The following is a 71,576-nucleotide window of genomic DNA, read 5'->3' on the forward strand; positions in this document are numbered from 1 at the left end:
GTCCCTTTATACAAGTGTGTCTGTTAATGGACTCCATCCAGTATGTGGCATTGCTTCTGTGGGTGACAATATCAAGGAGTGAGTTGGTCTGTCACTGTGTGTCAGTGTGGAGCAGTGTAATAATAAGCTGATGGCAGAGCCCTGAATGTGTATGGAGATGGTGTCAGTGATTTGTCTGTGGGGCTATGATTCTGTGTGGGGCTGTTTCAGATCTTGTAGATGGGTGTGTTGTAACATGTGCTTGTTTCTGAGTTGGTGTGTGGCAGAGTGTTCATATGTGTCTATGCGGGTGTCTATGCCTGAAGATGTGGTTATCAGTGTCCAGCTCTGCATGGGACAGTGATCCAGCTTGCGCCTGACTCTGTGTATTTGTATGGAAGTGCTACAAACTGCGTGATTCTATGTGTGTGTGCATGCCTGTTACAGTGTCCTAGTTTTTTTTTGTGAGTGGAGCACAGCCCAGAGTGTGTGCGTATGTGTGAGTGTGGGTGTCAGTGTATCTGCCTGTGAAGCCGAGATTCGGTGTGTATTTGTATCAGACGGTGTGTGTCTGTCACCGTGTCTGCATCTGAGTGAGTTGTGGGGGTGTGCTCTTCTGTGCGACAGAGGACAGTGTGTTTGTGTGCGTGTCCTGTGAGCACCATGGTGTGTGTATTAGAGCCAACAGAGGCTCTGACACAAGGCTATGACTGAGTGAAAATGTGTATCAGTGAGTGTCAGTGTCTTTGCTTGGCAGTGGCGTGTGTGGCTCGCCGCCTGTGCGTGTCTCGCAGGGCCAGGTCATGTGTGGGCCCTCGCCCGCGAAACCCAGACCCCTCCCGCAAGCCGAGCGACGGGCTTACGCGCCGGCGCCTCTAGGACCCGGCGGCGGCCGGCTGCTGTCCCCGGGCCGCGCGAGTGAGCATGTGCAGAGCCGGGTGCCCGCTCGCCCGCTCACCGTCCGCCGCCCGCTCCGCGCCCGCCACAGGCTCTGCGCCCGCACGCCCGCTCCGTCGCCCGCTCCGCGGCGGCTTAGCCCGGACGTCCACAGCCCCAGGTTGCTGGGCGGCGGCGCCGTGCCGGGGCGAGTCAGTCAGCTTGCGGCGGGCGCCGGGGGCGTGCGGGCTCCAAGGGCGCCTCTGCTCCGGGCACTGCGGGGCTGCGGGCTCCGCGCCCCGGGAGGAGGGCGCGTGGCCGCCAGTGCGGACGCCCCAGCCGGCCGCGATCGCGGGGTGAGTCCTGTCTCTCGGGTGCCTCAGTCGGGACCCTCGCGCGGTCTGCAAGTCGGATTTTCCCCCGCCGTGGGCAAACAAGTTTGTGTAGCTGGGACAGGGAGCGCGCCGGGGCTGCACCTGCTCCGGTTTCGGGGCGGGTTTGCGTGGGGCGCCTTCCCGCGGGGTTGGGGCCGCTCGGCCGGGGAAGGAGAGCCGGAGCGTGTGCGTGTGGGGAGCGCTTCGCAACAGTCAGACTGGGGCGGTGGTGCGTTAGCCAGTTGCACAAGCCGTCCCCCGCCAGGGTCTGGAGAGACCGTCCGTCTTCCAGGAGGGCGCCGCGGCCCGGGCACAGGGAGAGGGGCAAGGGCAGGATTTGGGGTGCGTACTGTCTCCCTCCTAGTCGGAGACGTTCACCAGGAGCAGCTCCCTCTCGTTCCGCTACCAAGCCAGGCTTCCGGTCAGCGGAGGGTTCCTCCCCCACACCCCCGTTTCTTGGTGAACTTGAATGGAGACCGAGGCAAATTCAATGGAAACGTAAGTATTGTCCGAAAAATTACCTGGTTTGGAGCTTTGCATCTTCCTAGGTGTGGACGGAGACTCATGACTGGACACTGATTATTGCGTTTTTTCTTTGATACTCAGAAGCATCCCTGGCTGGGTCCCCTGTCTCAAAGTAGCCCCAGTGACTGCTCTACTTAGCATATGTACCCCAAGCTGACTCACCCGTGGGGAGGTGGGGGCAGGGAGTGGGACTTCTGTCCCTTCTTCTGACTGGGCTGCTGTAGGGATTTCAACCCCACCCCTGCCCTGTGATCCAGTCCCTGGCCACTCTTGCTGTCCCAGATGCTCCCGAATGAACAGACTCAAGACTCCACTGTACTTTTGTAACCCTAGATCTCTCAGCCCTCCTGTTGCTGGAAGAGGGAGGCATTTGGGCTATCTCATGTTGGGATCAGGAGTGGGGACCTTTTCTCCAGTGAATTACTAGGTTTCCAGACACAGGAAGTGAGGGCTAGTGGGCAGTTCAAGAATTAGAGGAGACCTCAAGCTGGCAGGTCCTGCTCTGTCTGCAGCATCCCCCTACTTGGTGGTTGCAAGTGCTGGACAGAGGGCAAGGGGGGTTTCCTTGGGGTAGGAAGAGGTTTATTTCTCCTAAGAATACTCCCTTGCAACCCCACCACCACACACAGTTAACTTGACCCTTTGTGTTCACATGGAGAAGATGCTTTTACAGAGTCCAGGGTTTCTGTAAAGAAGAGCAAGACCTTTCCAGAGCACAGTGATTGAAGGTAGCTTGGCAGGCCACTGGGCTGGTGGGCTGAGCCTGACTGTCCCATCTTCCCCACCAGAAGCCACCTCCTTCATCTGTATGCACCCTTCAGGTCTCAACAGGATGGTTCCCACAGCTCCTCTGGAAGACATTGTTTTGGGGTGAGGGGGCTCCTTCTTTTCAGTGGGCAATGGAGCCCTTGGTGTTATCATGCAGCCTGCTGCTCTTCTAGTCAGAAGTGAAGAGAGCCTGGATTGAGCAGAAGGCTGGAATCACCAAGCAGAGGGGTTATTATGGGTCACTAGTTGGCCTCCTGATAAGACTGAGCCTCCAGCCTAGCTGGTTCAGCCCAAGTACCGTAGAGCAAGTTAGTGATCAGCAGAGCAGGATACCTTGTACGGTCAGCTTGAACATGTGCCTCAGAACCTCCAAATTCGGAGCCTCCAGGCCCAGACGGAGTTGGGCATCTCAGGAAGGTATGTTTTTCTTTGTAGACACTCCCATATGACTTAGTCTTGTTGAGACCAGATCCTCCCGCTGCAGCCTCAAAGAGTTCAAGGCCAAGGACTTTGGGCCGTTCAGTATTTATATCTTCAGAGGTTTTATTCATAAGATGACAGTGATAATCATAAGAAACAGAAGGGGAAGAGCTGGGTCCTAACGTCTGGGACCAGGTTGGGCTGGAAGCTGTCCCTGCTCATTTGGGGAATGAATAGGTAAACATGGCCTTCCACTACTTCCTCCCTGGGCCTCACAGACATGCTTTCTCTCTGCTTCCTCTAATCTCTCCTCACCTCAGCTTTAATAGTTACCATGTAGATTCATGGCCTGTAAAAATATCACAAGTGTGCCATTTTGCGGGGAATGTGGTCAGGGAGGAGCTCTACTTATGCTCCATCTCCCTATGTGGATGTGAGAAGCGGATGAAGAATGGGCTGGGTTTATTTTGTAAGTGAGACAATGTGGTGCACCTCTTGGTAGGTGTTAAGATTCTTTCCCTCCATTTTGCTTCCTTTCCCTGAGAAAGTCCTGGGGATGTGAGCCCCCTTGCATGAGGGGAATAGGGGATTTCTGAGGAAAAGAATGCCCAGCGTTTCTTGGCCCCCTTCCCATAGCACAAGCCCCTATCCCAGGGGTGGGAATGGAGCCTGAGAAGGGCAAGGCTGACTTTGACTTGGTGCTCCACTCCCTGGCCCAGATTGATCCAAGTCACTCAAATACCTACTTACCTACTATACTCTGAACCAGAACCAAGACAGTCTTCAAGGTTCACCACCAGGTGGAAGAGACACAAATGAATAAATTAGAATACTAGTAAAGGAATAGTCCAGCAATAATTCAGAAGAGATCATGATTGGCAGTTTTAAGAATGGACTGAACTCCAAATCAATCAACTGAAAAGGGGAAATGCCAGCCACCCGCCCCCACAACTTTTGTCTTTCTTTGCAGCCCCGGCCCCTATTATGGTGCTTGGAAGGATCCCCATCTGGTATTGAGCAAATGAAGGCCCTGTGATCTGGCAGATCATACCACACACTTGGAACCGGGAAACTTGAGTTCAGTCTAGCAATAGCTGTTTCTTTGTTCAGGTTAATTGGTTTGCTTTCTGTCTCAAATTCTGCATCTATAAAATGGGGATACTAATTCATATAATAACTCATATTATTCATTTATTCTGCTCATTCATTCAACACACTTGATAGTACATGAAAGTGCTTTGCACTCTTTAGTGTGGTATAAAAATTTTATTATTTATATAAACTTCAGCAGTAGGTTTACTGAAAGGGTTTTCCAGTTTTGCATTAAATGTTTTGGCCTTCCTGTAATTTTTTTTTTGTTTTTATTATTTGTGATTGACAAAGCATAATTATATGCACTAAGGGGGTGCAATTTGATGTTTAATATATGAGGAGTGATTACACTAATTGACTATGATGTTTTCCACCTTTTTAGCGACATTTAAAAATTTTTTTGAACCCTTTCTACTAAGTTTTGAAGTTCAAAAGATCAAAGAATTGCCTCTTCAAAGACAGGGACCCCATACCATTTCCGTTTCCTAGAACTTGTTCCTTCCCAGTACCCTGCAGGTTTATGTTTAGTAGGTTCCTAGCTCCTTTTCTCAGCCTCTAAGACTCAAGGGTGTGGACCTGGAGTGAGGGCTGCATACACAGAGGAGAACAGAGGCACCACTGTGCCTGCAAGGGACTGGCAGGCTGGGGAGGAAGTTGGGATGACAGCAGGTAGCCTAACTCAAGGGAGAACACAAAACCCTGGCATAGGACAGTATCCAGCCTTGCCAATAGCACTGGGGAATGGCTGTGCTCTGTGGACCAGGGGAGCTTCATGGAAGAGGTGGTATTGGGGCTGAGCCAAATAGAAAGCATTTCAGAGCTCTGAGATGAGGCACAGTCAGAGCTGGCTATGGGAAGAGCGTACTTAAGAGGACTTGAAGCATCTCAGGGAGGGAGCAGGAGCCTACAGCAGGTAGGACTCAGAAAACATGGGTCCCAGGGAGGAGGAGATTGCAGGAGGCAGTTGGTACCTGGACAGGGTGAATAACACTGGTTGAGACACAGGGTTCTAGAAGGAATAGTCAGGGAAGGCTACTGAATACTGGACTAAGGAGCTTGGATTTGTTTATTCAAACCCTGGGGATCTAGTGGAGGCAGTAGCATTATGATCTTTGTATTAGAAAGATCATTTTCTTAGGCTGCTGGAAGGGGACAGTCTCTTGGGAGACAAGGTCTGATGACAGGCAGTGAGCTTGAGCAGGCACTGAGGCAGAAGTTGGAGATCCCTGAGCCCAGCTGGAGGCTCCCATATAGGACTTTACTGAGGTCCCAAGGATGAAGACTCCCTGACTACTGGTCATGGAGGCTGGGGCTCTGAGCTATTGGGACATGGGTGCCTGTTTTCTTGTGTGGAGAGCAACAGGTTGGACCAAGTTCTTTGTCTTCAGAGTTCCTGTCCTGATCAGAGCTCATAGCTCTGAGTCTTACGAGGTTCAGAGCTATTACTGCAGTGGCCACAATGGCCGAGATCCTTCTGGGGGGCGTGTCAGGGATGTTATCTCTGGCCAGGCAGTAGGGGAGGAGTAGTCACATGCCTGAACTCTGATGGCCACTGGTCATCCAGCTGCAGAGACTGGCTCTTGTGCTATCCTCTCTTCTCTTCTTGCTGCCACTGCTCAGTCTCAGTCCCCTCAGCTTGACTGGGAAGTAGGCATCACCAACTACCATGCCCCACCTCCTTCCTGGGGCTCAGGTTTTCTGAGACCCACTTGCTCTAGGCTCCAGCTCACTCCTGAGACTTCCAGAAACTCCTCCATTTGATTATTCTCTCATGCCTGAGAGGGAACTCAGGGTCTCCCTCCTTAGGCACTGCTCTGCTCTAGAGTAACCTGAGGCCTCTACAAGGCACTAAGTGGGGTGGCAGGTGTGCATTTTTGTCCATCCTGGATGTCCCTTCCCAAAAGGACAAAGCCTCAGGCAGGGGGTACTGGGGAGAGCCCACCAACCTCCCACTGAAGCACTTTGCATGGTTCCAAGATGGGATTGCACCTGGAGAAGAATGATAGAGACTTCCAGAAGAGGGGGGGACTCTGAGACTGCCTCCCAGCCAAGCCAGAAGACTGGCACACTTACCCACACGGCAGTGCCGGGAAGATTTGGCTCTAGAGACGCCATGTGTAGCATCATCTCCAGGAGATTTGGCCTGGCATGATTTCAAAAGGGTGCTTATGGAGACACAATAAACTCCTTTCAAGAATAAATCTTGCCTGTGCAAAGCCAGACCCGAGGGGAGAAGACAGGTAGGAAGCTTAGTGGGAACCAGGTAGGTTCTGGGAGCAGGTGGTCTGGGCCTGAATGCTGGCCCTGAATGTCTGACCTTAGGCATTGAGCTTCACCCAGTTGACATTCAGGGACAAATCTCAGCTCTCAAATGTGGAGAAGCAGAGCCTCTGCCTTGGCAAGCTGCAGGGAGGAAACGAGATGGTGCCGGTGAAGTACACAACCCATGTAACCTATTTATTAATGCTGCAAGGGCTTAATAAGTGATGACATTGAGAAATAAAGCAGTTGCTAACGGCAGTCTTAGTGTGAGATCAGCATCAAGCAAGAGTGGGATATTGGGCCCGTCTCAGGGAGTAGGGGGGCTGAGAAGGAGTCTGCTGCTTGAGACTGATTCTACCAGTGACGGAGCTGCTGTAGGCCTGTCATCAAGCTGCTCCTTGTTTGCCTCTTTTGCATTCATAACCAGAACATGATATAGTCTGTAGGTGACAAAAGTGTCACATACACTCCCTGCTTCAGTCCCGTAGTAATGCCATTTACCCCCATTTAACAGATGAGAAGCCTGAGGTCCTGCCCTGGGCAATGATTTGCCCATGATGGATTTTCTCTCCTGGAGGGTCTGCTGGCTCTGGGGTGCATTGGGCTCAGCTGATAGCCTCTTAGGCCCAATGCAGATAGGCAGTGGCTAGATACCTGCCCAGATATCAGCTGGTTCTGCTGTGGCTCACCTGTGAGCCCCTGTGCAGATGCTCTGAGTCTTCCAGGCCACCTGCAGCCTCTTGGGATTCAGTCACTCAACAAACATTTCCCATCACTGTCCTGCTAGCTGTGTGCTGGGGTTTGGGGGCATTGGGGGCTCTAAGGGGGCTGTTATCCTTGTGGAGAGGTGAGCGTATAGAAAGTGGGGAACCATTGGCAAATATTATTGGTCAAGGATGGCTAAAGTCCAGAGCAAGGGGCAAGTGTCTGATACTTTGGGTGGAACATCTTCCCAGCCCACCCTTAGCAAGTGTTCTGGCCTCAGACTCGGATTTGCAGTTTTAGAAGTTGAGAAAGGCAGTCCCAACCTCAGACTGTGGAACTCTGGCCTACAAGTGGCTGTCCACTCAGTACTCAGAAGCCCCTTCCCCAAGCCAGGGAGAGACCCTGTGGGATGGAGGAGTGCCAGGGAGGACTCTGTAGGTCGTGGGGAACTGGGTGAGAGTGACTCCTGATTGGTTCAACCTGGCAACCCCTGCTCCACAGCACCCCAGTCCTACTTAGTGTCCTGTATCCAAATTCTGTCTCTAAAATGCACGTGCAGGGCTGGGGTTGTGGCTCAGTGGTAGAGTGCTTACCTAGCATGTGTGAAGCACTGGGTTCGATTCTCAGCACTGCATATAAATAAGTAAAACAAAGGTCCATTGACAACAACAACAAATAAAAATAAATAAAATAAATAAAACACACGTGCACTGCACACCATACCTGGCCTTCAAAATTTTGACCCGTTGCCCATTTTTCTGCTCCGTCTCCCCAGAAACTTTCTCTCCACTGCAAAAGGCCACCTCCCACCTTTTATTTTAGTTGTGTGGGATTTTTCACTGATAGAATCCCAACCTCCTTTCACCAGAACCCTTTTGCAAACACATCTGGAAACACCTCTCTGTGAAATTATAGCACACAAAAGAACCGGGTACTCTTGTTAATATGCATGTAACCTCAACTCTGCAAAGCTGTATCCTTCGATGGCCCACACAACATTCCATCTCTCCCACTATGCAGCCTTCACCCCTGGCTCTGGATAGGTGGAATGTGAGATTTGACTTCTCTAGGATCCTACAGGAACAAGTTTCTGATAGACTATCCATTCATCTAGCCTCTAGTTTATTTGCAAAAGTATATTCATAAACAAGATCGCTGAACAGTTACACTGTGCCAGCCTTCCGGCTGGGGACCAGAGTTACAAAAATAAAGAGGAGATGGCTTCTAAACTTGCCATCACTGAGGCTGATGGAAAGACAGATGAACAATGCTAATTGTCACTGGATGGTGAGTGCTATGATAGGGATCAGCCCAGGCTATGGGAACACCAAAGAATCTATGCCAGTGGCTGGGTGATGGGCAGGGAAAGCTGCTTGGAGGGAGTGACACCTGGGCTGCTCCCTGGGGGATATACAGGGATTCTCCAAAGAGGGAGGAAAAGACAAGCAGCATGTGCAAAGGCACCGGGGCTCAGTGTGCTGTGGCTACAGTGACTCTGCTGGAAGGTGATTTTGTGTGTGTGTGTGTGTGTGTGTGTGTGGTGGGGAAGCAGAAGGAAAAGGCTTGGCAGAAGATGAGGCTGGGCAGGCTGAATCACGAAGGGGGTCTTGTATGTCATGCTAAGGAGCTTGGAGTTTATCCCCAAAGCCTCAGGGAGCTATTGAAAGGGGTTTTAAGCAGGGGAGTGCCATGATGAGATTTGTGAGTTAGGAGGATCACCCTGGTGGCCTTGTGGAAGATGGATTGGAGGGGCCAAAGCTGGAGGCAGAGAGATCAGTCAGGATTTGGGGGGATTTTCTCTCTGGTTTTACAAATCTGAGGAGACTGGGTGGGGCGGGCCTAGCAGACACACCAGCTTACAGAGAAAAGAAAGGCTCTGGGGCCATCAGAATGGCTTCCTGACTCAGGGCCGATTCCACCTCCATTTGCTGATTTGCTGATTACCCCGCCGCCCTCAGCACTCCATCAGGAAGGGCCATGCTGGTCTGGGTCCCTTTGAAGTTTCCCTGAACCTCCAGCCTCTCAGGGCCTGGAATGCCAGCCTTGGAGCCCAGACATTGTCTCTGCTCACACCGGCCAACTGTCCCAGGCACACAGATAGGCCATTGAGTGGTTGTGCGGACCTGGCAGGAGTCCCAGGCCATGTTAGTTATGGGCAGTGGCTTAGTCACGCTTCTAGGGGCCTTTCTTCTGGGACAAGCCTGTCCTTGTGCTGAGGGCCTTCCTCACACTGCAGCCCGACTTGGCAGCTGCAGAGCCCTCTGCCAACCCTAACAGTGCACTTCAGAGGTGCCGCCGAGGGGAATCAAAGCCCTTTGGGAGCACTGTGTCCCTGGGAGTGGAAGGCACCTTGGAGGGCTGCTCAAAGGCCCCTCCTCCCAGTGCCCTGGCCTCTGGCTCCATCCCCGCCCTTTGGCCCTGGCAGGAAGCTGACAAATCCACTCCCTCCTCTGAGCCCCCTTCTTTGTGAGAGGCAATGACTAGCCTCTGCAGGAGCTCCTTCCAGAAAATAGCTCCTAGTCCCAACACACCCCTGGAAGTCAGCTGAGTGCATGCATGTATTGAGTACTTGCTGTGTACACTCACCCAGGCTAGGTGCATTTGTATATGATGGTGTCTCATCACAGGCTGGACCATGTAGTAGTTGAGAGGGTAGGATCTGACTAGAGACTGATGTAAAGCTTGGCTCTTGTGTTTGCCAACTGTGTGACTTTATGAAAATAGTTTTGCTTCCTATTGCCCATTTCCTCACCTGTAAAGTGGGGATGTAACAGTGTCTCCTCTATTGGATTGATGTGAGGTTAAATGAGATAATGCACAATGCACTTTGCTGAGTGCTTGGCACATAAGGACTCAGTGAAAAGCTGCCATTACGTTTCCTCATGGTGTTTATCACTACTGCTATTGTCACTGGATATTCACTGCTCCTCAAGAACAGAGTGTATCCACACTTTATAGAGAAGGAAACTGAGGCCCAGAGAGGTTAAGCAACATGCCCAGCATCACACAGCTGGCCAGTGGCAGAGCTGAGATCTGAACCCAGCCCTCTGTCCAGGGTGTCAGCAATACCAACAATACCCTTTGATAAATCAGTCCTAGGGTTGGGGGTACCCTGGACCCCAGAGAGGGTGGTGGCAGACATTCCTATTGCAACTAAGTACCCTTTCTCCACTCCACTTTTTCAGGTTTCCAAGCCAGGAGAGGAGGGTTGGTGGAGCTCTGGGATGGGGAAGATGGTGACACCCAGGCAGAAGCTACAACCTCAGGGCCCCGTGGCTGCCGGAGATAAGTGATGGCGCCATTTGAACGCCTGCTGGAAATGGTGCAGAAATAGTAGCCCCAGGAGAGCACCGGCAGGTACTGGGAGCTGGGATGCCAGGATGACGCCTCCGGGGGCCCCAGCCTCCCTCCTGCTTGGGCGCTAGGAGCCGTCCCCAGGCCCCAGCCGGGAGCCCAGCTGCCCAGGGGCATGGCCAAACCTTTCTTCCGACTCCAGAAGTTTCTCCGCAGAACGCAGTTCCTGCTCTTCTTCCTCACGGCCGCCTACTTGATGACCGGCAGCCTGCTGCTCCTGCAGCGGGTCCGAGTGGCCCTCCCACAGGGCCCCCGGGCGCCCGGCACCCTGCAGGCCTTGCCCGTGGCCACCGTGGCGCTGGGCGTGGGCCTGCTAGACAGCAGAGACTTGCGTGACCCCCGTGTCAGCCCGGACCCGCTGCTCGACGTGGATGCGCTGCGGAGCCCCCTGGCTCGGTTGCCCGCGGGACCCCTGCGCTGGCCCCGGAGGAACCGCAACTCGGAGCTGCGTCAGCTGCGGCGCCGCTGGTTCCACCACCAGGGGTCGCCCACCCTGGGCCCTGAGGCCCCTAGGCCAGCCGCCCTCAGCCGAGGTAGGTGCTCAGCTGCTTCTCAGGAAGCTGCTCCCAGGAGCCCTGCTCAGGCTCACAAGTTTGATGTTGCCTTTATCTGGCCCGGTGGCAGCTGGAGAAATAGGCCCTACAGGCGCAGAATGTTCCTTCTCTCCTGCTCTGCGGGAGACAGCAAGGCTGCGATGTGAAGTCCTTTAGCATTTTGCTCACTCACCTGCTGGGATTTCATGTGGCTCAAAGTTGAGGTGTGAACCTAAGGCTCCAGCTTTGGGTTTGGACAAATCTTGTCTTAAATATTGGCTCAGCAGCAATCTTGCTGGGCGACCTTGGGCATAGCGCTTAACTTCTCTGGGTACCTCTGAAATGAAGATAGAGACACGCACCCCAGGTTTACTGTGAGGATTAAGTGTTAGTATAGAGTAGTGTGTCCCACACCGGCAGCCTCAAGCACCTGGAAACTTGTTCCCAGTGCAGACTCTCAGGGTCTCCCATTCTCAGTGAGGCCGGAACTCTGGCATAGTAGCGGCCAGTCATCCATGTATCAGCACTCTCTCTGGGGTAATTCTAATGCACGCTTAAACCAAGAGCCACTAAGAGAGGAGACCTAGTATATCATTTGGCATTCTAACGCGCATTTATTGCTGTTTAGTAAAACTAATTCATATAGCATTTTCTTGTGCATCTGTAAACCTACTATGTACAAGTACTGGCATTATTATTTCCAAATATTCTGGCGAAGAAATTGAGGCACAGGGAAGTTAAGTCACCAAGGTCATTCTCTTTGAGTTTCCTGGAAGCAAACCCTGAGACTAGGATTCAGATGCACACAGTAGATTTGGGGTGCCATCCCAGCAAACTATGGGAGGGGAGTGGGAAAAAGACCAAGAAGAAAAGCAGCCATAAAGGTGCATTATTGAGCAGGTTGCTACTGGGCAACCAGAACTTGACCAGAGTGGAAGGGTCTGGAGCCAGAATAGAATGCACAGCTTGTGGTGACCTGGAAGCAGCAGGCCTGGGAGACAGGGGAGGCACAGCAGGATTGGCCATGGTTACAAGGCTGAGTTTCCCTCATGGGGATATTAAGGTATGCAGACTCTCTGTGCAGGGCTCAGTCAATTATTTGGTGCTTACTGGTGAGTACCCAGTAAGTGCTGAAGTTGCTCTTGAATGGTGACTGAGCTCAGTCAACTTCTCAGCATCCCTGACCTCTTCATTTGGTGCTGCGCCATGAGTCACAAAAGGAACTTCTTTATTGACTGTAAAAGGTCTAGTGCCAGGCCTTGGAGTTAGGCCATATTCTTGTGTGTGTGTGTGTGTGTGTGTGTGTGTGTGGTGCTGGGGTCTGAGGATGGTGAGAAGGGTCCAGGGAAGAGAAAGGAGCCCAAGCTTCTCTTGCCTTAGGATGATGACTCTGATAGCCCAACAGAGTGAAAATTACAGGATTCTGTAATTCTGTGGATTCTTGTCTTGGAAAGAAATTTTCTGAGAAATCATCTAGTTATGATGAGGAGTCCCCAGCAAGGCTTGCATATTAGAAGAGAGAAATGAGGTGCTGATGGTTTCTCATTAACTTATTTTACACAGATGTGCTTTCTGTAAACTCACCCAACACACTGAGAAACTATCTCTAGGAAGTTTTCACTGGTGCAACTTGTTTAGACTAAAGTATAAATGACTGATAGACAGCAACGTAGACTTCTTGAGAGGAAGTCATGGTTAGAGTACAAGTTTTGAAAACAGACCTGGGTTCCTTTCTATTGCCATCTATTGACCTTGCAACCTATGGCAAATTAGCCTCAATTCCTCTTTTCATTTCTCTCTGCCCTCACTTACTGAGGATCTGCTGCATGGGTCTACACATGTGCCCTTGAGAGGTCAGCCTGGTGGTAGAATCAGACTTCTACCCGAGTGATTATTGTACAGCATGACCCAGGTATGATAGAGGCATGGCAAAGGGCTTGCAGACTCATAGACAAAAGTGACCTCTGGACAGACATGGTGGCACACACCTGTAATCCTAGCAACTAGTGAGGCTGATGCAGGAGAATCACAAGTTCAAAGCCAGCTTCAGAAACTTAGTGAGGCCTTAAACAACTTAGTGAGATCCTGACTCAGAAAAAATAAATAAATAAAAGTTATTGACCAGCAGAGAAGAGGGCTCAGGGTGACAAGCTATGGCCCTGAGTATAGAATATGCATGTCCAGGAGAACCAGTACACATCCTTTAACTTACCTCCAGTAATAAAAACTGAAGAAATTGTGGTTAGATATAAGCGAGACTGATGATATTCAACTGTTATCCAAAAAATATGGTCTTATTGAGGGTTAAAAAAAAATTGAAATACACACCTGTTGATAGTTACTGCCCCTGAGCCTCTGGGGTGCCCTCTGTACTTTGGCTGCCTCTCCAGTGACCATCAAACCTCCCCATTATTCAGCAAGAAAAGGATTAACTCCTGAGACAGCAGGGGGTATTCAGGATCCAGTGCCAGCTGGATAGTAACAATTCTGAGTGGTCTGTGCTCCCCCCACCCCATAGGTTGTTAAATATTTTGAATATGCCTCAGGGTTTCAGGAAGAATTTGCTCTTCCTGCAGAATAACAAAATCATATGGGGTGGGGATGTTGCTTGGCTGAAGGTCTTCAGAGAAAGCAGGGGAAGCCAGGGCACTGGCCTGAAAGCCCTCTGGGAGCCCCCTGCCCCCTTCCCTTTGTGGGGCTGTGGGGGCCTGCATAGCTGGGCGGGCCTCGCTGATGGAGAGTGGCCACAGTGCAGCCCTCTGGACAGCTGCTGGGGCCATAGACAAAGCAAGCATCTCTTTGTGGCCTGGGCATCCCGCCATCCTCCTGAAAGGGGATCCTGCAAGCCGCGGAAGCTGCAGGAGGCTCCATCAATCACTGAGCATTTCATTATACCTTGGACAACATCCATAATGGAATAAAATGTCAGTAAGTTTACTAGGGGAAAAATAGTAACTTCTCCATAGCCAGTTTGTTTTTTATTGATAGTAATTTCCAAAGACATTCCAATATCTCCAAAGCCATCGTTAATAGCCTCACGGCTTGTCCATTTTGATGTGCAAATGAACAGATGCGGAGTCACAGACAATAATGCATCGCCTCCATTTCAGCCGAAAGTAATAAATCCGCTGCAGGATGTGTCCCGGCACATCCCTCGAAAGTTCTTTTCTTTTCTGCACATCCTCGCCTCTGTCGGCGAGTTAGAGAAACCATTTGTTATGTTTTGGGATGAAAGAGCTCACCTGCTCCTCACAAACCAGAGTGGCCATCTGCATCTGAGGGGGGCTTCCTCTCCACATTGAGCAGGTCTATAAACAGCCAGCTGGTAACTGCTAGCCACTCCTTGTTTTCAGAAGAACTGTAACCTGATTGCTGGAAACCATTTTTTTTCCTCCTTCTCTTTCAGTAGCATGCTAATTATTCAACTAATATTTACTGATCCATTGTCACACTAGGTCCCAGGTTAGAGTTTAGGATCAGAATAATAATGGCTGTTACTTACTTGAACATCTGTCAAGTACAAGGTACAGTTCTGGGTAGGCGTACATCTGTTTTCTCATTTAATTTAATCTTCACAGCCTTCTGATGTAAGTGGTGCTCTCACTATTTTAATGGTGAAGAATTTGGGTTTCAAGGAAGTAAAATCATTGAGAAATTTTCATTATTAATAATGATCTAGAAACTATAAAAATAATCACTCCTGAGTAGTTCCTATGTCAGGCTTTATATTTGATACTTCACACGTATTATTGTAGGCAGTCCTCACAACCAGCTTGTGGAATTGGCACCCTGTCCCCATTTTACAGTTGGGGAAGCTGAGATTCAGAGAGGGGAAACTGCACATCCCAGGTCACACAGCCAGGTAGTGGTGGAGCAGGGATTTGAGACTAAGTCAACCCATTGCCAAAGGCTGTTTCCATCTAGTTGCCCAGAAACCTGTACATGCCCTTCTCAGCTTTGGAAAGTCTTGAGACTGGCCATCTTTAGAACCTCACAGCTAATTTCCCAGCTACAGTGATAAATGTTTCACACTCCCTGGGCTCATGTTTTGGATTTTTAATTGAAAACTGTAATGGACTTTTTTCTTTGCTGAGTAACACATCAGAAATTTCTCAAATACTTGCTTTATTTTACTAAGTAGGTGGGCAGAGGAGGAAAATTCATGCCTGCCTCCCTGGGTGAAAGTTCTCTGCAGTGGTGCATGATGGTTGCAGTCATTCTGAGGGCCAACAGGACCAAGAAGCTTGCCGGGCCTGGGTACCAGAGAAGCAGGAAGTGCCAGGTGCCAGTGGGTGGCCTGCTGGGTGTGGCCTCATGTACTGATGTTTATCCCTCTATGCAGGTGGCCTTGGAGGCTCCTGGCTTGGAAGAGAGCCAGACCCTTCGGCAGACATCGAAGAAGGTGACTGCCAGCTTCTTCTCAGCCCTGTGTCCTTTGACCTGAGGCTCTTTGGGTCCTGTGGGTCCTGGTGTGGTGAGGAGTGTAGTCTCCTATTGTCTTGGTCATTCACTGCTTCATCCCTCTTAAACTAGAGCCCTGAGAATTGCACGTTGGTACAGTCAGCAGGACCATCCCTCTTTGCATCTGAGCGCTCTGTGCCTACTCTTGCACCCTTAGGCTACATCAGTGGGTTTTTAGGGGCCATAATCCACTGTTCATAGTTTGTCATTGACACTGATGCTGCCTAACCCTGGTAAGTCAGGGTGGGTCACCAGCGAGGGTAAAGGTCTGGCCCCAGCCCTCCAGGAGGCTTCAGTCATGTAGAGACGAGACCCACAGACTTGAAAGATGGTTAAGGGAAATAGCTAATGACAAGAATGTGGCTAATTGATGAGTTTTCCAGGTATAAAGTGTAAGAATCCAGAGAAGAGAGATGCCACAGTGGGCTGGGAGTGCTCTTGGTCTTCAGGACAGGCAGGGAGAAGAGGGTGGATGTGACAGGGGAGCAGGGGAGGTGGGGTAGGAGAAATGAGCTTGAACAGGGGGAGGCAGGGGAGGGTGGGTGTTTATCCATTTGACACTTGGGGAAACTGAGGCCCATTTGAAGTGATCCAGCAAGGTCAGGACGAAATTAAGTGTGGCAACACTCGTGGACAGAAAAACCACTCTGTGCTTTACATGCCAGAAATGAGGTGGGTGGACCAGACCCCCTTCTCCAGACCACTCAGCATGTGGACCCTGAGTCCCTGCTTTGGATCAGCTTCTTGACAGGAATTAAAAATGAGTCTCTCCTGCTCTCGGGGAACTCATGAAGCAGTGGACCATCAGGACCTTCCTCCTCACTGAAAAGCCATCTAGGAGCCGGCATGCTAGGAGGCCTTGGGTATATAGCTTCCAGAGAACCTGATTTCTGTAGAGGCTGGGGCAGGCGCTACAAGTGGCATTTCAGAGGCCTGGAGGAGCTGGATGCAGGTGTTCTAGGGAGATGTGCTGCATCTTTATCACAGGTGCCCCATCCAGATCTCAGCACAGCTATTGCGGGTGTGTATTCACAGCTTGGGGACCGTGCGATGGCATGTTTGCAAATTCCCAGCGTTCTGTTTCTTTAAAACCCTTGTGCGGTGCCTGTGGTGTTTACCTGCCCAGTGCTGCATTTGCATCGTCCTTGTCATCTCTGGGTTGCCGTGTGCATCTCTGGGAGGCTTCTCCTTCCCTTAGGGAACAGAGCGGGCTGCTACGGACTCTCACTGGTATGTGCAGGGTTGACTCATGGAGCTGTTCCCCAATGTCCCCATCCAGGGATGTGCTGGAGTGACCGGAGTAGGCTCTGTAGTCACTTGGTCTCATGGATTGCCACACAGGACACTTACCTTACACTCTAACAGATACTGCTTACACCAGCCATGGATAGCAGATTTTTTTTTTTTTAATTTCTTAGCCTTTTTGAAAACTCTTCTTTATTAACTTAATGTCAGACTTTCCCTGACTACTGTCTCCTTTCTGGCTCACATGGAAGCAGCAAAACTTTCTCTTGGGACCTTTTGAAGGCAGAAGGGTCTCTCTAAGCCTAGACAAACTAAGGATGGGGAGAAGGGGGTAGGGGCCATGGGAGGTCATTAAATTATCCAACTATTACATGCAAATGTATACATTATATATGCATATTGAATTATCATGCTATAATGTACGATTAAAATCATAATGATGAATAAAATGCAAATCCACACATGGGCATTTAAGGCTAGTAGAGAAAAGCAGTAGTCAGGATGATGCCAGGCTCCTCACAGGGCTGTCCCAGTGGACAGTGGGCCATTAAATAACAAGGGGCAGGAAATGAATGAGATGGACATGTCCAGATGCCCACTTGGCTCCTGCACTGAGGGGAGGTTGGGCTGCAGCCCTCATCCCCTGCTTTTCCCTGGAGAGGTGCCTGGGCCAGGCAGGGCTAGAGACCCCTTGTCTTTTCCTAAGCATGGGCCCATGGTTAGGACCCTCCCTTGCTGATCTCATCCTCCCTCCTGCAGGAACCTACCTTGGCTGCTTCCGTGACGAAGGCCAGGAGAGAACTCTGAAGGGGGTGGTGTTTTATGACTTGAGGAAGATGACTGTCACCCACTGCCAGGACGCATGTGCTGAGCGGTAAGTGCTGGGATGCTGTGCTGTTGACTCCCCTGGAAATAAGGTCAGAAGAGAGTCCCAGAATGGGCGATGCTGTGGCTGCCAGTGGCTGTCATAATGTAATTAGACCTCAATTTATCAGGCCCCCATCATCCAGAAGAAAGGTCACTGGCAGATGGCATGGGTTCTGGGTCAGTGATCAGAGACCTGGCTTCTAATCCAGCTGTACCAGGGACTTGCTGAGTGATTTTTTTTTCCTTCCCTGGGCCTCAGTTTATCCATCTTTTAAAAATAAAATGAAAGGCTTTAATCTCTATTTCTCCAAGGACCTTTCCAGCTCTGTAAGCATAAGTGTTTCTATCTTGTGTTTATAACAAGTTTTGCTTTTTTGGATACTGCCAGCTCTCTTAGTAGTTACCAGACATCTGTCACGTGCCAGGGAGGGTTCTGACCATCAAGGCAGTCCCAGTCCACTGTGGGTGTGTGCATGTGCAAGTGTAGAGACAGGCAGGACAGCATGAGAGGACAACTTCATCTCTTTCTATCACCTGAGATCCTCTTAGAATTTTTGTGTCAGGTAAAGCCCCACAATGCTCCACTAAGTAGTAATTATCCCCTTTTACACATGGAGGAACTGAGGCTGGAGAAAGACAGGACAAGGACCTCCTGTGTGCCTTGCACTTTGCAGCCTGGATAAAGCTGAAACTGAAGATGGCACAATCTCATTTTAGTCTCCTAACAGTGAAAGAAACTGAGACTTGGAGGTAGGAAGTGATGTTCATCATCTCACAGCTACTAAGTGGCCAAAGGGGGACTAGGTGATTCAGTCTGGGTTTTCCGTCTGGGGCTTTTACACCAGGATCCACTGAGAAGGGAGAGTGAAAACACTGACCACTTTTTGTAGTTGCAATCCAATATGAAACTTAATATATTTCATTTCTAATCTTTTTTTGTCTACAGCTGTAATTACAACTGAAGAAAAATAGGTAAAGAAATGACTGTGCAGCAGGCCCATTTATAACATGACAAGTGGCAGGTGCTTCCGGCCAGTCTTATGTTGGGACTGGGGCAAATTTCAAAGTTTTTGAGTTGTTGTGCAACTATAACATTGGTAGCTTGACATCGTCTGTGGTGGGAGTATTTACACCACAGAAATGGGCAAGCACTGCATATCAAGATGTTCCCTGTACCTTGTTAAGAACTGGGTTCCCAGCACATAGCTGATTCAGCCCCATTATATCTTATAACATGATGGTACTAAAGCTCAGGGTTGAGGAGAGACCAATGGGGCTCATTTCTTACAAAGCGAAAATTGTCCCCTAGACTTACCTAGATGATTTTTAATTCTGGATGAAGACTGGTTCCTAAGGCCGGCCATAGGCTGATGGTCATCACCCCTGCCTCCCCACCCAGATCTAACCTCAACTTCACATCCAACCCTTGTCCTGGCTCAAGGCCCAGCTCTCATTGCCTGACTGAGACCTTCTTGCAGTTAGGGGTCTGGGCCAAGGTCTGGACTCAGTCAGACTTCATCTCCCTGCAGGTCCTATGTCTATGCAGGCTTGGAGGCTGGTGCAGACTGCTACTGTGGGAACCGCCTGCCAGCCCTGCGTGTCGCGCCAAAGGAGTGTAACCAGGAGTGCAAGGGGGAGAAGGGCACCGTGTGCGGGGCTGTGGACCGGCTCTCTGTGTACCGCGTGGATGCACTGCTGTCCAGCTCCAGGAAGCGTGAGTGTGCCTGCCTCTCCCTGAACTTTTCTTGTGCCACATGCTCCAATTGCCCCCTACCTATAGCCCCTCAATCTCACTATATGGGGCAGATCCTGTGTCCTCCCTTCTCTCTCATCTTCATTATATAGGCTCCTGTCACAGTGGGCTTAAGCATCCATTGAAGACTTAATTGCTTGAGTTCATGACTGAGACATGCCTTGAAGGAGAAAAGGATTAGGAGGCCTAGATATGCCTCATATGTGCTGTGTGACCTCAGACAGCCATTTACCCTCTCTGGGTTCCAGTCTACTTTGTAAACTGCCTCTGAGGAGACCTAGATCTCTAGCAATAGGGTAGACCAGAGAATTTGAAAGTTCCCTAGCTAGAAAACACCTAGAAATGTTGGATAAGATTAACGAACATCATTTTAAATGGATAGCTTAACTAGTAGGAAAGCAAGGCAATCCCTGGGACCACAAATGAAGAGGAAACTAAGAACCACAGTGTAGGAGGAGGAGATGCTGTTGTACAGCCCTGGGTTTCAGTGCCCTGGGTCATCAGTCTTGGTAGCCATAAGATCTAGGTTTTTCCTGTCTAAGCAGAGCAGAAAATGAGGTCTTGGTCCTGTCATACAATAGGGAATTGTATTAAAACCTCTTCATAAAGTGGAACTCAATTTCACTGAAGTATAAACCAGTGGAAGTTTAGATGAAAAAATAAATAATAAATCACCCTCCAGTTCAGGGAGATAGAAAGAAAGTTTCTCTATTTTAACTTGAACTTCAGGTGAAAATAAACTTTTTCTACAAACTCATAACTATAGTCCTGCATTTGTATAAGTTTTGGGGTTCAAATTTATTCTGTCTGTGTGTTCAAAAACTCTAATGTAAAAGTTGGTTCTGGGATGCATGGAGTATCTGGCAGAGGCAAATGCAAAATCTTGAAAAAGAGAGAGAGAGAGGGAGAGCACTAGGTCATCACTCAGAGTTCCCAAGGTAAATTCTCACTGAAGATGAGTATATAATTCAGAATTACAGAACTAAAGAGGAAATAATCAACCATGAGGGAGAATAAGCTGATATACCAAACAATAAGAATTTTAAGTAGAGTGCTGTCAAGTAGAAATAACACATGAGGGGGCCCAACTAGATGAATTTGAATCTCAAGGTTGTCCTTATTGCAAGATGATGGGTCCCAAATCTACTTAATCTGATTACAAAAGACTCCTCTATAAAATAACAGGTTGTGCACATTCACACATGCTGGGGATCATCCTTCCTATGACTGGAAGGGCCAGGCTGGGAAGAAGTGAGCCTCTCCCATAGCATGGGTGGAGACTTACCTTACCACTGGCCACAGTCTGCAGATCATAGTGGCACAGCCCAGCATCCAGACATGTGGACACTGACACCATCTGCCTCTGTCCCTAGTCCCAGGAGGCTGATGGATCAGTTCAGGAATGAATAGAACTCAGGAAATGAGAGGTCAAGTCAAAATCTAAGCCTAGAGAGGGGTTACTGAGAGGATTCTTCTAGCAACAATTGAGTGTTCCGAGCAGTTCAGACGCCCATCCCTGAGAACCATAGTGAGCTTAAAGACCAGCCCTGGACAGCTTGCGTGGGATCAGAGTGTAGGGACAGCAACCCAGTGTTTGTCCCTGACAGCTGGAGATACTCAGGTGCTTCTTGCATTCAGACAGGATGTGTCTGGGAGCCAGGAGGGCCAGACAGAGCAATGGGCACAGGGCAGAAAAACTGACAACCTACTCTTTAGCTTAAGGCTCCACTAATGAGGCCATTAGCTCAACAGATGCTTACTGGCATCTACTCTGCACCAGACCTTGACCTGGCACAGAGGTTTGCCCCATCACCTGGACATCCACATGGGCTTCCTGAGGATAATGCTGTCCTAGGCTGCCTTCTTGGATCTTTAAATCTTTGGGTTCAAACATTAGCCTGACCTCTTACCCTTCACCTCTGACCCCCAGCAGAACCAGACCTGTATGTGAACTCTGGGCTGTGCCACCCACCCTCCTCTCTGCTGTCACTGTCTTTTCGAGACAGGTGTTTTATTTCTGTTGTCCATTGACTAAGGGGCAGATGGCCCAGTCATTTGGGCCAGCCCCAGACCTTAAGTCTGCCAGACCTGCTGTCATGGTTCATGTTGAAAATAGTATCAACACCTCCCCTTTGGGAAGGCTGTGGAGCCTGTGTGGTTGACCCTTGCCTTCCCACTCCCTTTTTGAGAGGACAGGCTGACAGGATCTCCCTCACAGGTGATCAGGTGACCACCCATTATAACTTGCAGCTTCTGACTAGCGAGACCCATGGACCAGCTTCTGGGTTGGAATTAGGGTTTGGTCCTGAGAAATCATTAATGTCTCCCCCTTGGTGGCATCCTTCTGTCCTGAGTGGCCCTTCTCTCACCCAACAGAAAGAGCAACAGAGAGGCTGTGGAACAGGCTGCACTAGGTGACAACCTACCTGCTCAGAGTCGCATCTGGAGGCAGATGACGTGACCTTCTCCTGTGACCCATGTCTTGCCCTCCTGTCACAGTCCATTCAGTCCCTCATGTGCCTTATCCCACTCAGCTCATTCATTTACTCAGCTCTTCCTGGTCGCCTGCTCTATCAGAGTCAGCTGGCTGCAGTGAGCTCAAGGTGACCAGAAGCAGTCTCCCTCCAGGAGCTCCATTCTGGAGCTCTTCTGGCCTGCCCCCTTGCTTCCCTGTCTCTGACCTGGGGACTCACTAGAATGCTGGTCACTCTGTCTCCCTGTGTCTTCCTCTCATACTGACTCCCCTTGCCACGTCCCTTGAGCCTGGCTCCCCTGTGCCTGTCCCGCCCCAGCACCCAGTCATTCTAGCAGTTGGTTCCTTGGGGGCCAGCCATGCCACTGGACAGTCTTGTGGGTCCAGGGTGTGCCTCACCCTCAGCCTTGACATACCCAGGGCAGGCAGGTGGGTGAGGGCAGACACAACCCAGCCATGCGGTGCACTGTGCTCCTCATAGCCAGCCTCAGCTTGGTGGATGTAGGCAAGGAAACAATCTTCAAGCCTGTGACTCAGCAGAGTTGCAGAGCTAGTCAGGAGCAGTGGCTGGCCATGAATCCATGCCTTTGGGACTCTAAGACCCTCTGCTTTCTCAGCATCAAGCCACTTTCCTGTATCTGTGCCCTACTAGGTCCAGGTCCTGACTTTCTGACCACTGCTGCTGTGGTCAGCCAGGGTGGACTTCCAGATCCAGGGTTTGATCCTGCTTTGGCAGTTTTGCATGGAAAGAGCTCTCTGCCATGGCTAATGCTGATGAAAGGGTTTCTGCTACTGGTCAAGAGATGTGGCAGGTAGAGTAATCTGGGAGAGATACTGAACCCCGGGAGACCTTTTGTTAAAAAGAGTGTGGGATGAGAATCAGGATGTCTCCTAGAAAATTTTTGATGAGTTTGGAAGAAATAAGAACAGTTGGTGTCAGAACATTCCAGAAGGTTTGTTCAGCACCAAGGGAGCCAACAAAGGAGCTGGGCTTTTCCACCAGAAGGTCTAGAAAACAACTTGGCAGGAAGCTTTCTTTGTGACAGAGGTTTTAGGAGTATTCCTAGAATTCGGGTAGGAGTTTAAGATCAGAGGGAGGCAAAGCTTGCTAAGAAGCAAAGCAACTGTGTGACCCCAATGGCTGGGGGAACCCAGCAGGATTTCAAACTTCCAAATCTACTTTTTTTTTTGGCGGTGCTGGGGATCGAACCCAGGGCCCTGTGCTTGCAAGGCAAGCACTCTACCAATTGAACTATCTCCCCAACCCTCTACTTTTCTTTTAACGCATGTACTCAGAGGGCTTTGAGTTTTCCAGAATATGAACTTCTTGGGTCACCTGTTGTAGATTCCAGTATTTAGTAAATTCCCAACCCAAATGTGTTGAAGGAAGGAGAGAAGGAAGAAAAGACAGATGGACACCATCTGCAGAGATCTGGTAGAAGCAAAACCTGTGCTTAGCAGTTTCAACCAAATGGTCCATTATCAGTGACCCTGGGCAACCAAGGTCCTACACCTGGTTTCTTTCAGGATCTTGGCTTTACTGCTTTCTATCCAGGACATTCTCTCTGCCTGACTTGAGGTCTGCCCCTCCTGAGTATATCTACACCTTTCTCAGGATCCCAAGTCAGCATTTTCCTTTGTGACAGGCACCAGCAACTATGGACACCATTTCTCACCACAAACCCATTTCCTTCCCCACAGGGCGGACTGCCACCTACCGAGGGTGCTTCCGACTGCCAGAGAACATCACATATACCTTCCCCACCTCCCTGGTGGAGGCCAATGTGACTGTGGAGACGTGCTCTGGATTTTGTTCTCAGAAAGTAAGATCTGTCATAATGTCACAGCTCTTTAAAGATCCAGTGTGTGTGGTGGTCTGCAGAGAAAGAGCAGGTGCCCATGCTGAGCTGCCCTTGTCGGCTGTGGCCCAGGTGGGAGCTGAGGAGCAGGGTGTGGGAGGAAGGCAGGCCATGCACATGATGTCATGGAGGATGCCGGCTGTTTGAGGCCAGGTAGGGAATTGTCAGCAAAGGCTATAAAGCTGAACGGAATGTGTCTTTTTGGATGGGAGCTCTGCACAAGTGTCAGATGTTAAATTGACTTGGTTTGGATGCATGAAGACGCTGGCTCAGGACTTGGGGATAGCTGATGGGTTTTCTGTTGTTTGTGCCGATGATGTTGGGCTGCGAATCTGATTGCAAGGATCATAGTCACATCTGCTTCTTTGGTTGAACCCAGATTGAGGAGCAGAGGCTGATTCTGCTAGCACTGGGCCAGGCACTAAAAGCCACTATTCCCACATTGTGTGCTAGCTCAGGAGTAGGGGGAGTTGAACAAGGGCAAATGGGACTTGCAAAAGGCAAGACCACAAGTGTGTGACAAGAAGCTGGGAGACTGTCCAAGAACACTAAGGTCTTGGACTGGGATCCAACTGCCTGCAGATCAGGGTGGCTACTGTGGCTCTACAGTGGCTCTAGTTAGCAGTGGGCTGGGAACCAGGGCTACACAGATGTGCTGGGGTTCAGTAGTCTTGACAGGACTATGGTACTTTCTACATAATAGAACAGAGCTAAGGAGAGAGGAGGGCTGTTTTAGGCAACTTTTTCATTTCTGTGAATTGAAAGATCTGATAAGAACAACATAGAAGAGGGAAAGTTTATTTGGGGCTTGTGGTTTCAGAGGTATCAATCCATAGATGGCTGACTCCATAGCTCTGAGCCCGAGGTGAGGCCCCACATCATGGAGGACAAGCATGGTGGAGGAAAGCAGTTCAAGACATGGCAGCACAGAGGCAGAGAGTGCTGTGCTCACCAGGGACAAAATATAAGACCCAAGGGCATGCCCCAGTGACCTACCTCCTCCAGCTCCACCCTACCTGCCTATAGCTACTACTAGGTTAATGAGTGTATTGACTGATACACTCTCAGTGTATCAGTTACAACTCTCATAACCCAGTCATTTCACCTCTGAATATTCTTTATTGTCTCACACATGAGCTTTTGGGGGACACCTCATATCCAAACCTAACAAGGGTCTTAACTAAGATGATGATGATGACAATGACAATCAAGAGAAGGTAACATTTACTGATCATTTATTTCATGTCAGGTACCATCCCAAGCACTTTATGTGGCTAACTCATTTAATCCTTCTAACAATCCTATGGGGTGGGTACTAAGATTGTCTACATTTTACAGGTGAGGAAACTGAGGCAGAGAGCTCAAGTAGCCTGTTCAAGGTCACACAGCCAGTAAGTGGTGGAGTCTGGGCCTGACATCAGCTAGCTCCGCAGTCTGCTGGTGGTTCAGTGGTACAGGGGGTGGGCTTCAGTGAAGCAGATGTCATTGGACCTATATGAGCACATCCTCTGCTGCACCCTACCCCACCCACCCTGGGAGCTGCCCTCTTCCTACTTCCTATGTTCCTCAGCTGTCTGGAGAGCTTCCCGCTGAGGCTGGATGGAGAACAAAGCTTCCACTGGTGCTTCCCTCTTGCCCAAGAACATCCTTTGAAGCAGCTCTACTGCGTCACCAGTGTTTCCAAAGCCACTGCCAAGGATGTCTTGGGCATCGGAGTCCACAGGACATAAAGCACCTGCCCCAAAGGCAGTTTATTGATTTGTAGACATCTGGCCTGGGGACCTCTGGGATGCAGCATTCCGGGGGAGGCAGTAGGGATGCATGCTCAGCTGCCGGCTCCTGCCTGTACCCACAGGGGAACAAACCACCCCCTCAAGGCGAACCTCATATCTGCAGTTCTGAGTAGTTCCCCAGAGAAAACCCTCCTTTGGAATCAAGGAACTGCACTGGTCATGCAGGCTGAGGCTGGCCTCCCTCTGTTGGCAGCCCTGGAGGGTTCCTGCTGAGGGCCAGGTGCTCAGTCCTCCCAGTGTCTCTGCTGGGGAGACATTTTCCTCTCAGTTTGCTGCAGAAGATGGTGCAGCCTGCAGGGTGGGAGTGTTCACACACAGGCACAGAGCGACTGGCTTCACAGCCCCAGCTCCTGACACCAGGGCCTTGCTGCCACTCTGCATAAGTGGCAGAAGATATGAGAAGAAACAGGAGAGAGAATGGGCCGTCACCATGGCTGTGTGCCCTGAGCACTTCAGATGGTTTGAGTGGATAATCTGTTCAGTAACACAATGAAAAGATACCAGAGGGCTTAGTGGGGAAGCTCCTCACTCCTGAGTTCTTCCACTCACTTCCTTCCTTGCAGGCAGCCCACAGCTGTCCGCTTTCTGAGACTGAATATTCAAGCAGTTGCATCCTCTTCAGTTTGATTACAAACCCCCTGGATGGTATCAAGACCCACAAACGATTCTGCACCAAACCCGTTCCACTGGACAATCCATCTTCAAGATTGTTCCATATCAGCAGAGAAAGTGATTTCTCAGTCTTTTTTTCCCATTACACAGAAGGCCTATAATTTATTTAACCAGTTCCTGACTGTTAAACATTTAGGTTGTTTCTAGTCTTTTGCTATTACAAACAACACTGCATTGACTATCCTTAGGTCATTTTATCTGAGGATTCTGTAAGGAAAAAACAAAAAATCAAAACAACCCTAGGAGATGCTGCATTCCAGAGTGTGCCTGTCATTTTAGTCAACTTTGACAAGTTGCCCTTAGCAAAGGTTGTACTAATTGTATCCCCCGTCCAGTGATGTGTGAGGGGAAACATGTGGCCCTTATAACACTCATCTTTGGGAAGGATGGATTCAGATCCTAGGCAGATGCCCAAGGAGCCCCACCCATTGGGCAGCCCTTCAGAACCCAGAGAGTTCTGCCTTGTGGTTACAGACAAGAATTTAAAGACCTAAAACTCTTCAACTTCTATTTTCAGCCTTCCTTCCTATCTACTGGCACAAATCCAGATTGCTACAATTTCACAGTGGAGCATGTGCCAAAAGATACCCGCAGGCTCTTGGGATCTTAAGCCATTTTGTACCTTAGCACCTTGTCCAACTCCCTTGTGATACATTTCAAGGTCGAGTTACCTGCTCAGCTCTGGCACATGCAACCAGGAATCATTCAGGTCAGACTGTATGGAAAGGCATCCAGTGTTCTCCGAAGAGGCCTGTGCCCTCAGGGCGTACAGCATTGGATTCTGTGTGATGGCTTCTCCCTCATCCGGCCCATCTGTATTGTCGGATGGGAGGGTGGGTGTTTCCTTGGGTCCCATTGTTTAGAGCTGCAGGATTTTGCAGCTGTAGGAAGAGTCACTGTTTCCAGTTTTAGAGTTGAAAGCCGGTCTTAGTAAAAGCACATTTAGTGAAATTTGGCAAAACACATATGCTGATGTTTACAGTGGGTGAAGCCAGGTGCTGGGTGCTGGCAGAGTCTAGTGATCAGTGATAACTGGCCCACTCATCACACCCGGCTCATGTCTAAGGAGGGGCTGAGACGGGAACTCAGGGGACTCACTCATGGCAGAGTAAGACTGTGCTTGAAGCCAATGAAGGAAGCTTAGAGGGAGGAGTACCTTGTGAGAGGTGGCACCTGTAGGGTGGGACCCTGGTGATGGGAAAGCAGCCCAGTCTTGCCAGAGTATAGGGTTACCTGGGGTGGTGTGAAATGTAGGGTGGGAACAGGTTGCAGAGGACCTTAGATGTCTGCCTTAAAGAGGCTTTTTTTTTTTTTTCTTTTCCATTGGGAAAGAGGGAGCTACTGTTGGTGTGGCAGGGAGGGAGTGGTATGACTCACATGACACCTTACAGCTATAGGAAGATTATTCTGGAACAGGGAGAGGCATAAAGCTGATGAAGGAGGGAGTAGATGCTACAGGAGCAGAATCCACGTGAGATATGGGAACCACCTGGGAGGATGTGGAGACATGAGGTGGGGTGGGAAAACAGATCTGGCCAGTGGAGAAGGGGAATTTCCCTTGGATCCCTCTAGAAGGCAGCATTCCTTAGAGATGCTTGACAAAGCTGCCATAGAAGTCAACCAATGACCTGGCTGTAAAGTGAGGAATTCCAGGCAGGGCATGAATGGTACCCAATATCCCGTATCCCAGTACAATCACCATGGACCCAGTAGAATCAACCTTTGGTTCCCAGGCCAGTTGTCCCTGCTCCCTTGTCTAGACCTTGGGTGTTGGTATAACTCAGACTCAAGCCTTCTGGACTGTCAGCCCCTCAGCCCTGCAGATTCCTGGTGGGGCTTTACTTCACCCTAAGCAGGGTGGGGGCAAGACTGACAATTCAGATTGGAGAATTCTTTATTTTAGGATCTACCTGTGCGTTGGAGGACACTTAACAGCATCCCTAGCCCTTACCCATCAGATACCAATAGCAAATCTCCCTTCATTGGTGACAATTTAGACTCTAGACATTGGCAAAGGACCTTGGAGGGCAGAGCATCCCTAGTTCAGACCTATGGCCTGTTTGAATGTGTTGGTTAGCAATGCCCAGGCCTGGCCCACTTTCCCACAGGTCTGAATTCTGCCTCCAGCATTGCAGTTTGGGGATGAGAACTCAGTTGGAAGTTATCTGACCTTAGTCTCTGCAAGGAATTGTTTCCTCTCTTCCCTCCTGAATGTTGAGCATGGTTAAAGAGGTGCATTCTGGGATGGCTGGCTGTGCTTTCCTGTTCTGAGGGCCAAATTCTTTTCTCCAGGAAGGCCGGTGGTCTGGAGGCTTCAGGGCAGTCCCAGTGGAAGCATTATCTCATGCTCATTTGGCCAAAAAGCAGGCTCAGGTGCCCTATGAGGTAGGAATGGCTAAATTATGCCAGGGTCATACCATGGTCTGTAAAAGAGCCATTGAAAATGTTTCCAGAGACTTTTCTGAAGGAAACGTTCACAGCAGAATGTTCAATGGGAGTGGGCGTGGGGACCAGGGGCTTAATTGAGGCTGGCTGGGCAGTAGGGCTGCTGGGAGTGACAGATGCAGAGGTGGGACTTGGAAGCAGAAAAATGGGGAGCCCTCCTTACACCACCCCCATTTTTGAGCTACTCTCTGAGGCTTATTTGTGACCCCTTATAAAAATCTCTACTGTTTTTTTGCTCATTGGTGAAAATTGATTTGGGGAGTTCCAGGAGCATAGTTGAACAAAAAAAGGAACATTTGGGGGTAATATGAGCATCTTAATGACCTGATTCCCTGCCAGCAAGAGGGACTTGACCAGCATAACGTGTTTTTAAAGCCTCATGAAATGATCCTAATTTCCAGAGATCATATTGAAGATGGGAGGAAATCTGCTCACTCTCATTCGCCTTCAAGATCCTATCATCTCCTTCATTGAGATGCAAAGTGCGAATGAGCAGAGGGGCAGGTAGATATTTGCATTGCTACCAGTTCCAATCTGGGGTAATTGATTTTGAAGCCTGATATTTGTCAGCAAGCAGATAGACCAGTTGCGGGAATGGGTGCTCCAAAATGGAGCTGGTGGATGAAATCTTGCACCCTTTGCAAACAGGTCACCAAGAAGGGAGGCTTTACTAGCTATTAGGCCTTGGGAGCTGAGCTTTGTTCTCCCGCAGTTGCTGGTGGCTCTGTTGATAAAAGAATGGGGAAGGGAGGTAGAAAGGAGTCACATTTTTCTTTTACCCTCTTTTAGCCTCTTTTGGTATCTAGGTTCTGCTTGCAGAATATTAATCACCTGGTTGTTTTCCCATTGACATTTCTTCCGGGGGTTTTTTCTTTGGCCATTTCACGGTGGTACTAACAGGGCCCCCTGTGAACTGGAAAGGCATGTGCTCATAGAAGCCTTCTTGTTCTCCTCTAGATAGCTGCTCTCGCTAAATCTATGTGGATCTGGGCAGATACAGTTCATAATGGGTAGATACGTAGTCTCTGAGGGGCACCCCATCTCACATCTTTGCCAAGGGGGGGGGCATTGAGAACTGATACCTTGATATGAAGAATTTTCCCTTGTCGAAGGTTATCGTGCCCAATAGGTGGCTGAAGTAGCACTTTGGATAAGTCCACAGGGAAGCTATCAATATTGAACCTTGGGTGTGCTTTTAAGAACAGTGGTTTGTTTTTTGGAATATCTATTTTAAGGAAATTTGGGAGTATAAAAATAAAAATAAAATTCACCTATAACTTTACCACATCAGAGAAAACAGCTACCATTTTACAGCCTTTTGGTCTTTTATTCTAGGTATATGTATAGGGAATTTGCTTTATGAACATTGACTCTTCCCTCCTTGTATCTGTTCCTTTATCTTGTTTTATATGTCCTGGACATTTTTTATTTTTCCACACTTTGCCTTCCATGACTGCATGCATTCTACTCTCTCCTGGCGGACATTTAGACATTTAGTTCATTTCTTCTTTTCTTTTCCTTTCCTTTTTTTTTTTTTTAAATGTTCATTGTTTATTATTTCCTTGGACTTTGCTAGCAGATGTAGAATCATTGGGACTCAGGATATGTGTTTTGTATGTATGCTTCTCAGACTTCAGATACATTTTTGGGGTAGGTCTCTTAGCTTCACCCTTCTTGAGTTGGTAGAAAGAAGGATTTGGAGTTATAGTATTCTGGGTTCATATCTCTGTCCTGAGCCTCAGTTTTCTCATCTGCTAGGTGGGATTGTCAGAGGTAAAACTGCCTCACCAGACTGTGATAAGGACTTCGCAGGCCTATGGTTTGTTCTTGAGTGTCTCTTGAGTAGCAAGTGTTCCAGGTGTTGATCATGATGTTTGAGAAACTGCCTGAGATGCAGAGCTGGTCCTTTCTCAGGTTGATGGAAATCCACTTGCCCTGGATCCCAATGGTGTGGTGGCTCCATCACACAGCATTTCATGGACTTCTGTCTGATGGGGTGGGGGGTGGAGCTTTGATGGGAAGGTGTTGCCTAGAAGTGGAATTGGCAGATCTGCTGCCTGGGGATTCAGGTTTTCAGAAAGCTACCCACCCATATGGTGCCTGGAGATGTGGACCTTTGCTCCAAACTGTCACACTTGGCCTTTTCTCATAGCCAAAGGACAGATAGTCCAGTGTTTGTTTAGAGTGAGGCTGGACACATGGAAGGGGGCCTGTGAGTCAGATCTTTACATGGAGAGAGGAGGTGGTGGGTTGTGGGGGTGAAGCCTCTGGTCCCATGCATTTAATCTCACCCAGACTCAGACCATCCAAGTTGCTCAGCATCTACTATCTGAAAGGCACCCTGAGAGCATCTCAATGCTCAAATCCCCCCTTCGAAATGAAGAAATCAGCTCAAACCACCTAAACTCAAACTCACACTTGCATTCTCCAGAGCCCTCATCACTAAATCCTGCCCCTTTTTTGGATAATAGAACCAAGGGTCAGAGATGCCCAGTGGCCTTTCCAGAGTCCACAAATGGGATTCAGAGCCAGAGGTTCATGATGGCAAGCCTTGGGCTGTCTCCACCTCCCAGAGTCACCTCTTTGAACCCTGCAGCCATGTTGTCACTCACAACATCAATGGATGCGTTTTCCTTCAACCTGTCATTTACCAAAAGCAGAAGACTGCCCGTCATCCCTCATCCCTGCTACCACCTGTGCAGGCATCTTCTTTCCTTCCCATATCTTGAATGTTCAGAGCTGCCTCCCGAATGAAGGGAATGCTATGGGTTGAGACTGGCTCACAGATTTCTCTGGGAATCCTCTACCCAGCTGTCCTTGGTTTGCCCCCCAGGAGTCGAGTCCTGGTGGTTAGGCGAGGTGCTGGGCTTGGAATCCAGAAGGTGGCTCTGTGCCCACTCACCTGATAGGCTGGAGATGTTGGGCTGTTGGTGCCCTGCCTTTGGGCCTCAGTTTTCCTTCTGTGATCTCTCAAATCTCTACACTACTGTGCAGTTCTGGAGATCCTGAGAATGGTGCTCAGAGAAGGAGTGGTTGGAGGAGGCAAGGCCTGGAGGTGCCTGCTGGGACCCTGGCTCCACGTGTGATGAAATTCCACTTCTTGATCCCTTGGCCATGGGCCAGGCTTTTGCATGTGGACCCCTCTTGAACTATAGAACCCAGCCTGTGCTGTTTCATGACCTGGCTCCAAGCAGAATGCCCACCCTCCTGTCAGGCTCAGCGACAGACCTCCCACATCCCCCAGCTGAGCCCCCATCCTTCCCCTTGTCCTGATTATCAAGACATGCCTCTGCCCTGCTCAAGACAGGCAAGGCTGCTTCCATTGAACCCCGTCTTTTGTTTGATTGAAACAACCCCACATGCATGCTTTCCTTTTCTGCCTGTCTTTCTCCGATCCTCTTCTCCTTTTCCTCTCTGCCCTTTTTCTCTCACTGAAGCTTGGAATGGTGGCGGGGTGGGGGGAATGTGAAGTTGGCAGAGAGATAAGATTCATCAATATTTAATTTTTATGGAAATCATGTCCTAGAAATCCCCAAGGGGCTGAAAATTGTTCTGTGTTTTCAGAAACCAGTGATGTTGCTGAAGCGGTTATGTTGTAAATAAAACCACATTACTGTCTGCAGTTCTCCCGCCGCTCTGCAAACACCCGGAAACTTGACAGTTTAATCCACTCAGGGAAGCAAAAAGGTTCGGGTCACTGGTGGGGGCAGCTCATTCTGCAGCCCTGGGATATAAGATTGTGAAGCATCAGTGTTGGCAGTGCTGGTGCTTCTGGGGAGGGAGACAGAGCCAGTGTGTGCAGAGCATATTTACCACACCTGCTTCTGAACAGGAATCCTAGGACAGCACAGCCCCCCAAGGGTTCCTGAGCTTAGGGAGGGTTTGCTTAGGGGTAGTAGGCTTCTTTTCCTCCTTCATGCCCAGTCATGCTGTTGGCCTAACAACCAGCAGCAGGATCATGTCCAAGTTTGTTGGTATGACTTTTGAGAGACTTGGGATCTGGAAAGGAGCTTGTTCATCCATCCATCCATTCATTCATTCATTCATTCATCCATACATTCATTCATTTGTTCATGCATACATCAAACATCTATTGAGTGTCTGCCACATGCCAGACACTATTTTAGGTATTGAAGATACAACAAAGCTCACAAGAAACTCTTCCCCGCTTATATCCTCCTGGATAGAGGCAGGCAGTCAACCAGATAAATATGTAAAGTACATAGTATGTTGTGTTGATAAGTTCAGGAAAGAAAAATGAGGCAAGCTTTGTAGGTGTTTACCCATGAAAAATAAAAACATCTATCCACTAAAAGCCTTGTACAAGGATATTTAATGCAGCTTTATTCACAATAGCTAAAAGCTGGAAACGACCCAGATGTCCATCAACAAGTGCATGAATCAACACACTGGTCCATCTATGCATAGAGTACTATGTGCCAATGAAAAGGAGCCACCTATGGACATGTAAAACCACATGGATCAATTTGACAAACACTTTTCTGATTGAAAGAAGCCAGGCACACAAAAATATGTAAAGGGTGATTCTATTTATATATTTTAGAACAGCTAAAATTAATCTGTGGTGATAGTAATCAGAAGAGTGGTTGCTTTGGATAAGAGAGGGATGATGGCAAAGGGGCAGGAGAACCTCTGGGTGTGATGGAAATACTGTTGGTCTTAACGTGTGTTCACCAAAACTGATGGAGTGGTACTCCTGGGATCAGAGCATTTCACCCAGGAGGTTATTAAATAAAATTAGAAAGCAGAGCAAAGAAACAGGGTGTGTTGAGGAAGACAGGAGGGGCACTGCAACTTGAAAAAGGGTGACATGACTTGAAGACAGTGAGGGAGAGAAAGCTACAAGGGTATCTGGGAAAGAACATTCCAGAAAGCTAGAGTAGTACATGCAAATGTCCTGAGGTGGGAGCCAGAATAGGAACAGTAAGAAAGCTGTTGTCTGGGTGTGCACAGGCTGTTCTGACACAGGCTGGGTGGCTTAAACGACACACATTTACCTTCATAGTTCTGGAGGCTGAAACTCTAAGATTGAGGTGTCAGCAGGGCTGGTTTCTTCTGAGGCCTCTCTCCTTGGCCTGCAGGTGATCATTTCTCACTGTTTTCTCAGGTGATTATCCCTAAGTCTGTGTGACTAACCTCTTCTTTTTATAAGGACACTAGTCATATTGGTTTAGGGCCCATCCTAATGACTTCATCTTAATTATCTCCATAAAGCTCCTCTTTTCAAATAAGGTCACATTTTGAGGTACTAGGGTTAGGGCTTCAGTGCTGAAATTTGGGGGACACAGTTCCACCCATCACAGCCAATATGGACTGAAGTGTGGGAGGCAGAGCCAGCTCCTGTGTGAGCTCTCTAGTTACACCCTGGGAGTTGGGCTGCTGTTTTCTGCAGCTCCCTGGGAAGAAGGTATCCATGTGGGACAAGGTGGGATAAGGACTTTGTGTTTTGTCGTTTTGGCTTTTTGACCCGTTTTTGCTTTTAGTACTAGCAATAAACTCCAAGGCCTCACACATGCTAGGCAGGCCTCCTCCACTGCGCTCCATTCCCAGCTCTCAACTAGGACTTTACAGAGAGGTCAGAGTTTGGAATTCTTGAGATCTCTTTTCATGAATTCACATCAGAATGAAGACTTGCTTCCAGAAAAACAGTGGTGTTCTGATTGAGGGTCCCGTCCCAGATGGTGCTTTCTGCTGGGAAGTGGCAAGGGGCCTGTGACCCTGGAGTCTAGTGAGGGAGGCAGGAGGGGCGCGTCAGCCACAAGAGGCCTCCTCAGTTTAAGGAAAGATGAGGGAGGTGGGGGACCTTGGCTAGGGTCTGCTGGGCCTGGAGGAGAGCATCCAGCCTGCGGTTCAAGGACCACCACTCAGCTGCTCCTCTCCCTGCTCCCTCCGGGGGCTCTGCCTCGCCCTCCCTGGGCTGCAGCATCCTCTGTTGTCTTAGGGAGTGCTGAGATCCTCAGCTTTACCAAGCCATGCATAGTGAACGCTATTGATTTTCTTTTATTTATTTATTTATGAGATTTCTTGCTGTGGGCAAAATATAAAAAGGTTTGTGCAGCGTTTCCCTCAGCAGTGAGCAGTTCCTTCCACACACGGCCTCCCTCCCTCACACACGCTCATCCCTCCACGCTCCAGGAGACCTGGCATCTCCAAATGAAAGACACAGGAAGGAGTGGGGATGAAATGGGGCTAAGTGTCCTACCCAGTGTCTGGTACATAGTAGGTGCTCAAAAAAAAATATGTGGAGGAGGTGGGTAGATGCACTTTTGAGTGAGCTGTGTTAGGTGCCCAAAGGGGTGAGGCTGAGGATGGCTCATTCCTCTGAGAAGAAGCTCCTGGGCCAGACCCAGTGCTGGGCAGTTTGTCCTGTCCCATCTAGCCATCAGCAAACACCTACAAGATGGATTTTATTACCTTTTCTCATGGTGAGATTCAGAGAGGTTAAGTTCCTTAACCAAGTTGCCCAGCGAGTGTGCCAGCAGCCCTCCCATTCCAATCTTCAAGAGGCCACACCAAAGAGGAAGAAGAACCCCTTGAGAGATCCCTAGGAGCTGATTGGTCCCCACAGTGAGGCACTTTCTCTCTCCTAAGCTAGAAGGGCCACTTCATTTTCAGGAAACCCCTATCACATGGACAAGGAACAAGGACCATGCCTCCCCATCTGTTCCATCTTTGGAAAGATGAGTGTGAAAATATGTTCCCACACTGCAGGCACAAGGGCTGGCTTCAGTTTCTTTCTAGGGAATTGATTGGCCAAGGTGTGACATGTTGAGCCCTGAGCTCATGTGATGCCCCCTCCCTGAACCGTCCTTTCCCTCCCTGCACTCCTGGCAACACCTGGCCACTTCCAGGCCCTGGTTCCTACCCTTTGCCCACCCCTCTGCTCAGTGCCACTTATACTGTGGTAACTATTGTTTTGTCACCAACTCAGAGTTCCTGGAGGGCAGAAGTCATGTCTTATTGAGTTTGTCTCCCTGGATTTAAGCACAGAACGTGTTCATGGAAGGATGACAGGCACCCCTGTTGACCCTTGCATCTGACAGTCCCTCCATCTGTCCCACCTAGATCCTGAGCTACGGGGGGCATGTCCCTCATGTTCACGTGGTTCTTCCTCTTCTCCTTCCCTGGCAGGAGTTCCCCTTGGCTGTCCTCCGGGGCTGGGAATGCTACTGTGCTTACCCCACCTCAGAGTTCAATCTGCGGGACGCTGTGGACAGCTCGCTGTGTGGCCAGGTCCCCAAGGCTCAGAGGCTGGCGGGTTACTGCGAGGTCTACCAAACACCTGTGCAAGGTGAGATCTGCAGCCACCAGTGGGTGTGGCTTTCAGTCTGGGACTGGGGAGTGTTTTCAGGATTGGAGATGCTGATGATACCCAGGACTGGGGTGGAGAAGGTGTCTGTGTTATGTCTCCACATCTTAACCAGCAAGAGAGAGAAGTGGGGTGAAGCCTCCACCCTCCCTGGAGGCTGAATGCCAGGCTCCATTTCAGGAACCCCTGCCTGAGTTTATCTGAGTTTCTCTGAGGATGATGATGTAACAGGAGAAGAGTGGAGAAAGACAGGCCCAGAGGGATAGCAGTGGCAGGTGGTGGGGTTGGGAGGCCTGAAAAGAAGAGAGGTCCATCTCTAAGTCCTCTAGACCCTGGCATCATCCTTGGTGTGTGCGTCACATCTGCCCCTGCTGACCTTAAGAACTGAGAGGGGACAAGCAGGTGGAGAGGACGATTCCCACCTTTCTGGAGCATCAGCTCTGACCAGCACAGCTTCTTTTAGCAGCCCTAGAAAAGGAAGATGAGCCCCAGAGAATTGCTTGCCTGAAATTAGGCCAGACCTGGTTCACTGTGGTGTGTGACATTGCTCAGGCCAGCTAGAACTCATGTTACCTCTGCTATTAGAATCTGGAGTCATCTGTGCAATGCTGGAAGCCAGAGTTTGACTGTGGCCATAGAGATGAAGTGGGGTGAAGGTCCACAGAGCGGCCTTGTCATGGTGCTTTCTTTGGCCAGCTATAGACCTGTGCAACCAAGGTTCAGGTGGTAAATCTCTTCACCTCTTTGGGCCTTGGTTTTCCCATCTGTTAAATGGAAATCTTGGATCATCCTGGGGAATCTGGAAGAGCATCTGTGACTCCTAATGGAGGTGAGTAACCCTGTGATGACTTCTGGACTTTCAGATACTCGGTGCACAGACAGGAGGTTCCTGCCCAACAAATCCAAGGTGTTCGTGGCTTTGTCGAGCTTCCCAGGAGCTGGGAACACATGGGCGAGGCACCTGATCGAGCACGCCACTGGCTTCTATACAGGGAGCTACTACTTTGACGGGACCCTCTACAACAAAGGCAAGTCAAAGCTGCCAGGGAGGGTGAAGGAGTTCCCAGAGGTTGGACTGTCCCCTCCTGGGGCACGAGAGCAGTGAGTCTCGACCTTGAACATGCGTAAGAATCACCTGAATGCCTTTCTAGAATATAGATTACTGAGCCACACCCCACAGTTTGACTCAGTTTGTCTGAGGTGAGGCCTGGGAATGTGCATTTCCAGCCAGCTTCCGGGGAAGGCTCATGCAGCCAGTCATGGGACCACTTAAAGTGGAACTTCATGAGACAGTGCCTTGTCCAGATTCAAAGGGTCAGCCTAGCAGCTTGGATTCCCTCTCTATAAACATTTTTTGAATTTCCCTTAATATATATGTATTTTTTAGGCAAGGGGTAGCTCATCAAAATGCAATTTTCTTTAAATAGGTCCAAAAATTTCCTAGAGTTTTATGATTTCTAATCTTTCCCTCATAGAAATAAGAGGCCTCATTATGCCAAGTAAATTAACTTAAATGGCTCAAGACTGTGTGCTGTTTAAGAATGAAGAGCTTCAGACAAGTCAAGTGGCATCTAAATTTGGCAAAATGTATTTATATGTTGTCAAGTGTTATGGCATTTTTGCTGGGTTTCTTAACCAGAGTTTGGTTTAGGAAAAGATGATACTATCAATAACATCCTAGAGAAACAGAAACATCCTGAGCTTAGCAACAGGTTCTGGAGTCACTCATAACAATCTTTGTCTGATTGGGGAACAGCCACAGGTGCCCATATAATCCAGCCCTAGGAGTGCTAGGAGCACCTCCAGATGGGGGAGGAAGTGACCAGATAAGCATGCGGTCCTTCCCACTCTGGCCTGTCACTCACACTCAGGCTGCTGTTACCCAAGTGTTCATCTAGAAGGCCTTGACTTACTCAAGCACCTGTATGTTTTGGTCTACCTATGACCTATGACTGGAATAGCCAGCTATAAGGGTTGGTGTAACATTGAGTCAAAGATAACTTTTGAGCCTTGCAGGACTAGATGTAGCCACTGACCTCAGAGCACTGACAGCGTGGTGACACACATACGCTTGAAATTCACAAGGCCAATGCCGAAATGCCCACCTGTTGTGGCAGGTGAATGTGTTCTGAACTATAAGGTAGAATAGCTGCTGATGAAATGGGCTGAAGCCCTGTGAAAGGCACCCAGGGGCTCAGGTTTGTCCAAGACAAGAGCTCAAGTTTATTCAGCTGGTGTTTTAATTTTTCCTTTCATGTCATTTCCAAGCTATTTGAGAAAATGAACCAAAGCAAAGGCTTTTGACCCATGGCTATGATGAGTTTGAAACATGCATTAGGTTTCATGGATAAACCCAGACTTCCATATTCGGGAAATTTACCTTTCCCTGGCATCAGAGAAACTTTTGTTTCTCACTGTAGGTGTAAGTGCTTCCCAGCCATTCATGAAGCGTGGGCAGGTGGAAGGACTCATTTAATTTCTAAGAGCCCAAGATAAGCTCATGAACATTTATGGAGCTTGTTCCCAGAGCTGGTTGTCATGGGTTACATTAAGCTATGGCCAGGAGACCAGGTTCAGATGAGATCTTTCTAGGAATTCTTCTATGACATCCTGCTATTTGGTCTTTCTTTCTCCCTTACACTTTTTTCCCCATAAGCCCCTGTGCTCTGTGCTTGGACCATTTCCCCTACTAAAGTATAAACTAAAAGATGGGCTGAGTCTTATCACTATATCATAGGGTAAAAGGCCAACACAGTGAGTACACAAGACCCCTCATGGAGTCATGTGACCCTCTGTGGATGGATGGGTAGAGGCTTGTTTTCTCAGCCAGATGTCATTCAGACTTTGAGCACCCAAGTGGCCCCAGAGAGGTTGGTCAATGGGAGTAAGTCTCCATTTCTAGAAACTGGGCCTTGGGTTCCTCTGGGCTAGGCTTAAACACTGTGGATGAGACCTGACCAGTCCTGCTTTGAAACCCAAGATGGAGAATCTCCTTACATTGAAGGCTGGACTCTGTTACAGTATATGGTATTATGTTAGAGGGTGAGACTACAATCGCTTACAGCAATTAAGCCTGATGATATGAATCCTGCCCCTACTCTGGGGTGTTGGGTGGAAACTGTGGCCCTCACAGAGACACATAAAGGCATGTGGAGAGAGCCCTGGCACTGGTTTCATGTACTGTGTGATCTTGGGTTCATCATATACCCACTCTGCCTGAAACTATGACTAACTCTTAAGTTTGTTTACAACACTCATGTGACATTATCTCTATGAAAAGCCCCATGTGTTTGGGTGCATCTGAGACTCCATAAGGGGTCATGGTTAGGCCTTCTGCCTCCTGACCCCTGGGGGCTACAGGAGATGACTTCTTTATTTTTCAAGCACGTATCATCATTTTCTACTCTTCAATGCCTCCTGCTCCCTCCTTCCCTGGGATAGGGCTGCTCCTGTGGAGTCCTTTCCCATTCCCATCCATAGGTCCTCCCAGGGGCCCCTGTGATGCCACCCATGTGTCTCTCTTGCCCCTGATGCTGGCTTTCCCTCAGGAAAGACCTTTCCTAGTATCAGACCTTCTTCCACAGCATAAGTATGGCACCACATGTGGGAGCAAAGGTGCCTCTCTCTACCTGTGCTCTCGTGTTTGTCCTGGGCAGGGTTCAAGGGTGAGAAGGACCATTGGCGTAGCCGGCGTACCATCTGTGTGAAGACCCATGAGAGTGGAAAGAGGGAGATTGAGATGTTTGACTCAGCCATCCTGCTAATCCGAAATCCCTACAGGTCCCTGGTGGCCGAATTTAACAGGAAATGTGCTGGGCACCTGGGCTATGCCCCTGACCGCAACTGGAAGAGCAAAGGTAAGCAGGGGGCTGGTCAGGCGGTGGTCTCAGAGATATGGACAGGATGCCTGTGGGGATGCAGGATCAGTATACACAGTCCTGGGGACTTATTGCAGCTGTGCCTGGTTTGAACTGACCCCCTCCCTGTCCCTTCTGAGCCTGCTCAGTTGATATATCGCAGTGTCTTATATGGATGCCAACTGAATGTCCAAGAATCTCCCCTGTTTACTCCTGGGTGGTTAGTGGGGCAATCTGCACTCCTTTTCTACTCCTACTCATATACCAAAGACTTCATACAGATCTGGGAGAAGAATATTGACTTTGGAGCCACCTAGGCGTGATCTGTGCCCTCCTCTGACTCCAGAACCAGGGTCCTCCATCATAAACTGAGGCCATAACCCACAGCTCACGGGGCATTTGGGTATCAGTGAGATAGACCCAGTCTGTGGTCAGTGTTCAGCATACCAGTTGCCTCGTAGACTGCCCCCATGACTCTTCACATGGAATAACCACCCATGTGACTTTCCAGATGAGCCCTGAAAATGTGGCTATGTGACTTGCCCAGCTAACCTGAGTGGCAGGTGGCAGAGACAGGTCACAAGTCCTGTATCTTTGTCAGCTTGGACTGCCATAACAGAACCACAGACTGGATAGCTGAAGCAACAGACATTTGTTTCTGGTGGTTCTGGAGACTGGAAGTCCAGAGTCAGAGTGCCTGCTGATTCAGTGCTGAGGCCACTCTTCCTGGCTTGTGGACGGCCACCCTCTCCCTGTGTCCTCACACAGCAGAGATGAAAGCTCTCTGGAGTCTCTTCTTATAAAGCCCTAGTCTCATCATGAGGACTCCACCCTCATGTCCTCATCTAACCCAGACTACCTCCCAAAGTCCCATCTTCAATTACTGTCATATTAGGGACTAAGGATTCAACATATGAATTTGGGGAAACTGCAAACATTCTGTCTATGGCACCCAAATTTTCTAATTCTGGATCAGTTTGACTTATTCCTTATGGATTCAGTCCGTCGACCCATAGTTACTGAGGTTGTACTATATTAGACCCTGGGCAGTGCCCTGGGGCCCAGACTAAAGGAATTAGGGTCCCTTCCCTGCCTCGAGGCGCACATAGTCCAGCCTTTGAGCAGTGAATAATACAGATGCTGGTCCAATGGTAAATGATGTAAATTTAGCCAGAAATAAAAGTGTCAGTCCTGCAGGCTGAGCTCAGATCCCTTCTGTGCCTCTCGCAAGCCATTTGACCTTAGGCAAGCTGCGTACATTGTCTTCAGAACTGTTTTCTCATCTTAGAAACTAGGTTAGTCCCTCTATCATAAGGTCACTGTAAAAATGAGAGAAAGCAAGCCACAATATTCAAGGTGTATCAGTAGCCCAATTATGGAAAATTTTTTATTGTGATGATTATTGAAATTTGTATTCTGCCCACCTCCAAGAAAATTAATTTCTTACTTTTCTGGAAAAGACATCTCACAGAATATGTCATCTGAAGAAGTTTGAGGCCACCACCTTCTTTGGTGTCATAGTATGTGCTACTTCCCTGAAGGGTCACGGGTTCAAATTGGCAAACAAATTCACAAGACACCATACTCATCCATCAAATACCACATTAACTTAGCTTTACAGGAGGACCAGGCACAGGATCCTGAGCTGCCTCTCACCAGGAGGCCCAGCAACTCCCTGATGCTGCTCAGTCATCAAAAGGCTCTTCCTCCATGGGAGACCTGGCAGGTTGGCCCTGGGTAGTGGGTGGTGGAAAAATCTGGTTGCCTCATTCTCCTTAATGTTGGATGTGCATAGCAGCCGAAGACAAGGTCAAGCAAGGTATTTGTTCATGTGGACAGAGATGCCCTGCTCAGGTTCCCCATCGGTCTTTTTTCTTTTTCTTTGTAGTTATACATGACAATAGAAGGTACTTTGACATATACATACATGGAGTATTGCTGTGTGGTGATGGCCTGAGACCTGTGGGTTCACCCACATCCCTCCCTGTTCAGATACAGTCCCAAAGGTTAAGGAGCTCATAGTACAATAGAAGAAAACCAGTTCTTGGCACACAGGAGGCCACATTTGTCTTAACTTGGTATGTTTCCAAGGAAATGCTGCTGAGGAAAGGCATACTCAAGGTCACTATCCCCCTAGTAACTGGGACTCCTCCCTCAGAGCCCAGCCGGATATTAACCCTTTGTTCATGCAAGGTCACCAAAGGATCTTTCTCAGACAGGTTAGCCCTGGGCAGTGGGCAATGGAAAATCCTGGCTATATCTCTCTCTTAAGTAAGCCCAGTGGAGTCAGCCTCCCCTGGCAGTGCAGCTTCTGACTGTGTCCCTTCTCTCCCACCCAAGAGTGGCCGGACTTCGTGAACAGCTACGCCTCATGGTGGTCCTCACATGTCCTGGATTGGCTCAAGTACGGGAAGCGGCTGCTGGTGGTGCACTATGAGGAGCTGCGGCGCAGCCTGGTGCCCACACTGAGGGAGATGGTGGCTTTCCTCAACGTGTCTGTCAGCGAGGAGCGGCTGCTCTGCGTGGAGAACAATAAAGAGGGCAGCTTCCGGCGGCGTGGCCGGCGCCCACAGGACCCAGAGCCCTTCACCCCCGAGATGAAGGACTTGATCAATGGCTACATCCGGACAGTGGACCAGGCCCTGCGTGATCACAACTGGGCAGGGCTGCCCAGGGAGTATGTGCCCAGATGATAGAACCCAGCCCCAGCTGCCTGCCACTGCTGAGAGAGACTGTCACACCATGGGGGCTCACCACTACTCTGATGCCCAGGCTGAAGGACCCCTGGGACCCATGGCTGCTGTACAGTCAGCAGGGAGGCCCACTTGGGTGCTGCCCTACATGCAGGGAGTCCTGGGCACAAAGTCTGTCCAGACAGACACACCTTATAAGACAGACAAAAATGGACACACTGCTAGCCAGACACGTTCTCAGACACACTTAGACATTACTCCACTCTCACAGTGCCTGTTTTGATGCGACTAAACCACCCATGCAGGGTGTGCCAGACACTCCCAGCCTTGCAAATGCAGCCACAGACGTGTGCATAGATGTGCCAGGGTGTGTGCTACCAGAGGCTGTCCATTTCTCTGTCTCACACACCCACATGCACACTTGTACATCCTGGGCTATAGGAGACCTCAGCTTCCTGTGTGCAGCCCCAGCACAGACTTGCCTGCCACGTCCCTGACTGTGGAATGCCAGGTTGGGCAGGTATTAGTGCTCAGAGCAGCATGGACCATTGGGATGGAGGTGGGCATACAGACCATTGCTGTTGGGCCATGTAGACCTGACCACATGTCTGACATCCCATAAATGTGTGTGCTGTGACTACCAGGCACCCCAAAACTGCACCTCTGCCTTTCTCTTCTCTGTGGGTGGGCTGGCGGCACTGTGGTCAGAGTAGATCTGCCCCTTTCCCTTTCAGGGTACACACTACCTCAGGACAGCTGCAATAGCTCCATGCACAGCCTGCCACCCACTTTCAGCTCACCCAAGTCAGTGCACCTTGGAATCTTGGAGTGGGGCCCCCTTGCCAGACTTCCCACTGTCTCTGGGGAAGCTGGGGATTCTTCCTGCCCTGGAAGCAGGGTCTGAGGGTCAGGGGGCAGGGCAGGGCAGGGCTGGACCTCTAAGGGAGCCTGAGACCAAAAGGGTCCATGTGCCAACAGAAGGGGGATGGTGGCAAGCATGGGGAACTTTTGGGGTGTGTCTTGGGAACCCCTAGAATTGGTTATCCACATTTATTGACTAACTCCTGCTCTCTATGGTGATCATAAGGAAGGTGTGCTATGTGACCCTTGGGAGAGAGGCTGTGACATGGCTTCTGCTTAGCCCTCCCTGTCACTTTTCTTCACTCTGACACTTCCTGTCACTGCTGCATTGTCACTTAGCATCTTCACCACACCCTCTGTCTGTTTCTGTGAAGCTGACATTGTTCCTACTTGTTCCTCCATGTCCTCCAAAAGGAAAGGAAGTCAGACACACTGACGCCTGCTGTGTGCTGTCCACAGGGTAAGATGGATGCAGAAGGCTCCCTCTTGCCCCTCCTGCCCATCTCATGATCTAACAGGTCAGAGGAGGGTCTGTCACAAGAAAAGAGAGCACTCTGTCACAGAGCAGCATGTGTGCTGTGTGGCTCAGAGGGGACTCAGCCCTTGTGCCTGGGGTCTTTGGGAAGTGCCTCATAGCCACTTTAAAGTGGTCTCGAGGAATCTGTAGGAATTATCCCGACCAAAGAGAAGGGAAGGACTGGCCAGGCAGAGAGAGCAACAGATACAAAGACTCAGAGGCTGGCGCAACCCTGGCATGCTGCATGCGAGATAGGTGCATGGTTGAGTGTGGGGTTCCCACGTGTCTCTCCACGTTTGTAGTGGGGAAGGGGGGTGGTGAGGACAGAGGTGGGTCACTCTATCCTCACAGCCACTCAGTGTTGTGCCCTGCCAGCCTGAGACCAGGACAACTACTGATGCTAATGACCTTCATGGGTCAACCTCTGCTACATGTTGTGGGCTCAGAGATCAGGAGAGACTAGTGACTGGGTGCAAGGCATGGGGTGGTCAAGGTGCAGGCAGGAGTGTGGAGATTTGGTCACACTCTGGCCCTGGCAGGGAGAGGATGATGGGTGGGCCTAAACTCGGGTAGCCCTGTGGCCTATCCTGGGAAGGCCATCTGGGAGACCTCTCTCAGCCTATGCCAAGCTGTATCAGGAGGAGGTTCAGGATGAGGAGTTTGGAAGAACTGGGTACTGGAACACCCCAAGCCTTTGTTCTCTGGCCCTGATCCCTCCCAGTGAGTACAAGATGGGGTGCAGGGCCCAGGGGAGCTCCCTCCCCAGCTGGCAGGAGCGTCTGGTCCTGGTGGCCTCTAGGTCTTTCTTGATGTCAGGCTGTACTTGGCCCCCTCTCAGCACCACTCAGTTCATCTTAAAGCTGGGAACAGCAAGGTCTTTCATTATCAGTGCAGAATGACTCCGTCAGTCTGGTCTGTGAAGGCTCCTCCTGAGGTTGTTTCCCCTGGGTCAGAGGAGCACTTGAGGTCCACTGGAAGTTTCCATGATGCCTTGGACGGCAGCCAGGGCATATCTACATTCCAGAGCAAACCTCGAGTCACAAAAGGGAGTAGGCATAGCATGGGACTGCTGGGGAATAGGAAAGATGGCCTCTACCCAAGATGGGCTTCCTGACTTGGACTTGGGCCCTCATGTCCTGGGTCATCTGGATGGTTGAAGCCATGGAGGCTGGGAAGGGCAAAGGTGTATTGAGAACACTTAAACTGGGCCTTTAGCCAGGGCATGGCCCTCTAGGTGTCTCCCCCCACCTCAGGTGTCTGGGAAAACAAAAACCCCAGCGGTTTTCCTGGTGGTTGAGTTGGTACATTCACTGCTGCCACATGCCTGCCCCGAAGCCTCATCTCCTTTCAGGTGGCATGCTACCAGCTCATACTGCTTTGTGGTACAATGTGCACCATAGTTTAGGTAAGTAGAGCAATGAGGTTCTGGGGCCATCCAGTTCACATTGAATCACTCCACATAACAAAGCACTGGACACTTGATAGATACTTCTGGATGTTGGATGAACAAGGAAGCGCAAAGGCCCAGTGGCTGCTGCTGGTCTTCAGCATCCTTCATCATTAACAGGATGGGGGATTTGCCCATCCTTTTGGGAAAGTTCATTTGACTCCAAGTTAAATCTTATCTTCAGCTCAGTAAAGAGGACACCATCCCAACCAGCCAAGGGTAAAAGACTGACCTGTTTATTGGGCAGAAGTGTGGCAAATACATCGGGATCCAATTAGAACAGAAAAGAAAAACCCTGTCTACAGATTCCATCTTTAATAGCAAAGCTATGGAGTGACACAAACCTGTGTTAAAACATGTAATTTTCATGGATTTTATCTCCTGTTGTGGATCAATTTGGAAAAACCAAAATATATAATTTTAAAAAACTAAAACACATTCTGATAATCCCAGTGATGTGTAAATGAGGGAGAAGAATAGACAGAATCCCAAACCCTGGGAAGAAAGCTGCTTAATTATGTGAGCATCTTATAATGAAGCTTCTTGCAGCTAAAATTAGATTTTGAGTGCATGAATATGTGATAATGTTTGCACATCAGAATGCAGTTTTTCCTCTCAAAAGTAGCAAGAGCTAGTTGGCTCTGAGGGGGCCCCAAGAGGGAAGAAGGAAGTGCTGAGGTTGATCCTTATGGGGGCAAGAATCTTTGGCGCTCAGGTTTGTTTTCTTTGATCTGGAAACTTGGTGGAGGTATTTGAAATTCAGTGATTTCAAGGCAGTTCATGAGGGTTAGGGAGAAATCAATTGGTTTGACCTCATACTAGTCCTCACTCAATCTTGGGTGTATTGGATGGAACGAGAGTAAAGTGTGATGGGAATAGCAGAGAGTCTGTAATGGCTGGGTGGGGTAGTGGTCTTAGCTCAGCTGCCATCTTGGACAAGGCCTTTTCCATCTTTGTTCTCAGCCCCTCACCCACAAACCAAGGGATGTGGTATATATTGGTTGCATCGCCAGCATACCTTCCCCTACTTCCTAATTTATGCTGGAATTTCATGTGATCTGGTGGAGTGGCTCTCACCACTTTGGGGGAGGAACACTTGACCTGGGATAAGCCAACAGTTCATTCCATCTCCCTGGCTAAAGAACAGGTCCAAATATGACCATGTGAGTTAAGTCTATGCAGCTGAAGGGAATTTTGAGATGTTTCTGGGAATGTTGGATAGCAACTCTTTAAATGCCCTTGCTGGATGTGAAAAAGGAAGCTGGTAATCCTGGGTTGAAATAGTGCCCATCTCGGGACCATGATGAATCACACTCAGCTTGAAGCTGGCACCATAGGAGGGAGAATCAAGAGGCAAAAATAAACCAAGTCCTTGGTGTTGCTATTCATATACAAGGTCAAGCCTTGCCTAAGAGTGGGCCCTACCTCTGGACTTTATTGATACTTGATCCAATAAACTCTTTATTGTTTAAGAGGGGTTGAGTGGGTTTCTGTGGTTCACAAATGAGAGTATTGTACAAATATCTTGGATTGAGAATCCCTGAGGTGCTGACTTTTTCTGAGTCTAGAGCTAACGTAGATAACATCTGAAACTCAGACCAGCGAGAGGGGGTAGGATTGGGAGGTTACTTTCACAGGAATGGAGCTGGGTGTGAAATGCTCAATAAAAAGCTGTGCTCAGTCAGCCAAGTCATGTAAAAATTTTTAAGTCAGTATATGAATGTCACCCCAGAGACTCTCAGGAAATAATTCCTCTTGGGTGCTCAGCCCCCTACCATCACTTGTCTCATTCACTTCTTATCAACCCATTGGTTGCTGAATATCTTTGCTGGGCAGAGAGAGGACTAGAATGCCAATCTTTAATGGTTATACAAGTATGACCCTTCTGTACTCACCATAACTCCTTTCATGAAGGATAACATGTGATGTTGGAAGGAGTTCATTGATAAGCTACTTGGATTGGGGATGAGGCCTACTTCAGGGGATAGCAGATAATAATGACAGCAGATGGTCAACAACTGCCTTCTAAGGAGGGCAGTTGCAGTGAACCATACAACTATGATTTTGCTGAATGGGACATGAAAGCTTGGGGCACAGCAGAGTTGTCACTTGGGGGAGAGCTGAAGTGGTGCTACCAAGGAGTCCCCTCCTGTCTTTGCCTTTTAAACCCACTATGTGCCAGAAATTGGAGGAACAAAGGGAGTTAGTTATATGCGGTCCCTATCTTCAAGGCCTCCTTGGATTGACTGTCTTGTTGTATGAAAGGTGGAGGTCTGTAGAATATAGAGAGAAAGATGAGGATCCCAGGACATCAGTGTATGTGTATTTGTCTAGTTACACCATTTGTGGCTAAAGATAGGTTTCTAAGGCTCCTCTTGAGAACTTCAACTGTTCAGAAACATTGCAGAAGCCCAGGTCCCTGCCATGGGAAATATGATCAGACCCACTTTAAATTTTAAACAAATTGCTCCTCTAGTGTGAGGAATATTGATGTCAAACAAAAGTAAGAAGAATTTCAGCAAAAGCACAAGCTGAATGAATTAACTTTCCTCTGTATCTTCAATACCTGAGACACCTTTTTTTTTTCCATATACAGGCATCAGTTGTGACAAATCTGTACCTTAAACGTGTGACCACTGATGATCAGTTACAGTCCACAGTGTTCCTATAGGTCATGAAGTTCCCTGAGCATCATTCCCTATGTGTCTTGGTGAGGTAGATATAATTATTTCCACAGGGGAGAAAAGAAAATTTAGTTTTTGAGATTGAGTTGGCCAAAGTTTAGCACTTTGTTTTACAGATTATAAAAATAGGACTCAGCATGGGGAGGGTCTTGTTCAATGGCATGCTGTAAGAATAGGTGATGGAGCTAGGAGTGGAATATTGGCTCTAATAGATCTGATTGCTCCCACTCTGCATCCCTCTAACTCTTCACGAAATTGCTGGAAATGAGACAAATGTGAATGTTCAGCTCATTTGGAAATGACTCCATTCGTTTCACTGCTAATTCTTTGGCAAAATAATTTTTGGTGGGCCCTTGAGTTCATTTTTAATGATCATTTATGAAGCAACCTTTACTTGGAAACCTGAACAGAGGAAGCATCTCTCTTGAAGTGAAGTCAAAGAGATGGACCATAGCTTGCTGTTAGTCAACTTTTTGTTACTATGAAAAAACACGAGATAACTTTTAAAAAGAAAAGTTTTATTATTTTTTTTTGACTTTTCAAAAATCTTTAATAACATAACATCCAAATGGGTTCTTGGTTCCCATTTTCTACTAATAGTCCTCGGACCTAAAGCTCCAACCTTCAGTGAAAGGAGGCTAAAATGCGACGGAAAAGACTTCACATGGAAACAGTTCACCCCATGGCCAGTGTGGGAAGGGAATAGAAGTGGACATTCCTTTTAAGATAGATGGCCAAGGGGTAGGAGGCAGAGTGGTTCAGCATGGGAGGTAGGTTGTGGGGGGCGAGGAGCAAAGGGTATCTCCTGAAAGATGGGAATTGGGAACGGGGATCTGGTCCAGCGCTGCAGCATCCAAAGTAGATAGGGGCTGCTGTGGGACCACCGGAGCAGGTCGATGAGGAACAGGGGACTCTGCCTGATGCTGCTACCTCTGAGGGCATACCCCTGCCTTCAGAGGTGTCTGACTCCCACAGAGAATCTGGAATCTGGACTTTAATCTCAGTGTCGGTAACAGCCGCGGGAGGGCCTATGCTGATAGCTGCATTTATACCGTACTGCCTCCACTTGTTTATCCAGTACAAGAGTGGACTGTAAGTGAAGCTGGCAGCATTCATCACTTCCACCCACTGCTGAGCACGCATCTCCCGCCGCAGCTTCTTCTCTCCAGTGAAGAAAGACCCATGCAGCCGCCAGTTATCACAGAAAGCCCCATGAATACAAAGTACAATACGACCCATGTGCCAGGAAGGCCCAGGTTCTCCTTTTGGGAATCCATAGGTTGAGTCTTGTTACCAGGCCTATGGCTCTGGAAAGAAGGAACTCACTCACTAATCTGTCCACCAATGGGAGTCTTCGGAAGGCCCAAGTCCCATTGTTCCCTAAGAAGAAGTCACCGGGTTCTGAGCACTGGGAATTCCCAGAGTGGTGCTTGTGGAGTGAGTCTGATTTGGTGGAAGGAAGGGACTCCATCTGGTGGCATCTCATGAGCATAGTTGTCTTCCATCAAATACTGGCCCATCACAGAATTGTCTGTTCCCAACTTCTTATGGAGAAGTCACAAAACAGTCCCCAGGAAAGGGCATTCCCACCCTCAGGAGCTTATATTTATGTTGTTGGTTGTTAGGGAGCCATGTCTGGATACATTTTCCAGTGGGCAGTTGGGCAGGGAGCACAGTAAACATTGGGCAGACCTGTCCTCAAGAAGTTTCTCACCAAGTTGTCAGGGGAAAAAACTGTTCAGGGGGACCTAATGGTCAAAACCCTCTTCTTCGGCTCCTACAATTTCTCTTTGTTTCTTCAATAAGGGCTGGCAGCGTGTTTTCTGAGCAGCGGGCCCCTGTGGGAGCTCCTCCCTATGTGTTCCTGCATCTCTTTCCAGTTTCATCTCCTTCCCCATCCTTCATGTACCTTTCCCTTCTGGTCATGCCAGAGACGCTGTTTATTCACCTCTGCAGTTTGGCGAATGCTACTTCCTTCACTCAGGAGTGCCTCTCCCCGCATTTCCACCACTGAACACCTCCTTATCTTCCCAGATAGCCAACCACCCCTGCTCTGTGTCAAATAGTCCTTTCAGTTGATTTCCCAGAACCACATCATCTCCAGTTTGAAGAGACTTGGAGAGTTGTCTAATCCAATTCCCATCAGATGCATGAGTACTGAGGGCAGAACTTCCCTACCAGCAGCCAGTCCCCCAGGGCTTCTTTGACTCAGCGACTTTCTTACCATCTCCTGAGGCAGCAGGCTTCATTTATGATCAGCTCAGTTAGAAAGCCATCTCCTAATATAGGTTAGCTCAGCCTCCAAGTAGGTTGTGCCACTGCTCCTGGCTTGGATCCTTGGCATTCAATTTAGTTACTCCCATCTTTATCAGTAGCCAGAATGATCCTTTTAAGAATAGATAGTGTTACTCTGCTCAAACATACAGTGGCTTCCCCTGTCACTCAGATTGCTTCCTGCAGTCTCTCACTCTGGGGTATTGAAGACCAGGTGTCCTCTCCCTTTAGAGTGATTGATAAAATTTTAATGGCCTGATTAGGACCATATTACTTTGCAGCAATTCCATGGTTTCCTTGTGTTCATCCAGTTTTCTGTATTGCCTCCACAGCTGGATGGACACTGTTTAAAGTATGCCAATGGAAGCTACACTCTGTTGATGGATGTTTATGTTGTTTTCAGTATGTGACTATTATAAAAAGTTGCCATAAACATTCATGTATAAGTCTTTATGTGAACTTGTATCTTCATTCTCTTCGTCATATGCTTTCTCATCATCATGATTCAAAAGTCCCTCTACAGTGGTAGGCAGGCTAATTAAGTCTCCAACTGACTTAACATTGGCTTTAAGGTGGTTTACTGCAGAAGTCAATAGAGAAATCTTGAATAATATGAAATTTTAAAGTGAGTTCCAACGACACTCCTGCTATTTTAGCTTCTGGAAAACAGGGTCATTCTCTTGTTGGCAAAGCTTTATAAGACTCTCTATCATCCAGAACTGACTGAAGATGGTGGTGGTGGACGCCTGTAAGAACTTTTCAGGTGATATATTTTTTGAGTATACTGTTCCTTTCCTCCATCCTTCTCATAAAGTTCGTTCTTCAAGACTTCAATTCCTTCTCCACCACTAGTCCCATTCTAGTAACTTCTGCAACAGAGTACAACTGCCCAACCATATAAATTCCTTAATCAACACCATCTTCCTGGAACTCCCTCGGAAAGGTTTATTTTGGTTCACAGTTTAGGAAGTTTCGGTCTATGGTAGGTTTGCCCTGTTGCTTTTGGGCCTGTGATGAGCATCACATCATGGCAGAAGTGTGTGGCAGAACAAGCCCATTCATCTTATAGCCAGGAATTAGAGAGGAAGAAGGAGCTGGGGTGCTAATAGCCCCTTTGAAGTCAGGCACATGAGGACCAGAAGACCTCCCAGTAGGCCCCACCTCTTAAAGGTTCCACCACTTCCCAATAGTACTGTGGGCTGGGGACCAAGCCTTTAACACATGGGACTCGGAAGAACCCTTATCCAAATAATTGCACTTGCCCCGAGACACAAATGTCCCAGGTGGCATAAAGCCCTATTATTCCAAGATATTAGTAGGCAAACATCTTTGATGAAGCTGAGTCCAGGAGCATGCATGTGTTTAAGGGTACGTGGGCAGTCTGGTGTGAGCTCCGGTGGCTGACAAACAAATGCCCTTTGAATCACGTGCCAGTCATCCTGAGCATTACAAGTGCTTTGGAATCAAGTCACTTAGATACCTACTCATCCCACAGTCAGTTGTGTCATATGACATAGTAATCCACTCCCACTCTGGAAGGCAGGGCACATACTTAGTGTGTTTGGAGGAAGTCAATGAGAGCAGAAGAGTGAAACAAAGTGCAGATACTTCCTCAGTGTTCAACCAGTCAATTGTAACATGGGATTGCCAAAGGTTGGCATCTCCTGCACTAGTTTTCTCTTGCTGCCTAACAAATGACCACAAATTAAACAACTTAAAACAACACCCACTGATCATCCCATAGCCTCCGTGGGCAGGAGTCTGAACATGGCTTAGCTGTGTTCTCTGCTTCAGGATCTCACCAGACTGCAAACAAGGTATCAGTCAGACTGAGTTTTCATCTAGAGGTTTGACAAGGAAGGGTCCACTTTCAAGTTCACTCATAACCAAGTCACATGAGGTTGTAGGTCTGAGGCTCTGGGGTCTGGCAGGCTGCCCACCAATCCTTGACAAGTGGTCTTCTCCACTGGCAATCAGTCACATGGTTGTTTACTTCTTCGAGGCCGGCCAAGAGTGAGACAGTTTTTATATACATAAAAAACCATGGGAATGAGGACCCTTCCCCTTTGCCATATTCTGCTGGTTGGAAGCCAGTCACAGGATCCACTCACACAGAAGTGGACAGAATGACACAAAAGCACCAATGCCAGTAGATGGAGATATTTAGGGATCTCCTTGGTCTATCTTCCACAACACCAATAAGGAAAAAGTCCAGAAATCAGGATATGCTTTATGGTCTATAGAGCATCACTGACCACATGACTATTGAATGTGTTGAGTATTTTGAAGCACCACCCAAGAGGATCAGGTTATAGCCAAGTCATAATTATGAGTCCCCAATCTTCTGCATCAACATTACCAGAACCATCAATCTGTGATGCTAAAGGGACACCCCCAATTCATATCAGCCACTGAATAATGCTTTTTCTTTTTCTTTTCTTTTTTTTTTTTTAATAAAATTAAACCTGTTCAGTTCATAGTACTCATTTCCATGTTTGAATTCCTTTCTTCAATTTCAGGACATTATTAATTATTACTTCTTTGAATATTGCCATTTCTTTTCTACTCTCATCTCCCATTCTGACATTCCTCCACACTGATGTTGAAACACAGAAGTCTACTTGCCATGTTGGCTCTTTTCTCATATGTTCCCTCTCTCGATCTCATTGCTCTGGGTTCTTAGAGAATCCTTCACTTTGATAGTCAAGTATTATAATTTGCTTTGTGCTGTGTACATTCATTCCAGGCTTCAAGCAATCTTTTGGTTTCTTTAATGGTGTGGATTTTTTACTCCTGAGACTGCTAGTTGATTTTTTGGTAACAATCAGAACTTGTTTCATAGGTAGATAGATACCCTTCCTTACCTCTCTGAGGCTACTAAATATTCTCACGTTAATGTTCTGTGCTGCTTTCTCTGTTAATTCAGTTTCCTTGAGTGTACATTTTTCCATTTGTTGATTCCGCTGTCTCTTCTGTGTTTTGGATATTTTTAATTTAAAGAAAACGGTGACTGTGTATTGATGAAAGGTGAAGAAAATTATGCAGGTCTAATCATCCCAATTGTCTTAAGTGGGATACCTTAATTAATGACTTTGTTAATTACCCTGGGCCATTCCCAGCTCCACAATTCTACCAACTCTCTGCAGAAGGCCATAATATTTCTGAGGCAGAATTCCCACCTATATCCATGGTGCTGACTTTCTCCTAATTTTGCTCAGTTAGGGGTTCACCCCTCTTCATTTTCAATCATGATTATGTCATTGCTTAAATTGATTAAGGACACAAAGGAAATACTTGCTTTACCTACCATCATGAAAAACACACCCTTGGTGATTAACCTGTCACATAGTCTTTGAACACAAAAATCAGTTCTTCAATACTCTTAATGCTGGATTAGCATTAAGAGAACTAGGTTCTCTTCTGGAAGTGTAACTCACTCACTAAGTAACCTTAGGCAAGTATCCCTCTCTGATCTCAATTTCTTCACTAAATATTCAAAATTTAAAATAAGAATTGTCTGAATCCTCATCAATGATGTAGCTTGGTCAGTCTAAAATTTTTCTGATCTCAACCACATAATGTCATGAAGACAAATGATTATTGTACCTACTCCAAACAGGCCCTCACCAATGATATCATAGCAGACAGAATTTCATGTCACAAAGGTTGGCTTCCCAGTGTTAGATGTGTTTCCCCACCTTCTGAATGAGTAGGGTCCTAAGAAAAATAAAAAGCCCTGAAAATAATTTCTATTTATTCTGTCCATCCTTGGTCATTTTTAAAAATTCAAAGAACAGTTCCCCGCTATTTTTCATCCACTTGAAAAACTATATTTATATATTTCTTTCATTAGAATTTTAGGTCAGGGGAGGCAGAGACAGTAAGATGTGTGTATTTACCTGGGTAAGAAGTCTCAAACATAAGAGCCTGGTATATAGGAGGCACAAGAGATGTCAGCAAAATAGGAGGACTAGAGAATTCCAAATTACCTGGCTTTTAAAGTTTTCCAAGAAAATAATATTATCCTGGGACATTAATGCCATGCTTTTTCAATTTAGGAAATGTTGAAAACACTTGGTTGTGGTTTTCCATCCGCTGTTTATTGAATATCTCAGGGACTGAGTTCAGCTATAAATGTTTAGTATTGCAGGTATAGAAGGGGAAGAAATATGACAATCACCAAGTTCTGCTAGAGAGTTGTCTGAGCTACCACTCCAGTTCTTGGTTGACTGTCTTCTTCCAACTCTTGAAAAAAGAACAGGATACAAACTGGCAGAATATCTGTCAAAATCCCTGTTTTGGATGTTCAGAAGAGTAGTTTAGTGGTGCAATCCATACCTTGACACCATATCAAAGTCTCCACTAAAGAAGAGCACTATTGTTTTTGCCTTGGGGTTAGGTTGGCAACAACAGATCCCCTGCCTCCCCTGACTCTGTAACTCCTTACCTAAAGCTATCTATTAAGTCTATACTGAAACTTGTTTCTTTTAATACAACCCATCCTTCCGTGTTAGGGTCAAAGGTGAAACACAGACTGCACTCCCAGGTTTGGTGCAGAAAGAACCTTTCTTTCCATGGGACAGAGCAAGTGTGAGAACACAGAGACACTGCCAGGAAAACCTGCCTACTGGTCAGCCTGGGGCCTTCCACTCCACGAGCATCTAAACCTCCCAAACCCTTGATGTGTACCAAGTAACCCCATAACTAAAAGAAACGCTTATTAACTGAGATTCTCTATAGGTGGAATCCAGGTACAGGGTCCTCTGTCTCAGGGACTCTCCCAGGCTGCAGTCAAGAGGCTGGGCTGGGCTACAATCTCATTACAAAGCTTGACTCAGGGACACCCCATCCCATGCTCATGTAAGATAGCCGCAGGATTCACTTCCTGGTGGGCTGTTGGACTGAGGTTATAATCTCTTGCTGGCTGTTGATGGGAAGCCACCCTCAGTGTCTTGCCATCTGGGTCTCTCCACAGAGCATGTCCCAGCATGGCTGTTTATTTCATTGAAGTGAGCAAGTGCCAAGAGCTAGAGAGTGTGAGTGAGATAGAAATCACAGGTTTTTGTAACCTAATCCTGAAAGTGATGTCACTGTTGTGTTTGTTAGAAGCAGGTCATTCAGTCCAGCCCACATCTAAGGGAGAGGGTAACTCAAGATGAATACTTAAAGGCAGGCGGCATCATGAGCTTTCATAGCTGCCTTCCACATGCCATTGAGGGTCTCCTATGCTAGAGTAGCAGTCTTCCTGCAGCTACCTGCTTCACTCACCCTAGCCTGTATGCAGCCCCACCACAGCCTTCTTCATCCACAGCAAAGCTTCTCTAGACCTGTAATGTGGCTGGGCTTCTGCCTACATCATTACCATAGGTGAGGGCTCATTTCCTGCAGTTTCCTTCCTTACAGTTGTGGCCATCTTTTCACCAAGGACACTGTTCTGGTCCCCACATGCAGCCTGTTGAACAACCAGGAACATAGGAAAACTCTGGCCAGATGTCCTAGTAGAATGGTGCACTCCATGGCCCACCCATGAAACCTGTTCTTAACAGAATCCATTATTCCCTCTTATGCCCAGCCTTTCCCTGTTCCATGACCACATTAACCTCCATCAAATAATTAAGGGCTTGACTTACCATGAGAGACCTTAAATGTCACCTTTCTGCCACCCAATATGTCTTTAAATGACATAGACTCTAATGAGATGTTCAAATATAGAAAACTGAATGACTCCTTGCTTTCACTGTGACATTTATTCAGCCGGAGTGATCTGACTACACCACTACATTACTTATAATTTCTACCTGACCTTGGGTGGTGAAGTGTAATCTTTAAGGAAACTATCCATTTAATCTCACTTGCCTTATTAGCATTTAATTAATATGACATATTTCCAGATGTACAAAGGATGTTAGGATTATAATTCAATTTTCCCCTCAAATGGCCAGTAGCCAAGGGCAGTGAGGCCATCTCTGGCACTGTTGAGTTCTGATCTGGGAAGTCGCCCGGATCTGGTGCTGCCTCCTGCCCCTCTGAGCACTGAGCAGGGATCATTCCAACTTTCACTGCAGAGGGAACAGCCAGACCCTCTGCCAGGACCTGCTCTCCCACTGACTTTCTTGCCCTGACCCCTCTCTTAGAGGTCTGAGTTTTGCCATACTGCTCAAGGTCAGTCTAAGGCATGGGACTAGAAAGAGATGCTTTTATGCACTGGATACCAGCAAACTCTCAGGTCTGAGAGCTACACTGACATGTAGACATCATATGCAAAATGCTTTATGCAGATTTTCAGTTGCAAAAGAACAACAGATGGAAATAAACCAGAGATCTCCCCATCTATAGTCACATTAAGCTCTGTAATTTACTCTCCCATTTTCCCACAGAGATGCCCCATTTTGATGTCTCTAGCTTGTCCTAATCCCATAAGTCACTGAGTAAGTCTTTCTTAAACTGACCAGTCCTTAGACATAGAGAATAATGCAACTCCAAGGAATGGAAAGAACATCCAATCTGGGATCAGGGAGACTCGGGTTTCAGAATTGACTCTACAACTAATTGGCTGTTCATCTTAAGCTGACACCTGAATATGACCTCATGACGTTGTCTCCCTTGCTAGAGCTCATTGGACCATTGGAGTCCTGTGACCTAAGCTGAGGCAATAAGAATCCCTGTTTTGGTCACTTGGATTTGGGCCTACAAGCCCCTGATCTGTCTGCTGAGTGTGTGGAATGAAGACACGTGAATGTGGGGCCCATCCAGCATGTACCATGGCATGCTGGGGTCTCTGCAAACAGCAACAGATGGCATCACTGTACTGAGAAAAGGAGGACCAAGAAGTAAATAATTCAGAGAGAGTGAGATAGTGTTTGTCAATATTAATGTTATAAGGACAACCAAAATCTAAGATGGAAATTCTATACCTAATCAAATCAGTTCCCTCAGTGGTCTCTGCTATCTCTAGTCCCTTTTCATGCTAATTTACTTTTTTTTGGGGGGGTGGGTGAGTACTGAGTATTGAACTCAGGAGCACTTAACTACTGAGCCACATCCCCAGCCCTAGTCTGTATTTTATTTAGAGACAGGGTCTCACTGATTTGCTTAGCATCTCACTTTTGCTAAGGCTGGCTTTGAACTAGAGGTCCTCCTGCCTCAGTCTCCCAAACTGCTGGGATTACAGGCGTGTGCCATGCTGTCTGGCCTGCTAATTTACTTTTTAAACTACATAAGTGAATCGACTTTCATTTTTTAAAATTTTTCTTTTGTTCAAATTAGTGACACAAGACAGTAGAATGCAATTATGCACTTTGGTATATCATACATAAATGTACAATTTCTCCTTTTTCTGATTGTACATGTTGTAGAATCACATTGGTCATGCAGTCATTTATGTACATGAGATAATAATGTCTGTTTCATTCTACTATCCTTCCTATCCCCATAACCCCTCCCTTCCCATCACTCCCCTCTACCTAATCCAAAGTAACTCTATTCTTCCCTAGTGCACCCTCATTGTGAATTAGCATCTGCATATCAGAGAAAACATTTGATCTTTGGTTATTTGGGACTGATTTATTTCACTTAGCATGATATTCTCCAACTCCATCCATTTACCGAAAAATGCCATAATTTCATTCTTCTTTAAGGCTGAATAATATTCCACTGTGTATATGTGCCACATTTTCTTTATCCATTCAACTGTTGAAGGGCACCTATGTTGGTTCCATAGTTTAGCTATTGTGCGTTGAGCTGCTATAAACATTGACATGGCCATATCACTATAATATGCTGATTTTAAGTCCTTTGGGTAGAAACTGAGGAGTGGAATAGTCAAGTGGTGGTTCTATTCCAAATTTTCTGAGGAATCTCCATATTGCTTTCCATAGTGGTTGCACTAATTTGCAGTTCCACCAGCAATGTATGAGTATATCTTTTCCCCACATCCTCACCAACATTTATTGTTGCCTGTATTCTTGATGATTGTTTTCCCATTTTTATAGTCTTTTTAATATATTTTCCCTCAATTCCTCTCCTTTTTTAACTTTCCTTTCCAAGCCCCTGATATTGTAACCAGTGGTGACAGTCATTTACAGTATTCTCTAAACTCACATAAATATATAAAATCATGTGTGGGGATATGTGTATCTCTATCTTTATCTCTGTACCTGAAGACATGGATATAAAAATGTAGGGGACAATCATTTATTTTTGCAAAAAATGTGATCATACAATGCACAGTTTTTGTTTTTGTTTTTAAAAAATGCCTTTATAGTACATAATGCACTGTATTCATTCCTTTAGAATGTAGCATAATACTACCCAGTAGGGAACTCTAAAATGGGTGAATACACCCCACTGGCCCAGAAAAAATATATTCAAACATCTGTCTCTGCTTATCTCATCTCTTTTAAATTTCTATCTTGTATTTATTTATCCTATGCTTAAAATATTAATATTTTCAAATAAATATCTATATTTTAGAGTAGATGCTATTTTTAAATGAGCAATCAAAATGCCTGGAGACTACTAGTCCCCAAACTCAGGGAATAATTTATTCATACATTTTCCTCTTGATGGAGATCCAGGATTTTTGTAGATGCTAAAACAAGTATCTCTACAAACTATGACACAAGAAGTATCACTCTACATGGACACTTAGTGCTTTGAATTCTATAGGACAGATTTCCAGAAGTAACATTTCTTATTTAAAGGGCATTCATAGTTTTAATGTCAATCAATATTCCTGATCTGCTCTCCGATACATCTGTAACAATTCAAATTTCCACCAGCAAATGGAATATGAGTTCGGTTGAAATTCATATTTCCATGAAATATGAATGCTTATTCTTCTGTATCTTTACAGACTTCAGGAGTTATTACTTTTTTCAACTTTTGCCAATCCAATAGGAGAGTTGAAAAACAGCATGCAATTTGAGAGCATCTTTAAGAGTATCTTTGTCTATGAGAAAGGGCATTAGACAAGATGACCTCCCTCCTAGCTGAAATAGTCATGATTCTCTAATTGCCTGTTTTCTGAGCTCACCTATTAGCAGGTGTGTGTTAGACCCCTTCACCAGGTGTTTGTGGATCCCAGAGACATCCTTGGAAAAATTGCTAGAAACTTAACAAATCCAGGGCTAGAAAGAAAGTTGAATGTGGTCCAAAAGATCATCTTGCCAATACTGCTCAGCTTGTAAAAAATCATTGAGGCCAAATCCTGTGATTTCATCCAGAACAAATAATAAAAAACAGTGTGTAAAATTTCCAGGATGAGCATATTCATAGTAAATATTTTAAGATCAATGGCTGCACAAAATGCATTTTCCTTGGAGGTTCGCTTTTCAAATAGCTTTGCATTAGAAGTGCTATTTCAATAAATATTCATGGGGAATTCATTGATGTGTTTTATTGACACTTAGAGCTAAAATTTCAAAGGTCCAGGAAAAAAAAAGATGCATGATACACTTCTTACCCTCTTAGGAGAAGTGGTGGAAACATAATATGCTTTGGGTTTATCATTATAAATTCCCCCAGGAAGGGCTCTGCACTTTTCATTCCTACTCTTTCCTAGCTCATCCAGGGGCAGATTACAGCCCGGTCAGGACAGAATTTGGCAAGAAGCACTGAGGGAGGAAGAGGAGATGAGAGGCTGGGGAGGTCTATGTACTGAGCCTTTTCAAAGTCTCCAGAGTTGTTCCTAACAGTTACCATTTAGCAAGTACCTCCTGTATGTCCAGCATCCTGCTTGAATCCTTCTGTGTGTTCTCTTCCTGTGTCTTCCCAGAGCCATGTGGTATAAGCACCATTATTATTTCTATTTTGCAGATGAGGAAACCAGGCTTCTGAAAAGTTCAGCTGTTTTCCCCCAATATTACACAGCTAGTTAAGTGGAAGAAAGATTGAGAGCCATGCCCATCCAGCTCCAATTCACTCTGTTATTAGCCCCTATGCACCCATCTACAATTCCCCAGGTCTGTAGGTGTTCACTGGGCCTGAAGAGTTTGGAGAAAGCTTGGTGTGGTACTGAATGCTTTCCTTTTTTTAATTTTTAAATTTGTTTTAATTAGCTATACATGATAGTAGAATGCACTTTGATACATCATACATAATGGAGTACAATTTCTCATTCTTCTGGTTATACGTGATGTACACTACCGTCAGTCATATACACATATATGTACATAGAGTAATAATGTCTGATTCATTCTACTCTTCTTCCTATCCCCATACACATTCCCCTCCCTTCACTCCCCTCTACCTAATTTAAAGTAACTCTATTCTTACCTAACCCACACCCCATGTGAATTAGCATCCCCATGTCAGAGAAAACATTCGGCTTTTGGTTTGCAGGGTTTGGTCTATGCTTTCTTCTTTGTCTCCCCTGCTTCATGCCTACTCTGGACATGAGGCATCCCACAGTCCCTGTGACATCATTCTTCTTGGCCCTTTTGCCTATGGCAGGAAACAAATCCACACAGCTAAAGAATTAGAAATCTGGCCACTTATTCCTGCCAATGTTTCTCAGTCTTGAGTAAATGTATTTATTTTTACAATTGCAAGCTTTACCCTTGGCAATGATCAGATCCAATTGTTCCCTTGCTTAAGATGCTGAAACCACTTCCAGTGCCAAAAGAATAAAACCCAAAGGTTTTGGCTTGGCTTTCAGGGTCCTTTGCATCTTGCCCATACAACCCTCCTTTCCGTAGCTATAATCCTCCATTTATGCTTCAGCCACTGTATATGATAGCTATTTCATCTACCTAAAATGTCTTTTCCCTCTCTGACCCTTCGAGTCTTAAATAGCCTTCAAGGCCAATTTGAGTGGACACCTTATCTAGGGAGTCTTTGTTATTCTCCCAGGCAAAATTAGTGGATTTCTCCTCTGGAATCCCCACGGTGCCATCTCCCTCCTTCTACTTGAGCCATCTTTGGTAATTCTTCATATCTGCCTTTGCAACTGGACTGTGAGTTCCTTAGGGAAGGGGCTGTGTTATTCCTTTTTCTACAGCACCCCACTTGTCAATTGGCTCCAAGTAGTAGCAACAGTGACATCAACAGCAGTAATAATAGTTAACATTTACAGAGGATTTAAAAAGCGATTTTACTCAATCCTCAGAATAATCTCATGAGGAAGATTAACGATAAGGAAACAGTGTTTCTGAGAGATGTGGAAAAATGGCAGTTCCTGAGCTAACCACTCTGACCCACTGGCTTTAATGGTACTCATTAAATGTCTGTGGAATTAATAAGTAAACACATTAATGATTAAATGAGTCATAAGGAGAAAAAGTCACATGGTTCCAGAAAACTCACCCATTCCACTGACTAAAATAAGGCATTTTCTTGGGTTAGAATCCAAGAAATGATAGCATCCTCTTCCATCAATCAGTGGTTGCCTTCCTCCTGCTCAGGAAAACCTCCATGGCACACTTATTGTAGAAACCATGCCAATGGGTGTCATTCCAAACACATTTCCAAGAGATGTAGGACACCATTCAGGGTCCAAGACAAACTCTGACTACCTTTGGGAGGACAGGGTCTTAAAACTGCCCCCAAGCCAGTGGAAGTGGGTGACCAGGCTCATTTGCTGGGTCAAACACTAATCTTGAGGCCACTTAGCGCCAGAGAGCAGTATAGGCAGAAGTTTGGAAGAAAGCCAGTGGATGTAGGAAAGAAGAGAAAAGGTGGAGTGAGCAGGCCATGAGAGGTGGACGCCAGGCTGCAACTGCAGGAGTCACAGGTTCAGACAGAACCAAGGACATGGGCCTGAAAATATGAGAGGTTCAGCTATAACCAAGTCTCTGTCCTGGAGAAGCCATGGTGCTGGGAGAGCATAAGGCAGACATGCTTAGCTCAGGGAGATGACGCATCACTAGGGGCTTAGCCAGGGGTAAACAAACATGGTGCAGCCCACCCCCCGTGCTGGTGACCACCCAACCCTTCTGGTGCGCTGAAGAGGGAGAGAGTCCTGCAGCATCCCCTGAGCTCCCTCTTCCCACTTGACCTTCACAGGGAAGATTCTGGGGACATAGGAACATACACATAAACACACTTTCTCAGACACACACAAACACTCATACGTATACACAATTTCACATGCACACTCACACTTATGTACACATACTTTATCTCACACCTAAATACATGCATTCATTTGTTCATACATTTCTCAAACACACAAACATACACACACAGATATATACATTTGCCGTACATGAATATATGTAAGTGTATAAACATGAACACACATATGAAAATGCAGGCACACAATTTCTATCTCACACATACACATATTTACACATGAACACACACACATGCACACAGGCACATGGACACACACATATCATACATGTATGCACACATATTCACATACTCCACCCTCTTGACAGTTTGTCAGGCTTCCTAAGCACAGGTAAATGGATGGGTTTCATTTCTGGAGATAAACCTGCTGTTCTGAAATTCAGTGAACTAGGTTCTTCCCCCTGAGGGACTGCTATTAGCTCCTTAATCCTCATTTTCATTCTTGATGACTTGCTGGCCTTGCACATGATAGGAAAGTTGACCTTGAGGTCAGCAGTCAGCGAGGGGCCAGAGAAAAGAATTACAAGGTCAAAGAAGCATGAAGAAAAAGAAAATGCATTTCATGCAGAGGATTTAATTTTCAGTTAGGAAGATTGAAATAATTTCCTAGTTTTTGGAAACACATGAAAGTATTTTTCTTTCTGAACTCAAGAGGCAGCTCTGGAGGCTGTTAACCACCTTGCAGGGTGTTCAACAATCTGGTCCTCCCTTCAGAAAAACTGAGAACCAGTGGCAGTGGGGTCTAAAGTCTCTGCCAGAATCTCAAGGCATAGCATAGAGAAGTTCCAACCAATTCAACTGAATCCATCCATCCATCCATCCATCCATCCATCCATTATCCATGCATCTGTCCATCCATCCATCTATCCATCATCCATCCATCTAACCATTCATTCATTCATGCATATAGCCTCTGTTCATTCATTCATATTATTAACATTTATTATCCTTTGGCGTGGCCTTGGAGTTCAGGTCCCCTGAAAGGACTTTCAGCATCCTCTGAATTGTCCATGAAAAGGGAGGGCTACTGGCTCATCCTTTCCTAATTCAAATGCAAACCAGAGGATAAAGCCTCTCAGGTGTGAAACTCCCCTAGCTTGAGAATAATGCAGCAGATAGCATTGGGCCTGGCCCAGTCAGACTGTCTGGAAAGACCTGCTGATTCAGGATAACAGGAACCCCATGTTTAAATGCCCACAACAAACTTCATACTTTCTGTCTTTGAAAGTCTTTCATGATGGAAGCGAGGCTGAACGATTATGTAAGAGTGCTTTTTGTGACAAGTTTATGGGTGTATTCTGAAAGAAGCAAACATATGCCTATTAAGCTTGGGGAGAATTATCAGTGAATGTTTTTAAATGACCAATAAAAATGAAATTATTGCTCATTGTTTTTTATGGATCATAATGTGTTTTTTTTTTTTTTTCTTATGGAACTATCTAACAAACTCCTCTCCTAGACACAGGCCCCTAATTACATAGTTAACACACAGTAATCCATGCAAGTGGGTTCTTGCCTGTCATAATTCATCTTCATAAATGTAATTGGCCCAATGAAAGGGACCACAAAATAATTCTGTAAAGAAGAGATGGATTCAATTAAAAAAAAAAAAGTTTTATTTTTCTCTTTTCCAAAACTATAGCTTGGGATAGGAATTTTTAAAGAACATACTAGATTTTTTCCCTCAGATTTGCACCCCCACCCCAATTCATTTCTCCACTATTTATTGATTTATTGAGGCCCATTCTATTCAAATCATTGGCTAAATACTGGAGTAAATCAAAACTTGAAACAAACTCCCTGTGCATGGAACTGGCAATCAATTGGGGAAGTAGGTATGTAGCAGTAGGCAGAAACGATGGTGATACAAGGTCAATAGCAAGAGATTCAGAGTAAGGCTAAAAGAGTTCAGAGGCAATGTGGTTGCTTCCTGCTGGGTAATCAGGGAAGCCATGATGGGAGAAGTGGAATCTGAGCTTAACTGTGAACAATGAAGGGCTGGGTGGCAAGTAGGAAGGTAAATGGTCACTTCCAGGAGCTGAAGTAGAGGTGAGCTCACTCAAGACTAATGTGGCAATGATTTTAGCACGGTGCAGGCAGGTAAGAGGTGGTAAAAGATGGAGTGGAAAGAGGTTGAAGGTTGCTATGAAGTGAGGGAAATATTTTTTAACAAGTTTTAGCTCAAGACTGTGCTCACCTTCCCTTCCACATATACAATGAAGATTAATGGATACTTTCAGTAGAGCACACCTTCTTGCCAGACCCTGTGCTGGGGCTATGTAGAGATCCAGATGATTTTAGGTACCAAGCCTACCCCCAGCAACTCAGAAGGGAAGTAGAAATGATGATGTGACCAACACTAGTTTGAACTTGTATCTGTGTTTATTGGAGGATGGAGGATGTCACTGTTTAAATGTGGTTATTTGTCCCAGATAAACTCACTATCCATAGTCTCTATCACAGTAGGCATCATTAGCATGGAGCTCTAGTTGCTTCCAAGGTAAAAATTTTTGGACCATTTACAGCCAAATACTTATTTTTTCTCTAACTCAGTCACCAACATTTTCTTCCTTGAAAATCTGAATGAGCCTAGTAAAGATGCTGAGAAGAAATTCTCAGGGAGACAGGAGGGGAATGCCAATGAGAATCACAAAGCAGAATCCAGGAGGATGGGAAATTTCAGGAAGAAAGTAGTTGACAGTGTCACAAGCTGTAGACAATTAAAATAAGAGAAAGGTTGAGAAGTGTTCATTGGATTTAGTGTGGAGAAAATCATTAATGACGGGATGAGAACCAGGGGGCAGAGGTCAGAGGCAATACCATGAAGAGTGAGTGGGCCTAGAGAGGGACCTAGTCAATGCCTGCTGTTTACACCTCTGCTTAATGGTTTTGATTTTTATTCTTATCAATGGACCTAATAACTCTTGGGAAATCATATAGTTTTTTAAATGTGTACATTGTGTGCTACTATGGCATTTTTACCTTGGAGGAACTTTGTGATGGCTTGGTGGTTCCTAGCCTTTCATGGGACAAAAACTCCAACTCAGTAACTTGAATGCAGTGACTTTCCTTCTCTCTTTACCCCACAATGTCTGCTTATTCTTTCTGCTTATCTCACTTTTTGGTTCCCTCCTTTTTATCTTTATGACTTTCTTTGTGGTTGACTGAAATTTTGGTTCCAAATCTTCAATGTTTTTAACAGGATTTTACTTGCATGCTCTTTCCGTGGTCTAGTGATCTATAGAGGATACTTCCCTCCTCCTTGACTTTTGGGTTGACTGTATAACTCATTTGAGCTAATGAGATATTAGCAAATTAATGCAATCAGAGGTTTTAAAAGTTGTTGTGAAGTTGAGTTTGTTCTATCTATACTCTGGTGATCCACCATGAGATTAATGTGCCAGGGAGATGCTGCCTCTTCAGACTGAGCCCCAGAAGGAACATGTGAAATAGACCCAAGTCTGTCCTGTAGCCTGGAGTCATGCCCAGGCAACCTCTAACATGAATGAGATCCACCCAGCTGAGCCCAGCTAGATCAGTCATACTGTAAGCCATTCTTTAAAAAAAGTCATTCTTATTTTAAGCCACTGATTTTGGGGTTGGTTTGTTTGGCAGCATTTCTGAAGAATCAGCTAACTAACCCATCTTGCTAGTTCAAGTACTTGAACTCTCATTCTTGCAAGACTAACTATTGATACAGAGAACTAGATAACCTCAATCATCATTGCAAACAAGGAAAACCCTCCCTTTAGGGTTTTTCAATATTTCTTCCAAAAGGTTTATTCCTTCTTCCATTCATTTGTTCCCACAGTCAACAAATGACTACTTGTGTAAAACTTTAGCAAAGGCACTGGGGGTAATTATACATTTGAATGAGACACATTCTACCCTTTACATAAAAGTGAAAGCCATGTGCACAAATAATTACACCCCAAGGTACCTGCCATATTTCTTACCCTAAAGCAAGCCAAGTAGAGATAAAGTGATCATTCTTGCAAAAGCCCTTGTTTATACTTAAAAGCAATTATCTGTGGGTATGTTAAAAAATCTATAGTAATTATGAGCTTGTCTTTTTCTTTTGCACAGATCACATCAGCCAGTGAAGAAGTGCAATGCAAGACAGTCTTACCATATGTCAATATCAAATACATTTTCCTTTAAAGTGTGCTTTGTGCATCCTTCTGGAAGATGGGGAACGAAATGCACTTGTAAACAGGCAGAAATGATTCACAGGATCGTGATTGCTTTTCATCAGCTGCATCAATTACATACAGCAATGGGACTTGGTGAAATACATTTACAACTTGCTAAAAACACTCCTTGAAACAATTCAGACCTTGTTAAATCCTGGTGTGCTCAGCCGAGCATGGCTGGACTGGCAATCGGCAGAGCTTAGTCCAAGCTGACTTCAGCCAAGAGGAATGGCATGCTGGGGTAAAGATTCCTTCTGATCTTTCTTTCCATTGTCATGAGTTGAAGGACCAGGAAGTATAGATTTCTATTAGAATGTTAAAAGCATCCAATCTATCATCAAACCAATTGACCATATTAGTCCAGATGATGGAGTAATGATGGATGTAAGTAAAACAATAAATAACGTGGTTCTGCCCTCAGGTTGCTTATGATCTCATAGGAGATACTGATAAACACACCATAAACACACCATAATTGCTGTGATAGCTGGTCACATGTTTCAGTTCTGGCCAATGAAAAGTAGGTGGAACTCTTGGTGAGCTCATCAGTTTCTGAATAAAAAGACAGTTTTACGAGAAATACTTTTTTTTTTTTTTTTTATCATCTTGCCAGAAACACATGCGGAAGAACCAGCCAACTTGAGACTGTGAGGGTGAAACTTGGGACAATAAAGCAGAAAACTGGAAGGAACTGATTTTCAATTGACATCCTTGGGAACCTGCATAAACTCTATTTTACTTAATTCCAACACTTTGTCTTGGGAGGAATAGTTCTCACATAAGCCACTTTCCCCCTTAAGCTACTCTTTGTGTATACTATACAGGTAAACACATTCATAACCCAAAACAAGAAAAGTGGCTGGAGCACAGGAAGAATTTAATAAATGCTATTGGCAACACTGATGCTGTGACTATGCAGTGTGATCAGTGGCATGATGAGCGAAACACAGGAAACCGTCAGACCACTCAGGAGGGTGTCTAGTCTATACCACACATGGAAACTCTTGGAGAAGGAAACACTGAGGCAGAAACATGGAAGGTCAGAGGGGGTGGGATGCAATTCTAATGTTGAAGTCTTTTAAAATCATTTCTTCTTCTTGTCCACCCTGTCTTCCCATTCCACAGAACTTCAACCTAGAATGTTCCAATGGGTTCTGAACAAGCCTCTACCTTTAGTCTTGCCCAGACCATCTTCCATTCTTGTTTCCAGAGAAACCTTCCCCAGTGAGGCGTGGTCATGTCCTACCTATGAATGAAAGCCTCCCAAGAGTGACCCCCCTCTTACACAGGGTTTCTCAAAGTTTTCATCAAAAGCCCTGTAAGAACAAACCTGTGCCTCCAAGAAGGTTGTAGCAAGGCCTGAAAAGCTGCAAAATATATTTGCTCTTTTATGCTAAAAATATCATAGCATTTTTTTATGTTTTTATTTTATGACACATTCTTAATTGGTTCTAATGTGAAAATGTTTTACTTACCTCCTAATGGATTTAATTCATGTCTAGGAAGATGTGCTATCTTTACTCAGTGGTTCTGAGTCCCCTCAAAATCATGTTCTACACGGAGAGAGTGTGCCAGAGTTCCCCGTCTCTGCACGGAGATGGCACCTACTTGACCTGTGATACCTCCTTGCTTTCCTCATGCCAACACTTCCTCACTTAACATCCTTCATTCCTGACCATCTGTCCAAATTCTCTGCTTGTACCTGTGTTGTGGCACCCACTATGTCATAGTTTGAGCAATAGAGTCTTCAATCTCTGATTAAATTGTGAATCTTTCAAGGTCAAGGGCTGAATTTGATTCAGTTTTCCATTTATTATTATGTAACAAATTACCCCCAAACCTAGAGGCTTAAAGCCATCATTTTATTTGGCTCACAGTTTTGAGTGAAGAATTCAGGAAGAGCCCAGCCGAGTAGTCTCTCCTACAGTTTGCAGTCACATACCAGAGGGGCTGCAGTCATCCAAAAGCTCCACAGAAGCAGGATGTGCAAGGGACCCCTGTTGCCTGGCTGGCAGGGAATGCTGACTGTCATCTGGGAGCTCTGAAGGTGCTGTCAACTGGAGCATCTATGTGCAGCCTCTCTAGCCAGGTTTCCTCAGGTGGCTCCCTGAGAGCAAGTGTCCCAAGAGAACCAAGAGGAAGCTGTGTGACCTTTCCTGACCCAACCTCAGAAGTCATATGGTCTCACATCCAATCACATCTTATTGGTTGCAAGTAAGTCAACATAGATTCAAGGAGTGGGAGTTAGACTCCACCTCTTGCTGCTCACATTATAGAAAAGCATGTGGGGTGAAAGCAATTATTGACATTCTCTGGAAAACACAGCCTACCATTGTGAGCATCCCAGCATTTATCCCAGTGTATCATGAATGAATGGGATCCAAGAGTCCCTCCAAACTGCCACTATTTCCCAGGATGAAATTTTTCACGTGGAAGGGAAGTGAAATAACTTTCTCCTTTCTAAAACCTTTTCTCCAGCACTCATTCTGTCTCTTCCTACCTGAAGATGACAGTTGAAGCCAAGAGATGCAGAAAGAGCAAGAGGAAGGGAGAGAGAGGGAGGAGGAGGGAGGGGGGCTGGAAGATTTCCCACTCTTGGGAAGATGAAAAATAAGTTCCTCCTTGGTATTTCCTACTGCCACCAAGCTTCAGTTTTTCTTCCCTACTCCAGAAAGGAAATAGAATGGTTGGAATTCATTTTGAACATAGATTAATGGTCAATAAAAGAAATGCAAATCAAGCTTGGTTTCCCCACCGGAACAATTTCTGTCCCCTTGCTCAGAGCTTCAATCTTCCACCTCCCCATTAGGGCAAAGAGGGCTTTTGGCTAGTTCATTTCTTCAAGCCCCTGCTGCAGTTAAACTCTATGATTTCCTCCAGAGCCACTCCCACCCAACCTAGCACGGCATGGGCCTCCCGGGGAGAGGCAGCCTGTCATTCAGAGAACTCTCCTTCTCCAAAATCTAATAGCCCCTCATCTCCCATTACGAGTTCAGTTATGGGAGTCTTCATAGCAGGTGTCATTAAATAGACATTAAGACCCAACAGGGCATGTTTTACGGGACCATTACCATATGCCTGATGTTTGCTGTGACAAATGGAGATCCAGCCAACCACACCATGTGATAATGGGCCAGGAAACACCCCCTGGGGTGAGGTAATGTGATTAGAAGATGAAGCTCTCATTGTTTAATGCCATCCATTGGAAGGGACTGATTCCTCTTTGCTGACTCGTCTTAAAGTCAGGTTTTGCTCTCTTCTTCCTGGGTCAATCAGGTACTCAGTAAGGGGAGATGGAGACCATCTAGCCAGTCATGGTCAGATTGAGCATGTTTCAAGGAAGTTTGCATTGTGATTCAAAGACCAAACTGCCTCAGTTTCTCTCAAGATGATTGGACTTTGGGAGATAGAGGCAAAATAGCAAAAGTGAGAGAGTTCCTTTCTACCCATTTCCCTAATATTATAACATCATGCATAATCTGAGTTCATTTGCCAAAACTGAGACATTAATATTGGTGCAATATGATTACTTAAACTAGAGACTTTTATTTGTATCTCTCATGTCTCTGCTCATGTTCTTTTCTGTTCCATGGTCAAATTCAGGAAACCACTTTGAAACTTGAACAGTCAAAATCAAGACCACAACACCCTGGATTTGCAATTGATTCTTAGTATGGGTTTTGCATTATTTCCTCCCTGAGGTCCCCTGGGACTTACCCTATCCCAAAGGAGAGATTTCCATTCAGTCCCTGAGTTGTGAAGTCTTTGGACATTACCAAGGCTCTAGAGGGAAGAAAAACACAGTGCGTTCTCTAAGAATCATACCTCCTTCAGGCCTCAGAGTGGATGGTGTTCTCCTGAACTGACTCCCGGGTACCTTGCAGCCTACACCTCTCTTCTTCCTCTGAGTCTCAGTCTGGAGAGGTGAGGTACTGCAACCTGGGAATCTCAGTGGTTTAGAGGCACCGAAAGGCATAGCTCCCTCATACATTATGTCCATAGGGGTTCATCCCACCACCTTGCTCCATACTCTCCTCCCCTGAGACTCAAGTCTATGGGGCAGCCACTTTCTGGAGTATTACATGCATGATAGACCACTCTTGAGGGGCTTGCACCATCATTTAAATGCTCCAACCTCAAACTGAAGAACATTACACCTGTTCAAACTCCTTGACTGAAGTTAGTCACAGAGCTGCACCCAACTAAAAGGAACCAGGAAGTGCAATCCTTCTATGCTGCTGGATGCATGGAGAATTGAACTATTGAGCAAACAGCAAAGATCACTACCACTCTCAAGGATCATAGGGAAAGGAAGACCTGCAGACCTGTTTCCCCAAATACAGGCTGGGAGACTTCAACTCTGAGGAGTCTATGTGCCACTCGGAAGTTCCAGAGATGCTCACAGGGTTGGGAGAGGGCACTGGACTAGGGCAGACATAGGTAGACAGGAGAGAAGAGACAGGGCAGAGATAAAAACAACAACAGCAACAACAACAAAAAAATAAAACTCACATTAGTTCCTCTCCTCAGATGCTCAGCATGGAGCAAGGGCAGAGAAACAGAACCAAATAATCAGAACCCAAAGCACTGATACAATTCATTGGGTCATTCTACTAGGACAGCGGATAGTTACTCCATTCATGCAATTTCTTCTGCAATTACCCAAGTCCCTATTGTGTGCTCCTAGGGTCACCTAAGATTGAGGATCTAACTGCTTGGTGCTTTTACATTTATGATCCCATTCAATAGTGTGGGCATTAGTACCTGTAGTGGGTTAAATGGTGACCCCCACAGAAAGCTATGTGCACAGTCCAACCCTCAGAGCCTGTGAATGTGACCTTGTTTAGACAATAAATAAATAAATAAATAAATAATCTTGGCAGATGCTGTTAAATTAAGAATCTCAACAAGAGATTATCCTGGATTATCCCTAAATCCATGACTTGTGTCCTTCCAGGAGACAGAAGAGAAGATTCAGATACCCAGAGAAGTCTATTTTAAGACAAGGAACAGACTGGAGCCCTACAGCCACAAGTCCAGGAATGCCAGGAAAACCAGGACTGGAGGAGGCAAGGAATGAACTCTTTTTCAGAGCCTGGACGGGGTGGATGCAGCCCTGCAGGCCCCTGGCTGTTAGATTTCTGCCTTCAGAACTGCAAGAGAATAAAGGCATGCTGTTTTAAGCCTCCAAG

General features: G+C 46.9%; 1 protein-coding gene across 2 annotated transcripts; it reads left to right on the plus strand.

Annotated features, from left to right (window-relative positions):
• The first annotated feature begins 925 nt into the window (after nucleotides 1–925).
• Nucleotides 926–46,633, plus strand: Wscd1 (WSC domain containing 1). 2 transcript variants are annotated; one of them, XM_047547058.1, is made up of 10 exons: nucleotides 926–1,211; nucleotides 10,187–10,888; nucleotides 15,231–15,290; nucleotides 17,354–17,468; nucleotides 18,991–19,175; nucleotides 23,389–23,510; nucleotides 35,609–35,768; nucleotides 36,650–36,814; nucleotides 39,443–39,643; nucleotides 41,984–46,633. In XM_047547058.1, exons 2-10 carry the CDS (start codon nucleotides 10,471–10,473, stop codon nucleotides 42,334–42,336), a joined length of 1,779 nt encoding a protein of 592 aa, XP_047403014.1. In that variant the 5' UTR covers nucleotides 926–1,211; nucleotides 10,187–10,470; the 3' UTR covers nucleotides 42,337–46,633. The 2 variants fall into 2 exon arrangements, with proteins under 2 accessions (XP_047403014.1, XP_047403016.1); XM_047547060.1 differs by lacking the exon at nucleotides 15,231–15,290.
• The last annotated feature ends 24,943 nt before the right edge of the window (nucleotides 46,634–71,576 follow it).

Source organism: Sciurus carolinensis, chromosome 3 (assembly GCF_902686445.1).
Source record: "Sciurus carolinensis chromosome 3, mSciCar1.2, whole genome shotgun sequence".
Lineage (NCBI taxonomy): Eukaryota > Metazoa > Chordata > Mammalia > Rodentia > Sciuridae > Sciurus > Sciurus carolinensis.

What these genes read in the sequence shown, in the direction of transcription:
- Wscd1 (XM_047547058.1), top strand. Translation starts at nt 10,471, where the DNA reads ATGGCCAAACCTTTCTTCCGACTCCAGAAGTTTCTCCGCAGAACGCAG. An exon ending in CAGGACGCATGTGCTGAGCG is followed by an intron (nt 17,469 to 18,990) that starts GTAAGTGCTGGG and finishes ATCTCCCTGCAG; the next exon opens with GTCCTATGTCTATGCAGGCT. An exon ending in CCGCAACTGGAAGAGCAAAG is followed by an intron (nt 39,644 to 41,983) that starts GTAAGCAGGGGG and finishes CTCCCACCCAAG; the next exon opens with AGTGGCCGGACTTCGTGAAC.